At 37.2% G+C, this 72,089-nt stretch overlaps 3 protein-coding genes and 1 long non-coding RNA gene across 5 annotated transcripts; 2 read left to right on the forward strand and 2 right to left on the reverse strand.

Moving 5' to 3' along the window:
- Nucleotides 1-3,366: 3,366 nt before the first annotated feature.
- Nucleotides 3,367-5,974, reverse strand: hoxd12a (homeobox D12a). The gene is made up of 2 exons (XM_088352874.1): nt 5,428-5,974; nt 3,367-3,608 (listed from the first exon to the last, which is right to left on the reverse strand). Exons 1-2 carry the CDS (start codon nt 5,972-5,974, stop codon nt 3,367-3,369), a joined length of 789 nt encoding a protein of 262 aa, XP_088209000.1.
- Nucleotides 5,975-30,134: 24,160 nt separating this feature from the next.
- On the reverse strand, nt 30,135-42,601 carry LOC148352699 (uncharacterized). Its single transcript, XR_015852680.1, has 5 exons — nt 42,474-42,601; nt 40,026-40,104; nt 38,348-38,445; nt 31,394-31,558; nt 30,135-31,131 (listed from the first exon to the last, which is right to left on the reverse strand). It is a non-coding gene; the product is annotated as an uncharacterized LOC148352699 (long non-coding RNA).
- Nucleotides 30,361-35,770, forward strand: evx2 (even-skipped homeobox 2). The gene is made up of 3 exons (XM_088352825.1): nt 30,361-31,161; nt 31,416-31,651; nt 32,783-35,770. Exons 1-3 carry the CDS (start codon nt 30,768-30,770, stop codon nt 33,398-33,400), a joined length of 1,248 nt encoding a protein of 415 aa, XP_088208951.1. The 5' UTR covers nt 30,361-30,767; the 3' UTR covers nt 33,401-35,770.
- Nucleotides 41,919-56,273, forward strand: lnpa (limb and neural patterns a). Of its 2 annotated transcripts, none has more exons than XM_088352826.1 (13): nt 41,919-42,048; nt 42,527-42,613; nt 45,666-45,707; nt 48,668-48,855; nt 48,934-48,992; nt 49,070-49,110; nt 49,643-49,726; nt 50,767-50,818; nt 50,894-51,112; nt 52,051-52,156; nt 52,317-52,387; nt 52,674-52,829; nt 55,505-56,273. In XM_088352826.1, exons 2-13 carry the CDS (start codon nt 42,587-42,589, stop codon nt 55,648-55,650), a joined length of 1,191 nt encoding a protein of 396 aa, XP_088208952.1. In that variant the 5' UTR covers nt 41,919-42,048; nt 42,527-42,586; the 3' UTR covers nt 55,651-56,273. The 2 variants fall into 2 exon arrangements, with proteins under 2 accessions (XP_088208952.1, XP_088208953.1); XM_088352827.1 differs by having other exon boundaries at nt 55,511-56,273.
- Nucleotides 56,274-72,089: the final 15,816 nt, after the last annotated feature.

Here is a 72,089-nt window from a genome sequence, read left to right on the forward strand (position 1 = left end):
TGACCGCCTGAAAACAAGGTTGCCAGATTTGGGTTATTTTGACTATTATTGTGCACTGTTATTATTTATTCAGCGCTTGCATCTGTTTCTATTAAACGATTAATTTACTATTAACCAATCTTGTGCGTGTTTGTTGTGTCCAAATATATATATTCATTTGATGTAAACGATGGAAAAAAATATCCAAGCGCTCACACGTGTATATTTTGAAAATGTGCTCGAGGATAAATCACTCTAATATTGAACTATTTCGTTTATCTGATTTGTAACGTAAACGCATACAGCCTATTCCTGGAAATTGTTTCCACCGATGTGTTTATTGTGTTATTTATTCACAGATCACCGAATGCAATCATTGTCTGCTCTACTCTAAATTGAAGATATTTAAAGCTAGGTAATGGAGTTGTAAGAAATAACTAGCTGTCGTGTGTACATTAAAAAGCCGATTTCAGCCTATTTTATGTTGCAACTTGGCAACAATTCTGAATTAGTTGGCCCATTGACAAATAAATCGTGCGCACGGAATCGATAGCATAAATAAGTCAGTAATTTCTAAGTATCTGGTTACAAAAACAACAAAAGGATGTTCCCAGCTAACACAGCGTAGAGGAAAAAAGAGAGGGATGCTAAAGTCATTAGTATCTCATTTTTTTTTGTATTTTCTGTGAATGAAAAAAAAATAAAGAATAAAAATCCCAAAAATTGACAAGACAAAAAAAATCTAAATCCGTGGGAATGGAGTCCAACTAACTTGACCTTAACTTTGTTTTGGATCCCCCACTGTCTTTAGGGTCCGGAGCTAAATGATGCTGTCTGGCCGCGTTTTGCCGCAATAAAGCAATAAAGTCACAAAATGGGGGGCGGAAACGTCGCACAGAGGAAGCGAACCTTTGCTGCAGCAGTAAAAATTCCCTTAGTTAAAAAAAAGAGAAAAAGAAACCAGTTCTAACATACTCTTTAGCATTCTCGGGGCAACCATGAGAAGGTTATATTTGTATATTTCCTTGCAAGAAGCAAAACAGTCAAAATAACACTCTTACTGCTATGTTCCTTTTTGCACAAAAATGTAAAAATGATCTAGTTTTTGTGCAATCTGTATTAGCAACCGGGTTGTCCTCCAAAAATCAAATCTAAGATTATAATTCCCTTGTTTTATAGTGTTTCGGCCATTCTATATCGCTTCAAAATCCTTTTTGAGCCAGTCAGAAACTGTTTGGAGCGTAATAATTTCTTTTATAGGCTAATTTTAAAAAGCACTGACTGGCCCTTAAAGAAATAAAATGGACTTATCCTATATGGAGCTGCAGTCACCTTCAATTGACTTTGCCACAGTGCAGCTGCAACTACGGCGTGTATTCGTTCGTGCGTTTGTGTACGCGTGTGTCTGTAAGCGTGTGTGTGTGTGTGCATGTGAGGGGAAACACAAAAGCTCTCATTTTGCTGCGTTTTTTCGGGTTTTTTACTTTGAAGGTGACACAAGGTGCTCAAAAGACTTGCACACGGGTTGCATAAAGTCATATATATGCAGTATACATGTTATATAGGTATATATTTATATATATATATATACGAAAAAACACACACTCTTGAGTAATAGCTACAAGTATTTATTATAAACAGCATGACGTCACCCTGCTCCACAAACAACACGTGTTTCGTCAAACATGTACGTTACAATGTCAGATCAAACGATGTAAACACCAACGTTATTCCTTACAAATAGGTATTGCATAAATATAATATTTCCTTTACATTCTAAAAACGTCATGGACAAATACTGAGTATGCATTCCTGCCAGAAATCATGGTTTATTTACATACATAAAAACGAGATACTTGTATATTATAAGCATCATAGCACAATGGACTTACAACTGTAATAGCATTAGTAGTAAAGCCGTAAATCATTACAAAAACGAGAATACATTCAGGAAGGTTTAAGTTTTGTTTATTGCAGTATTTAGCTAGGATACATTTTACTAACTCCCACTTGATAAAATATTTTAGCATAGAAGCATAATCACAGGATTAATTGTTTGAAGGAAATAATAAAATCGGTAAGTAAGTTCATAGTTTTGAGAAAAAATACATGAAATTATGACCCATACTAGTAAGATAGCAATGTTGTTAACAATGATGCTCGCAGATAAAGTGTTTTGTTGTATTTGATGTCATATTTAATGAGAAGAAACTTGATGTTTTTTAAAACAAATGGTGAAAATATAACCTGTGAGCAATCATGCTAGTAAGATATCGATGTTGCTAACAATGATGCTTGCACAAGTTCGGTTTTTTTTTGTTTTGATTTTTTGTATAATGAGAAGAAAATTGTTATTTTCAGAACATTGAGTGAAAATGTGACAGATGAGCAACCGTGCTAGTAAGATAGCGATGTTGCTAACAAGTATGCTTGCAGGCATTGTGTTTTTGTTGTATATGTCAAATATAATGAGAAGAAAATTTATATTTTTGAAAACAAAATGTAAACATATACCCTATTAGCCATCATGCTAGTAAGACAGCAATGTTACTAACAATGATACTCGCAGGCATTGTGTTTTTGTTGTATATGTCAAATATAATGTAAATGGGCTGCATTTATTAATAAGAAGAAAAAATTGATATTTTTGAGAACAAAATGTAAAAAATATACCCTATTAGCAATCATGCTAGTAAGATAGCAATGTTACTAACAATGATGCTTGCAGAAATTCGTTCTTTTGTTGTTTTGGTGTCATATACAATACAAAATCAATTGATATTTTTGAGAAAAAAAATATGAAATTATAACAAATGAGCGACCATGCTAGAAAGATAGTGATAAGCTACAATACGTGTGTCTATAGTCAAGACCCCGTTGTTGTGTTATGTTATTGTGTTGTTTTACATTCAAAAATGACCTAGCTAACTTAGCTACTAGCTAAGCTTGCTTCAGTCTTTACACAAAATCTCATTTTAGCAGCTATAATTGTTTACATTGGATACACAACTGAAAAAACACGCATTTATTTACAATCCAAAATGTAAAAAAAAATCTTATAACAGACAATCATGCATATATATGTGTAATAATCGTATAATAAATGGGCGCTATCGTGAACTTGAGCTCCTCTGCACAACAACACAGGAAAGGGGGGGAGAAACGCACAAAATCGGAGCAGGGGCCGCCTCCAAAAAACCTCCACATCCCAGCCAAGTGTGAAATGTTTGCCGTGACGGGGATTTGGAAGCATTTCACACGCGTTTATAAATAAAAGCCCCCTCGCTCCAGCCAGCCCGGACAATCGCCGTGACGTGACGTCAAAGTCCCCGCTGCGGTGGTCCTCCAGACAGCAGATTTTTCATCCTTTCTTTTCTTTTCAGGGCGTCAGTAGGGGGCGAATACTTGTTCTCGCATCATGAGTCTCTTCTTCTTCATCCTGCGGTTCTGGAACCAAATTTTCACCTGCTGGTCGCTCAGCTCCAGCCTGTCCGACAGCTCTTTGCGCTTCTGCCTGTTGATGAATTCGTTGAGCAGGAATTCGCTCTCCAGCTCGGCCAGTTGAGGCTTGGAGTAAGGTTTCCTCTTTTTTCGGCTCCTCGACTGCTGCGACGAGCACCAAGGACCACCTGCGAGCACATTAACACCCGATAGTTGCACGCTCTGTGTAAGCTAGATGCAAATAAGCATCCATATATCTTATGAAAACATTGCCAAACATGACTTGAATATGCAACGTTAACACCCACTACACTCTGTGCAGCAATGCATCTAAAGCTAAACTAAAATATTGCAAGGTATCACTCAAACATCAACAATTATAACCAATAATGACGTTAAAGTATTTCAAACATTGCATATTTATTGCTTTGTATATCAAAAATGAATCTGGACTTGTCTGTGGGCTGGCTGTCTGATGCAATGGCTGAAACATACACGATGACGTCATCGCTTCTTTCTCTAGCCAGCGATGCTAACTAAGGCGAACACAATGAATGGCGCTTGTGGGGATGAAAAAAGATGATCAAGGCATGTAAAAAAATAAAATAAATACGATTAAAAATGTAAAGAAAAACATAAAAACCATGTAAGGAAGTTTGCACAATTAGTCGTTGCCACAATAAAATAGAATAATGCTTTTGTATTATTTTGTATTATAAACCTAACATGGAAAAAATGTCAAGTGAATACAAAAATAATCTTATCTTTGGACATTATTTAGTCTTATTTTAAAAAAAGAAAAATAGTTTTGAGAAAGGGGTGCGATACCAATACATAAGAGAAAATCAATTCAAACGCCATTAGTGGTAGTTAATAAAATGTATAAAAATTAAATAACGTTTTTCCTATATTCTCCCTTCTTGCATTCCAAAAAATATATACATATTTGAGAAAAGTCTGTATATATTAAACTATAAGAGAGAAAATGTATATTTAAACACCATTACAGGGGAAATAATTAAAATATTTGATTATTAAATATAATATAAATAATTTAAAAATGTGTGTAAAACTTATTAAACTAAGAAACTATATATCAAAAAATAAGAGAGAAAATGTATATTTAAACACCATGACAGGGGGAATAATTCAAATTTTCGATTCTTAAATAGAGTATAAATAATAAAATAAAAAGTGTGTAAAACCTATTACACCAAGAAATATTTATTTGTTGTGTTTTATCTACATTTAATATGCAGTGAAGAAATTGCACTTGTGCATGATTACATGGGTGTTAAAACTATTGTAAATAATCAAGTAAATTAGATTAAATTTGTCTTTTGGTGTAGGTAGGAATATGTGTTTCTAGAGTATGAGTAACTAGACTACAGATAGTAATTTCATGGTGTTTTGTGAGGGCATCCTCCTAAGGTAATGAAAAACACATGTAGACCTCCATTCCTGTTATTTTGCCTGAAACACATTTGCTACACACAAACAAGTTACTCAATTTCACACAATATTCTTTCTCTATTTTGTGAGGAGAACCACCTAATGATAAACACATGTTGACCTCTATTCCTGCCATTCGCTTATAACACATTAACTACACCAATTGCTCAATTTTACACATTTATTAAATGTGCCTTTTAGGTTTTTAACACATCAAAGCATTGCAATTGAAATTAAGAATAGAAAATCATTTATTGTCATTATGAGATGTGAAATAGGTGACCAATTTTGAATGATGGCATCTGATGGTGCAAGAACAGTTTCGGGATAAAATACTAAAGTTTAATACATACATGGTAATAGTGTAAGAATAATTATTATTATATAAAACAAAAAAAGAATAATCATTTTGAGGGGATTGCGTAACAGTGACAAAGAAAACCCTGACGCATTTTTCCTGCCTATCTGGGACCTTGAAAGTGCTAGAAACAGGAAATCTGTCATAAAAAGTTGAAGTTACACAAAAAAAGTTTCAATTGTGAAAACAAAACTGACCTTCAGGAAAACACGTGAGCGCGGACGGAGGCCGAGTTGGGTCATGCAGCTTGCTGTTGACATGCAACCTCCGCGCGCATTCCTGCTCCAGGTGGGCTGAACTCGAACTGTGGCCCTCTAAGTACCCCCGCAACTCTTCCGCATAAGCCTCGTGAGGCGTCCCCGCCTTGTGGTCCACTCCAGGCGGGCACCGTGCCCCCTCCTGCAAGGGTGACTTGGCTGGCTCTCCGTTGCTGTTGTTGTTATTGTTGGTTCCGGGCGCGGTCGCGTTGGGACGAAACGTCTGGCAATAAGCTCCAAAGGCGCGGTTGTGATGCGCGGGCGGCCCGGACGCGCACGAACTTGACCACGGGAGCGTGCACAGCTCTGCTCTTCTGTTGTAAGGGAGGTGGTGGTGGTGATGCAGCGGGGGCATGTGGTGCGCGCCCCCGCCGCCGCCGGTGCGCAAGTTAGGCAAGTAAAGCGTCTCGGGGGTCGGTCCCAAATTGAGTAAGGGTCCGACGTAGGCCGGCGGAGAGCTGAGAGGGTTCCGTTCGCACATGGCCATGGAGCTGGCGGATGCGCACGCTGATCCCGAAGCGCCCTAGCAACTTCTCAAGAATAAACTGGCTAGCTAATTGAGGATTTGTCAGCGGACGGTCACGTGATATGCAAAATGCGCACGGCGGAATGCCCCACCCAACCTAAACGGAGCGAGACCGATCACTGAGTCGTGCGCCTTTTGCGCGCACACGCGCGCGCGGCGGAATTCATGCGTTGTTACCTTTGGTGTGATTTATGACCATAGAAAGAAGCGTAAAGCTTCTGTGTCAGGAGAAAGAGGTTTTACTTTAGGTCAGTGGTCCTCAAACTACGGCCCGCCACATTTGGTCCGGCCCCCTGACCAATACCATTTTAAAGTAAAGGTTTAACCAAAAAAGTCTGGGTGTGCATGTAGTTTTGGTTATAACAGACTAATTCAGTGGTCATATAGTTGAGCTCTTGTCCTAAAACTGTGAGGTCACAGGTTCAATCCCTGGCCGAGTCTTACCAATGTCTTTGGTACCCATGATTGTCTCCCTGCTTGACTTTGCATTAAGGTTGGAATTTGGGGTTTAGTCACCTATTGACTCAGAAAATTAATGTTTTTTTGTTGTTGTTTTTGAAGTAACAGGAATCAAACCCGGCCGCCAAACTCTAACCACTGGACTACCACTGATATAGATGACATATGAAAAGGCGTTAGAGTTAATCTCACTTTTATTACAATATCTTTAGTCACAGTACCAAAGACAAATGTTGATTTTGTTCCGCATTTCACATCCAAGAGTTGAGAGAACTGTTTGTGAATTCGCCAATTATAAATCATCCAAATCCGGATTTTCCTTCACATGAGTAAAGATTGAAAATGGTCTTTAATGTCAATAACACAAAAAGACAATGAAACTTTCTTTGCCATCTGGAGGTTCATGCATCCGACTCAGGAGTGGGGAGCGGTCCTTACCCAGGTTTCCTCACTCAACCACGAAAGTACCCACAAAATAAGATTTAGAAAATGATTTATTGACAGAGAAGTAGGTAAAAAAGACAAAGTTTCTGAATGTTCAAACATCAAGGGAGTCAATGTTACATATCGGGCTCTGCGACATGTTTAGTACAAGGTTAGCGAACACAAACTAACTAAAACGACCGAAAACATGAACATAAGGTGACACAGAACGAGTACTCACAAGTAGATTGGTCAACAGCGAAAAATGCCTTGGCAATGAGACCATGAATTACACCAAGCTTGGCATGTTAGTCAGCGAGTGAGAATGATAATAATCTGCAAAGACTCCCTAGAACACTTTGATAACTCAATGCTTTGAACTCTTTGAGCTTTTTAAACTCTTAGTGGTATCACTGTAAACACAGACATGATGCTTACAATGGTTAAAACAGAACAGAGAAGGATTTTTTACGCTAACTTGTAAAAGACGACGGAATAAACATTTGTCTCTGGTACCATGACAAAACGTATTGTGATAATGAGATACAATCTACTGCCTTTTTGCAAGTTGTTTACACTAATAGTGGTCCAGTCCTCTGACAAGTAAGCAGACTTTGGACCTGTTAAGAGAGTCATCAGATATTTAATGTTCCATGACATTTCTTATGTAAAGAACTAGTGTGTTGTTTAGTTATTATCTGAGTGTTATTATTCATTTTCAGATTTTTTTCAGTGAAGAACCCAAAACAGAATTATTTGGTTATTGTTTATTTCAATGATGAAAAAACAAAAAGGTATAAATTAATTTAATTATTTTTATTGTCATTGATATCAACATTGTGATTAGACATAGCACTCCAGGGTAAATATGTTATAAAAACTGTAAAAAGAAAAAAAAGATAAACGACAGAAAAATAACATTAGCCACGTATCGCTTGGACACTGGTATAAGTTATAATAATAGGCATATGTTTGACAGCCAAAAAGAAGAGAGCATGGTATATGATAGAGCAATGAAAAGAAGTGCAATAACATTTGGCAGCAACAAAAGTAACCCAAAATAAGTCACAAGGTAAATATTTTCAGTGTTGTGCAATAATATTTAGCAGCAACATCAAAAATAGGAAGTAGCAAGATATATTTAACAGTTTTGTGCTCTTGTTTAGGGTGGTGATGGCCCTAGGGAAGGACCCTTCTATATTTAGGTTATAAGATCAAACCTTTAACTCGGGTATTTCGTCTTAATCACAATTTGTCGGTGGTTTGAGATTTTCAAAAGAACAATCTATATTTTAAAAAATGATTCTGTTTTGGGGTTTATTATTATAATGTGGACCATTAAAAAATAATTATACAAAAACCCAATTAAGAGTTTCGTGTGGTACGTTTTACTTTATATTTGCACTCTAAAACAGTTGGGGTCAAAAATAAACCAAAAAATGGGGCAAAGATAGCCAGATCCATTACTTGGATCAACCCAATCATTTTTGTTGTTATTTCGTACAGTACGATTTTTCCAGTTATTACAAGACCGTTTTTTTTTGTTTTACACTCATTTCCGTCATTCGGGGGAGTAACTGTAAGAATGTTTCTGTTTTTTTGGGGGGTGATATGCGTCGGACAGACCCTCCCAATCTATACTGAGCGAGACTGATCACTGTGCAGTGCAACGGCATTCACTCGGTTTTACCTTTAGTGTGATTTATGACCCTAGAAAGAAACGCAAAGCTTCTGTGTCAGGAGAAATAGGTTTTACTTTAGGTGCTCAGGAGAATGTCTGGTTGGGAAAGTGATGTGAACACGCTTGAAAACACATTTGGGCTCACCTGAGTTTGACTTCAATTCCAAGCGTTCCAGCAGTGTATATATTCTTTTTTGACATTTGATATCGTACTATGTGGGGGCTTTAAAAAAAGAACTACCCATCTTTTCAGAAACAGATCAAGTTCTAAGAGCTGTTTGTACTTGATATGCGCTAGATTTTTGACGTAGGTTTTTTTTTTGCATAGGACTTTGTAATTTTATCTTTTGCACCTAGCCCAAAAGAATCAAACAAATGGGCTCAAAATGGTCCGATCCATTATTTAGATCAGTTAAATCAAAATGTCTGTTACTTTTGTGTAAGACAATCTCATCTTTTTGTATTTTATAGACAGAATGATGCAATTCACGTGGTCGTTTTTCGACAACAGGGCCCGTTTTGTTTTTCACACAAATCAGATTTCAAAAAATCACAGCTTTACTCAGGTCTTTTGAAAAAAAAGCCTCCTAATTAAATACAACTTTTTACGTCTTTAAAGTATTCATCACATTTTTACCCTGGAGTGCCATGTCTAATCTCGTTGCATACAATGTTGATGTCAATGACATTAAAGATAATTCCATTCAAACGCATCTAGTCTTGGTGTTATCTTGTGCAACACGACATAGATTATAGATTCATTTTTTTAGTTGCTATCGTCAACATGGACCAATCCAGTACTGTGAATTTATTTTCGTTTTTCCTTCAAAACGACCCAATATTTTAAGTCCATGCAGCCCAATTTTGGGGTCCTTTTTACAACAAAACCCCACTTTTTCTTTCTCATTTAACATTAACTGATGTCATTTCAGGGAGTAAAGACTTTTACATTGTATTCCTCTTTAAAGTCCTGATTACTTTTTTACCGTGGAGTGTCACGTCTAATCTCGTTGCATACAATGTTGTACAACGTTGATATCAATGACAATAAAGAAAATTCAATCACTGATCGTTTTGCTCTGGTTTCTTGTACATAACATGCACTCCTTTATTTATTTTTATTTTTATTTGAACACGTATCTTGAGGTAAAATTATCAAATTTTGGCGGTTGTGTTTAACATCACTATGACCTGGATTTTTGAGTATTTTTTTGTTCATTTATTCAAACAGAATTCAATTAAGTCTTTGTTTTGTAATTTGTATTTTCGTCTCGTGCGATTTTAAAGCATTTGGGTCAAAACTAAACTAAAATGGCGTCAAAAAGGCCCGATTCAAATGCTTGGATCAATTCATTCCAAGTTTTTTGTTTTATCGTACAAAACGACCCACTCTTTCAGTTTTCTAGACCAAGTGTTTGGATTTTTTTTCCTATATATATGATGTCATTTAAAGGAGTAATTTAATTCTTACTCCGTTCATTTGGGTCAAAAATAAGCCAAAAACCATTACTTAAAAAAAAATATTCACTTCAGGGAGGCATTTTTACAAAAATCAATGTTGATTTTGGGCTAAATTAATTTCTGCTCTGTTATTATATCCAAAACAACCATATTTGGGGGTAGGGGGGTTTAATATATGAAGGACGTATTTTGCCATTTAAAAATATGTTTTTTATGTTGTTTGTACAATTAAACACAGTTTTTTACAAAACAACCCAATTTAAGGCGAGTCGTGTTAAAATATCTGCCCCATATTTTTCGTATTGGGAATAAAACGAACCAACTTGTGTTTCTCCCCCAAAATAATCAACAAGGTTGAGCCAGATTAAACCAAGTGATGGATGGATCCATGCTCGACCAAAATTTGGTTATGTTTGACCAATCTTCTTTTATAAAGTACGTTAAGTGTGTAACTGAAATCTCTAATGTCTTTATCTTATATGTATTTTTTGTTGGTACATTATGTAAATTTATATAATATATATTCATTTCAGAGTTATTTCTAAGTTTTAATCTTAACAATTGAATTTTGGTTTAACAATTTTGGATATTTGGATTATCCAATTGGGATAAGAACTAGAATTTGATTTATTTCCATTGATAACAACGTAATTAACTTTGCCAACAACAACCTTAGACGTGGCACTGCGGGATAAACAAGTACGGTAAAAAAGACTTATAGAGAAAAATAAGATAATGTACACCATATGTGTTACACAAACCAGATTTAGCAACAAGAAAATCGTCTTTTGTAGTGCCTCGGAAACCAAAAATCTTAAAACAAGAAGAAATACAGTGTGTGAGGTGTACAGAACATTATGTGTCAACAAAAGACGTCACAGTTTTCAGGAAATGTATTTATCAATTAGTCTGATACTGTATATCGATACCATTTGTAATGATGAGTCACTATACAGTATTAAATGTAATAGGACCAAACACTTGAGCTTTTAATCGTGAATGTTATATGGAAATCCATTTTCAGAATTGTTTTTCGCAAGTCACATGTCCATCTCACACACATATAATAAAAGAAAACGTGAATACTCTTCAGGAGAAAATAAACCAACATTTTAAGTTGGGACGACCTAATGGAGTTCAGAATTTAAAGTCCTACATACATAATAACCACATTGACATTTTTTTCCCTAAAACACGATTTATACAGAGTAAGTTCAATAAAAGAGGATTTTTTACATCTTGTCTTCAAGTTTAACTTGGAATAAAGCCAAAAACAAAAAAACAAATGTAAGTGTACCGCGTCGGAAGAAAGTAGACCTTGAAATGCTTCAATACAATCCTTTTATTTAGAAATTTAGAATGTTGACCTCGTTATACTTGGCGCCATCTTAGGACAGTCGTTACATCGCCAATTCTCTTCATTTAAAAAAAATGTGTGCAACAATGCAGTGATTCTGCAGCAATAATCCGCTTCCGGCTTTGGGATGTCACGCAGTTTTTTTTAATCAAACACTTGCATGACTCACACAGGTCAAAAAAGGACATATTGAGGAAAAATATTACCTATTATTGTTATTTGTATTCGTATTAGTATTAGTATTAGTATTAGTATTAGTATTAGTATTAGTATTAGTATTAGTATTAGTATTAGTATTAGTATTAGTATTAGTATTAGTATTAGTATTAGTATTAGTATTAGTAGTAGTAGTAGTAGTAGTAGTAGTAGTAGTAGTAGTATACAATTTATATTTATTTTGCACACTGTTGCTGCTAGTGTCACTGCCCTGCATTATTTCCATTGCACTAGTCTGTTCAGTCAGTAAATGTTTATTAATATTCCATTCCTTTATCATCATTTCTGTGCAATATTGCTGCTATTATTGTTTTAGAATTTTTCATTCCACTATTATTTAAAAGAAAACACAGATGCACTTACAATTCAAGCCAGTCTACAAGGAATCTGAATATTCTTTTTTATCGTATTTTTTTAATTTTAGGTCTCTTATTACATGTTTATCCTGGAGTGCCACATCAAATCTGTAGGGTCATTGTAATCAATGACAGTTAAGACAATCCTATTCTATTTCAGTGTATGCAAAATGTATACAATCTCAGTACATTCCTGTGTAAAGTAAAATATAAATAGAATGAGTAGCACATGCACAGGGACACAAAGTACGTTGCATTTACTTTCAAGAGACAGTTAGAAAAAAACCCCCACAAAAGCTTGGTATTCAGAGTATTTCTATACTGTGAAAATAATTACCTTATGACTTATTTTGGGTTCTTAGTTAAATGTCATTGGACTTCTTTTCATTGCACTATTATTTTTCATTCGTGAACAATAGTCTATTATTATAATTTAGGCCAATCTCCAAGCAATACATTGTAAATATATTTTTCTGCGTTTATTCTGATAGTTTTTTTGTATTTTTACTCATTTAATTCAACATTTTGAATGTAGATATTTTTGAAATAATATGATTGGATAAACTGAAGCTATTTGCGTGATTATTTCAACATCCCATACTCATTAGTGTTTTAGACCGTGGAAGGCAGGGGGAAGAAGATCAATTAACACAGTTGCACAAACTGCTTTTCTTTTCAGAAAAGGCAAATGTTTTTTTTTTTATAAAAAGATCAATTGCACGGGACAAGAGTTGCTGTTATTTTCTGTAAGAATATTTATCCAGCATTAGAAATCTCCACAGAATGTTTATCAGCGCATAGTCTTTGCATTTCGTTCTCTGTCGTTTTAAGGAAATCTTGAAAACGTGCACATTTTGTGTTAAAGGCGCCGTTGAGTGTTTTTACGGCTCTTTGTGTGAGCAGCTCGGCTGCAAAGTCGCTTCCTGCCATGCAAGGCAACGCTCCCCTGGCTGCACTATTGTCCTTGGTAATAAACTTGCAGCCTTGTATTGCATGCATGCTGCTTCTCTCGTTCAAGTTCTCTGCTGCTCTGCATGTCTGTCTGCAACACACTGACACACACGGACACACACACACAGACACAAACACCCCACGCAAACACACTAAAAACAAAAAGTAGGCCACTCTTTAAACAGCGCCTTTATGCAAGAAAAGTTCACACATTTGAAAATAAAATCATTATATTCGTATAAAAGGTGTAACGTTTCTTGTTAGGATTTCATTGGATTGCCTTTAAAAGGTTTACAGAGACTTTTTACAGACTTGAGAGGTTTTGTATGTGTGATGGGGGGTGCAAAAGGTTTAAGAAAAACTAACTTGAGACTTGTTTAAAGGGTTAACCTTACAAAGAGACACGTTTAAATGCAATTCACGCTGTTTACAGACTGCCGTAGTGACATTTACGTGGTTTTCTTTTTATTTGGAAACGACGAAACAGAGGGATCGAAATTTGTTTGCATTTGAAGTTGAATGCGTTGAGGTTAACACATTTTAAGTTGGCGGGATAGCTAATTTCACCCTCTCCTGAGAGAATTTTCTGATATGTTTTTAAAATTTAATTTGATATATAATTAATTTCCTTACCAACCCGTAAAACTTTTCCCTAAATTACTCTGAATGGATCTCCAAGAATAAAAAAGAAAATAATAGAAAATAATACACCAGAATTGTCATTATTTCAGTCACATTTTGTCTGTTTAACCTCGTCAACAGATTGATTTTGGCATACCAATTTTAGGGATTTGGATTATTTTATAAAAAAAGACATTAGAATTGGATATATTAGAATTATTTTACCCGTCTTTGGCTATTGCGTAGTGTGCATTGTTTACGAATACTTCAGACGTGGCTCACCAGGATAGACATGTCATAAAAACCTAAAATCATAACATTTAAACAATAATAGGATGGATGTGAATGTGTAATATGTACAAGGGTACTATTTATGATTAGATAATTGAAATTACAATACTTTTTTGTCATTGTTAACTACGTGGTGAACATAGTTTACAAAGGGGTTTCACGTGGCACTCCACGATAAACATGTAATAGAAAATTAAAAGACAAAAATAAGATTAAAAAAGATCATTTGGAATAATGTCTAATATTTACAAAGCAGCTGTTATAATTAGGGAATTATAATTGTCTTTATTGGCATAAATAACTTATAAATGAACATAGTGTACAACACGACCATACGTGGGACTCCAAGATAAACATGTATTGTAAACTTAAAAGGTTAAAAACAAGATTATAAAAGAATATTAGGATGATATGGGTATCTAATATTTAGAGGGTAGTGCTTACAATTATAAACATACAATTAGAATTATCTTTATTGTCATTAATGACTAAATAGTTTACAAAGGAATTTCAAATGGTATTCCAGGATAAACATGTAATATAAACTTGAAAGATAAAATCAAGCTCAATCCAATAATTTAAGCATGGATATGTAATATATACAGGGTAGTGCATAGAATGAGATAAATAAAATCAAAATTGTCTTTATTGTCATTGATAAATAACTAAGTAATGTGAACATTGTTTACAAAGGGATTTAAAGTAGGATAAAAATGTAAAAAAAATGTAAGAGATATTAGAATTTTCTTGTCTTGGCATAGATGACGTAAAGTGAACATTGTTTACAACACGATTAGACGTGGCACTCAGGATAGAAATGTATTATAAACTTGAAATATAAAAACAAGATTGATAAAAGCATTTTAGGATGGATATGGGTCAGTAACATTTGGTTGGTTGGTTAGATCCCTTAACCACTAGAGTTGTAGGGTCACCATTTCCTGTGACGTGACTTGGGCAAGTACAGCCTGGTGGCGCCCATCCCTCTCCAGGCCAACATTTGGTTGCTCCCGGCCTCAAACTGGGAACTTCGCCTATCGGGCGAATGCGCTAACCAAGAGGTAGTCGTTAGAATAAGATAAGAAGAATTAGAATTGTCTTTGTTGTCATTACTACCTATACATATAGAGAACACTGTTTACAAGTGACACTCCAGGATAATCATGTAATAAAGAATTAATAGATTAAAAAAAGCTTAAAAAGGAAATATTAGGAAGTATAGATACTATTTGAAGGTTATTGTTTATAATTAGAAAATAATAATTAGAATTGTCTCAATTGTCATGGATAATAACGTAGAGTGAACATTGTTTACAAAGACATTAGGCGTGGCACGCCAGAATGTGACAACAATTCAAATATAAAAACAAGATTTAAAGTAAAATACTAGGGTGGATTAGTAACATTTACAGGGGTATTCGTTAGAATTCGATAATACCAAATAAAAAAAAGGTGTAAATTGTTCCAGATAACAACGTAGTGAACATTGTTTACAACGAGATTTGACGTGGCACTCCTGGACAAATAAGATATAAATAAGATAAAAGGAATGCTAGGATAAATACGCAAATATATTTCTAGGCTCGTGCTTGGAGACTGGCCTAAATTTTATGAACCTAAAAAAAATATTGCAATGACATGAGCAGCAACGTTGTGCAAAAATAAGAAAACAGAAATGAAATATGAATATAAATGTTCCTATTTATATTGGATTGATTGATATATAGTTTCAAGCAATCATTGCAACTCATCAAGCATTCAAGCAGTTGAAAAATAAGGCGTTCTATTAATACGTTGACCAAAACACAAAACAAAAAGTTCCAGTTTTTTCATTTGGTTTGAGAAACGTGAGTAGCCTTTTCCCTCGTGGTACTCCCAATTAATTTCTGAAAACTTTTTCCCCAAGTTTTTAATTCGAAAAACATCGTTATGCAAGTTTTAATTCAACTATTTAAAAACCAAATGTAAACGTACCTGAAAGAAACGTTCACAATGCACAATTTGACTCCATTCGGTGTCCTTCTGAGGAATCATGCTTTAGAAGTTCGTTGTACCTCCCAAAAAGTTCGCTAATAACGTTTATGATTTTTGCATATTAAACTATATGTTGGTATTTTAAACTGAACTTATGATGACGTATAAAAATAGTAACTTCTTCCTCTATCGGCCACAGATAAATAGCATATTTTATAAAAAATACGTTTGTGCAGTGAAAAAAATACACAAAGTTGACTGCGATATAAAAAGGGATGTATTCATCGAAATAAATTGTTTCGTGTTACATAATCAACCAGAATAATACAAAACTAAATCATATAAAAATGTTCATATCCAATAAAGGCTCTTAAGTGGAGGTTAAAAAATAATATTATGTAAACAACAGTAATAATATTTGAGATCACATCCAAGCTCCTTTTGGAGACACTTAATCCGAATCATACCAGAATATAGGTCGATTTACTTATATTAACTATTTACTCAGACTATTTACTAACTATTGATAGATCTAAAGATGTATAGAAAGGTAGGTAGGTAGAAAGTGAGAGAGAGAGAGAGAGAGACTTAGGTTAATAGGTTGGTAGGTATTTAGTATACAAATAATATTGACTTATTTAGCCTTTCTCTGTATTTTCGCAGCCTTTCTGTTTTTGCTATTGTTTTTAACTTTGTGCTGTTTGATTATTTCATGCCGATTTAGTTTGTGGTGATACAATGTTTAATAAAAAAATGAGCAAACGTTAAACAAAGCTTTTCTTCTAAACTATATTGTGACAGTTTTTATTAGAGTAAAAGCATCTGTAGTTCTGTTGAAGTCTGCAAAATCCTGCTCGGCTACGTATAGGAAGCAACAAATAGGTATAGGTCTTCTCAAGTCTCTTTAATGGTTAATCTAATTATAATTCAAAAGTTCTACTTAGATAAATGCAAATTTGTAACTCTAAACCCCATTTTTGCAGTTATTTCAGTGACAAAATATTTTAAATTAATATATCACTGAATTGAAAAGTCTTAAGTCTTTATTGTCATTGATTAAGCTGGAAAACACACTTCAGACACATACAAACTAAGATATCTAAAAGCATTTCAATAATTAATAAAGCCAAATTCCTTTTAAACTATAATGCATTGTATTTATTATATTGTTCTCTAGTTCTGCCATACTTAACATATTGTGCTGAAGCCTGGGGCAATAATTACAAAAGTTCACTATAGCCCTTTTTCATCCTCCAAAACGTGCAATAAGAACCATACACAGGGTAGGATATCAGGATCATACTAATATTTTATTCCTGCAGTCCAAATTATTAAAATTGGATGATTTATTTAAAAAAAACACTTCATAACTGCTATTCATGGTCAACAAAAACATGGTGCCAGAAAATATCCAAAAAATATTCATTCGTAAAGAGGGTAATTATAACTTAAGGGGCTGTAGTAAATTCAAAATCCCAAAGGTGAGAACAACCAGGAATAGTATGTGTGTGTCTGTATGTGGGGTCAAACTTTGGAACAATTAACTAGACGAGATCAGACAAACTATTCAAGTGTTCAAATGTAAATACAAAAAAACTTTACTGGCGGAATACAGATTGATAACAGGGAACATTGTATGGAATACTTACCGTATTTACATAAATTGAATTTCTTTTTACTGTTTTTCCAATCTTAAACCAATAATAATACTGACTGCAATTGAATTTAAATGAATAGTCTTCATTGATAAAACGTAGTGAGCATCGTTTGCAACGAGATTAAACAAGGCACATATATACAATAAAAGCATGCAAGGAAAAATACTAAGAATTAAGAATAAGAATAAAAAAAGACTTATAAGAGAAAAAAACGTTACGAAATGATACAGGTTGTGAGTGGATGTTTATCGATCATAAATGTATTACAATGCATTTTGTCTCTTGCAGCCCCTGTATATTATAATTATGTATCCCATTTATCGTTGTGTTTTTGTTTTGTTTTTAGAAAAAAAAACAATTTTAGTGAATCTCATTTTTTTGCACCGCTTTGCCAAGTTATAAATTATTCAAACCTGACACAAATAACTATGCATTAATGCACATACTGATGACTACCAAATTTAAAAAAAAGCAGGAGCAGCAGCCTTTCTCTCCTACTAACTGTCTCCCAAAGTGGCCTGTCAGCACTTTATTAACAGCCAATAGGCGTGCAGCCTGCAATCCTCAAGCGGCTGCTCATTTGTATTCCGCACAGTGCGGGCGAAAAGCGCTGTACTGTGCATATTAATAACAGTTTAGTATCCCCTGAACTCTATTCCATTACGGGTGCTACTAATTCACACTTTTAATAGTCAATCGCCAAGAAAGCTTGAATGATGAACGTGACAAAGTGAAATGGTCATGGTAAAGTGAAATTATGTCCGTCTGGACTTATATCTATATCTATTTTTACTTATTGAATGGATACTCTCCACATACAAATATACAATATTCTAATATAGAGTTGAGAAAAAAATCAGAAGGAAATCATGAACTGTTTGGCAAAGACACCTTGACGGGAAATAAATATACAATTTTAGCCAGTAAAATATGTTATAATTTGCACTGAGATCAATAGTATGTTGAAAAAAAGAGACTGGAGAAAAAAAACAAACATTTTTATTTCCAAATTTCTATGTATCATGATTTGTAAATAACAATCTATGTATGTTTCATTCTATGTATCACCAATGCCTTTAATAGATGCATCCATCTTTATGTATTTATATATAAATATTTAAATCCAACAATTTGTATGGTATAAATCGGATTACCTATGTAACAATCCATGTACAAATATGTAAATCTGAGTGCATTATTTTGAGCATCAATCATATATATCTCATTAGCTACACCGCTTTTCCTCAGTAGGGTCGCGGGGGTGCTGGAGCCCATCCCAGCAATCATCGGGCGGTGGACACCCTGAACTGGTTGCCAGCCAATCGCGGGGCACACCGGGACAGACAACTCGCTCATTCACACCTCGGGACAATTTGGACCGGCCAATTCACCTGAAATGCATGTTTTTGGAATGTGGGAGGAAACCGGAGTGCCCGGAGGAAACCCACGCAAGCACGGGGAGAACATACAAACTCCGCACAGGAAGTCTGGATCTGGATTTGAACCCACGCAGGAGGTTCCCAAGACATGAACTGTCCTGCACATGCGCCACATATATATATATATATATATATATATATATATATATATATATATATATATATATATATATATATATATATATATATATATATATATATATATATATATATATATATATATATATATATATATATATATATATATATATATATATATATATATATATATATATATATATATATATATATATATACATATATATATATATATATATATATATACATATATATATATATATATATATATATATATATATATATATTAATATATATATCCATCCATCCATCCATACTGATGGATGCATGGATGGATAAATTTGAATGATTCATATATTCATATGTATATATATATGTATATATATATGAAATGAAATGAAATGAAATGAAATGAAATGAAATGAAATGATCTGCATTTATATAGCGCTTTTCAAGTCAATGACTTCCCAAAGCGCTTTACAATGTGCTCCACATTTCCCAATAGCGGCCTTGATATATATATATATATATATATATATATATATATATATATATATATATATATATAAAACTCTGTGTATCTATGTTTAATCCATGTATGTATCAACCTATCTATCTATCTATCTATCTATCTATCTATCTATCTATCTATCTATCTATCTATCTATCTATCTATCTATCTATCTATCTATCTATCTATCTATCTATCTATCTATCTATCTATCTATCTATCTATCTATCTATCTATCTTCTCTCTCTCTCTCTCTCTCTCTCTCTCTCTCTCTCTCTCTCTCTCTCTCTCTCTCTCTCTCTATCTATCTATCTATCTATCTATCTATCTATCTATCTATCTATCTATCTGTCCGTCCGTCCGTCCGTCCGTCCTGTCTGTCTGTCTGCCTGTCTGTCTGTCTGTCTGTAGTCTGCCTGCCAATCTGTCTGTCTGTCTGTCTGTCTTTTATATCTGGCAACACTCACACGTTTTGAGTCAGTAGAAGCAGCAACAACAACAAAACGAGGGCAACATTCCATTAGGGAGCACTAATGGTAATTTGGGACCATTTGTTAAGGCCATTATGATGCTGGTCCTTTGGCCTTGTGATTAGTGGTGGATGTAATTACCTAAGTTGGACACTAGATGGCAATCTTACGCAAGCAAAGCGGGCAACGGGCGCGGCAACAGTAAACAATAATGATCAGTGTTGTTACCTCAACCGATGTTTTTAATTGTTTTTACCTCATACTGAGTACAATTCTCATTTTTGCCTTTTTTTTTCAGCTGAGTTTTTCTCATACGGACCAGTATTTCTTTCACACCAAAAAATATGTTGAAATGCCAATTGTTCAGCCCACAGCCCGTTTTCCACTTTGTGTCATTTGAGAAGTGATGCATGCATTCCTGTGGGTGAATGCACCGCCTCTTCCACTCCCTCTGCGGAATGCACAGTCCCACCCAAGGCTTGCCCCCCTTGTCCTGACTGGTACAAGTCGAAATACTCATTCTACTCTTGTACTCAAGTAAAACACAGAAAGAAATTGCACTTGAATTCAACAACACTGCACAAAATTTTTACTTTCATCGTGGACCCCCCAAAAAATACGAATTTGTCTGGAGCTGCAAAAAAATTAAAAGATTAATATAACCTTTAGAGATGATTGCAACACATGCTATATGAAGCATTGTATCTAAATAAGCCACATTAGCATACATAGCTATCGAAATGACTAAATTGGATGGAGAATGATGCACCATGTGACTACTCTGTTGTGGGATACTGCCTCAAGTTTAACTACTTAACAATATGAAGTGCAGTATATTTCAGAGTTTTGAGAAAATTAAAGAAATGCAATAAAGAAATCCGTTTTTATGTCAGCTTGAGGATTTGAAAAAACAAAATGTAATGCACATAGTGTGCTCCCAATTTAGGCAACTCAAGTCAAGTCAAGTCATTTTTATTTGTATAGCCCTTAATCACAAAGAGTCTCAAAGGGCTGCACAGGTTATTAAACAGACTATTTTTCAGACTATTATTACATCATCCCCTGATCTGGAACCAACATGAGGGCTAGAAAAATTCAAAAACCTCAACATGAGGAAAATGAAGAAACCTTGAGAAGGGACCGCACATGTAGCATCCCCCTTTCAGGATTACAAGACAGAAAAGGATGTTGCAATCACAAATAATACAGAGATATTGTTCACGAAAAGTATAGGTTATTCATATGCTATAGAGTAGAAGTATGTTTTAAGCTTGGATTTAAACATTTCCACTGAGGTTGCAGATCGGATCTCAGGGGGGAGAGCATTCCACAGCACCGGTGCCCGGAGGGAGAACGCTCTCGAACCAGCGAACACTTCTTGGCTCTTGGGATCACCAGAAGACCAGCGCTCTCAGAACGAATGCTTCGGACCGGAACATAGGGAGAAATCAGATCTGAAAGATATGAGGGAGCAAGTCCATGTATGATTTTGTAAAATATTAAGAGAACCTTGAAATCACATCTTAGGCTAACAGGGAGCCAATGCAGGTTAGCCAAAATCGGCGTGATGGGATCGGACTTTTTTGTCCTAGTTAAAAGCCTCGCTGCAGCATTTTGTACCAGCCGAAGACTCTTGATTCTGAGCTTCGGGAGACCGGAGAGTAGTGCATTACAGTAATCGAGACGGGAGGTAACAAACGCGTGAATTATGATCTCCGCATCCGACTGAGACAGTATCGGACGAATTTTAGCAATGTTGCAAAGATGGATGAAAGCGGTTCTAGTAATTTTCTTCACATGTGTTTGAAAGGACAGATCGGGGTCAAATATGACACCTAAATATTTAACTGAGTCACTCTGTATGATGTGACATTTGTCAATGTTCACAGCATTGACAACTCAAAGAAAGGTCAAGTGAATAAAATGAAATCAATGCAGTTTCAGTTTGATTTCTGTGCAAATGTCAAACAAGTCAATGCATGGGTAAAAACCAGACACATCCTCTTTTCTGTTTGTCTCTTTTAAAACCAGACTAATGCACCAACTTTCGGGCGTGACAAATAATATCCCAAAGTGTCTTTCCAATTATATACTGTCAAAAATCAGAAATCACCTAATAAAAACAGCTACCTTGTTTAGTAAAACGTGCCAATGACAGGATTAATGTAACTTCTGTGTTGAAACTAGAAGTGTAATGTTACATTGTGACGCTGTCCCTTTAAAAGTCCCCATCTTATTCAATTTGTATACATTTTTGGAAAAGCGCCAGAGCTCCACTCCGCACACGTACATCACTTGTACTGTCACGGTTGCCATGGCGCCCGATTGGCCCCGCCGTGGGCGCCAGCTGAATCTCGTTGAAAAATTGGCTCCCTGTCAGTATTTAAACTCTGTCATGTCAGTCACCTTTTGTCGGTCCGCCTGCGAATCTCCGTTTTTACACAGCAAGCCCTTTTTTGCCTGTCCTGTGTTCTTTTTAATAATTAATTTGATTATAATTTTAGTGAATCTCACTTTTCCACCGCTTTGTTATAAATTATTCATACCTGACACAAAAACCTATGCATTGATACACATACGATCTGTTTGATTTAGACGGATGTCCCACTTCTGCGGCTGAGAAACCTACTCCCGGCGACCAATGATCTCTGGATCGAGTGTGCACTCCTTTCCCCAATAAAACTGTGAGTAACGTTACGCGAGTGGGTCCTGTCTCCTGTTCTGGTTCTGACATGTATTCTTCCTTGTGCTTTTTAGAACTAGTTTTCGGTTGAACTACACCAGTGGTCGGCAACCTTTTCTGTACCATGGACAGGATTCATGTCTAACTATATTTTTGCGGCCTGGCCTAATAATAACATTATAACAACAATAGAATAATCAAACAATAAAAACAACTATAATAATGACATTATTAATAATAATAAGCTCAAATCCACTGTGCTAAACAAGTCCATAGGGGATTTAGATGGCATAGGAAAATGCTTCTGATTTTACTCCAGGAATGGAGCATTATGGGAATGTGTTCAGTCAAAGCAACATTATACAAACCTGGTACAATGATAAAAATTGGGTGATGATGACATTAAACCTAATACCTCTGGTAGGCACTGTAGGCCCCTCAAAACAAGGACAAAACAGGCTCAGAAGACAGTCTCTACCCCAGGGCCATCACAAGTGCACAAAACTGTGAAGACATATATTGTGACTTATTTTTGTGATTTCTTTTTTTGTCGTTGTTAAAACATATACCTTGTGACTTATTTTGTTTTTTTTTGTTGCTGCTAAATGTTATTGTACTATTGCCGATCAGTCGGTAGGTCGGGTCCCTTAACAACTAGGGTTGTAGGGGCACCAATTGCTGAGGTGTGTCTTGGGCAAGTACACCCTGATGGCGCCCATCCCTTTCCAGGCTGACAGATGCATCCACACAATGCACTATTCTTTTTCATTCATAGAAATTGCACTTTTAATATAACTTAAGCCAGTCTCCAAGCACCCACGTTGAAATATCTACCTCTTATCCTGTTAGTCCATGCTCTTTATTTCTCTTAAAGTCTTTATTACATGTTTACCCTAGAGTGCCGTGTCGCATCTCATTGCATACGATGTTTCACAACGTTGGCATAAGTGACAAAGGACCTTTCAATTCAATTTTAAGAGTATTAAAACTTTCCTGAATTCCAACTTGATGGTGCAGCAGCGCGAGAGCTAGCAAGGTTGCTACTGTCCACTAGATGGCGGTAAGTCCCCGGATGTTCAAAGTGTGTTCGATCCGCCGCCTCTGCAAATTCTTCACATAAGTTGATTTGACCAAAAAAAAAAACCCACCGTATAATCATAATATAAAATATAATAATGTTCCAATTGTATGAGTTTTTTTTCTTGGGATTTTTAAAATCACTCATCAATTGGAGGTGGTTGTAAAGAAAAGCAATCACAAATGATTGGCATTTTCCTAGTATGTGAAAACAGCCGCAAGAGGGCAGTAGATATTCATATTGATGGCCGTGTCGAATACAGTGAACTCTCACTATAACGCGGTTTGCTTTTTACAGACTCTACTTCGTAATTTGCATGGCGCATTGTGTTCTGCATTCTGATTGGATTAATACTTCGTCCCATTGATTATGAAATTATATCCATCCATCCATTATCTGCACTGCTTATCCTCAGTAGGGTTGCGGGGGTGCTGGAGCCCATCCCAGCTATGTCACTTTGAATTCCATTTGTATATGTGCACTATATGGGTCAGCTTTGGATTTTATCGACAGTTTGTGTGCTGATAAGAAAGGTGTTCTATTTTATTTTATTTTATTTTATTCTATACTTATCTGACTGTTCATTCGATATTTGTTGAAAAAAAATTCTACACGAAATTGTATTTGTAAAGAAATTCCTAAACCTTTAAATAGGATTTGTTCTTTGTTTTCAATGTATGAGACAGTGTTTAATTGGATAATAATGTTTAAAAAATTATATTTATGTTTTCTACTTAACATATGTTGCCTATCAAGGGTTTGTTTTGGAATCAGACCCCCGTGATAAACAAGGGGTTTTTTGCTTTCTGCATAGACTCTTTGCGCGTGACGTCATGTTACCTTCACTGGCAGAATGAGAGCCATGCCGGACGGCAAGAAGCACTTGAGTGCAAGGCAGTTTAATAGGCAGTTATGTTGAAATAAGTACCAAAAATCACAACAAGAATATAACCACCATCTTTTTACCATGAATTGTTATTGTGTGGTGGCCAAAGATATAAGCCCAATTCAGATTTGTATCCCTTTTGATGAAGACAGAAGACGGGAATGTTTATCTGCGGTCAAACAGATAAACTTTTGTTGTGTCAAGGCACTCAAGATTCCAGGATTTGCAGGAGACATTTTACAAGGTACGTTTGATGTATTTCAAAGCAATTGTGTGCTAAGTAGCTACGAGTCACGTCAAAGTCACTCAATAAAATACGTTATCTAGAGCCAACTGGCTATGTCAGTGTCTTACCTTTGCCATTTCCTACCATGTAAATGAGCTGCTTTATTATGATTTACGAGGGATCAGTAATCTTCCGAATATCACAACATGTATTGAAAACTGTTCTATCTATACCATGAAGCTTATTACGCCAAAATAAACTGTCAAATTAACAATGGATACAACAAAATGAATGTTCAGAAAACAAAACCTCATCTCGCATCAGTAAATATTTCAGATTCACGCAAAAGTGATTTATATACAAAGTGCAAATGCACCTTACTGTTCTATTACATTCCCCTAAAATTCAGATAAGAAGTTGTTTTAGCAATGTTTGCACGAGAGTGACATGTCACGCCAGGGGTCAATTTTAACGAAGCGCAGCAACGGGTAATAGCAACAAAGAACTGGTGAGCATCAAGAATTTTAAAGGTTTTTAGATCAGCATTGGTGTATGGGGATACTCCATTTACAATATAGTAGTACGGATCGTGAGGACAGAAGTCAGGCAGACTGGAGGATTTGGATAAATGTGTGAATATATAACAAGCAGAAGACTGTATAGGTCGGTATCTAGCATTGCTAATGCTATCTTTATTTCCAACAAGGTGAGCCACCTCATATGACAGCTACACGATATTCTTTTAACTAGTCATTGCCAATGGTGTTGAAGAGGTTAGCTTGTTTTGTTGTTGTCTACTGTATACTGGCTTCACCCACTGTTTACTATCGTCATGAGGGTGCAAAGGGTCAATTGTAAGCTAAAAATTGTTAGGTTAATTTGACTGACTACAGAATGGCATAAGTACTATCTGAATTTCCACACAGTCATTACTATAACCATTAATTTGTTAGACAGCATGATAGGCATACCCGGTTTAGTTTGCATATGGAAAAATATATTGTAAACTAACCTACTGTCATGGTCGCTGTGGCGACCGGTCTGCCCCGCCCCCTGGGCACCAGCTGAAGCAGATCAGCTAATTGCGTGGCTGCTATTTAAGGTTGGGTTGTGGGTATGGCGGTTGTTGGCTATACACATTGTCCGTTCTGTTATGCCTTGTCCTGTTTAGTTGAGTTGGAAGAAACCTGTGTTTGCACGTTTTTGTTAAAGCCTGTTTGTTCTGTCTTGTCCCTGAGTTTTGGACAACTTTTATTTTGGTAAATAAAAGTTTTGATCGTCACGCAATTGAGTCCTCCCTTCCTGCCTCCGTTCTGTTCACCCCTTCTAACCCGTGACACCTACAATATTATACTAGTTTCATGATGTACCTATTGTGATAATCTCTCCACTTAGCTTTAAAAGTAATTTTACAGTACGGATTGTTTTAATACATTATAATCTTAAAATGTAACAATTATAAGTTTGAAATGTATTTTCTTGGTTTTCCTTTTTTCATTTTTTCAGGGGTAAGGTTCTTTCTTCTTGTTTTGATTTTGAATAAGTCTTACCAGCAAAGTAAAAGAACATGGAATGGGGTACCCTACTGCTTTTAGGAACGGGTTTATGTATACTTTTGTATTGTATAGCTCTTTTTGTGCAAATAGTTGGTTTCATTTTGTTAACTAATGGCTGATCTTGTTTTCTGCGCCGCGACAAAACAACAAGCCACAAATAATTAATGCTTGGAATCTATAGTATTATAGCAGTTTATGATTATCTGGATACAGGGATACCAGAGATACAAATGTATGCTGTCCTAACTTAGCAGTTTCGTGTGGCACACTGCTTTTTTCTTTTATTTTTAAAAATATTGATTTAATATTAACATTTTTTTTTAGAATTGTATGAACATATACTGTACTTAGGTAGGTCTTGAACTTCATCCTTCTTCTCTTGAACTTGAAATTCAACATTTAACTAATTTAGTGCCGTAAAGAAAAATTAGTTTTGCAGAAGCATTGCACCTGAGTGCCAAAACATGATAATATGTTTTTCTTATATTATTAAAAACAAAACTATTCTTAAGTGTTTGGCTCTACTCATCAGGAAGTAAGTAATGATGTCGGTATGATAATTCAGCATTAGATGGCAGGTGTGGCTATAATCAGATCTTTGTCTACACATCGAGGTAGCCTCCATCTCCTTTTTCCGGCAAATGAGAGTGTGTAGGCGGCCCCAGCAAGTAGGCGTACTGAGTGTGGTGGGACTTGCAAAGCATAGACAAAACAGACCAGAGAGCTTTTTCCCATCAAAAAAAAGATGAGGAAGTCCCATTGTCATTGTCCGGTTAGAGAGGGATGACGTTCTGTGCACCTCGAGGAAACATAATCTACATTGTGACCAAAAGCATATGATTAGTTAGCTGGAAAAATCAGGCGCTGAAAAATTATTGCATAGTTCATGCATCTGCCATGCGTAAATTCAGTTGTCTTGCAATAAAATGTTAATTTGCAACCAAAGTGTGCTTGTGTTTATGGAAAGCATTGTTTAGATATCGGAGGTATCACAAATGGAAAAAAAAAAAAAAAAAAAAAAAAAAAGAGCACCAAAGTCAAAGAAATGCATCCTTTCACAAAAAAAAAGCTGTTTGATTTTTTTTCTTGGAACAAGGTGTTTCAAGAAACATAACAGTGTTCAACTGTTGTTTACTGAACATTGGTAAAAGCTAGAAACATACTTTTTATTACTACTACATACTTTAAAAAAATATTAAGGTTGGAACATTCTATTTCTGTCTTGTCCTCTTTCTCTTTTAGAGAAACGTCTAGCATTAAATGAGTGAACATCATTCTATATTCTTGTGTTTTAAACAAAATATTTAATTGGTCTATATGTTCATAAAAACGAATCAACTGAACACAGCCCGATGACATTCTGGATGATGGACTCATTATACCACAATGCCCTCTTATTCTTTGCATCAGTCTATTACGGCTCCGCTAAGATTCATGTGGATTCCCCCTTCGAAATGAGAATCATTCTTAGTGTAAAATGAGATCAACATCAATTTTCTACAAACACAAATGTGACCTAAATCGCGTAGGTTACAGAAGTGCACCAACAAAACAAAAAACAGCAGTTTCCAGAAGCCTCATTTTGTTTTACCATTGAGAACCTTAAAGTGTTTACAATTAAAATAAAATAAAAATATTAGAGCCAAGCAGCTTCTAAGCTGTAATAACTGTCTTTACCACTAGAGAGCAGAATTTCTCACTAACACCTTGGCTACAATATATTAGAAAAAGGGAGGCTTGTATCTGCAGAAAAACAGTCCTAAAAAACAAAGGTTAAAGAAATGCCTCTTGCAAAATAATCAAATTTTAACACAAAATGTTTGTCAACGGCAATGACATGTTGGGTGAAAGTTCTCACTGGAACATGGATCTCAAAAGAATGCTAAACATTTATTTTATCTCATCATATATATTTAGACTGGAGGGACTTTGAGTATTATTTAGCGCCTCTTAGTGGTTAAGAAATATCTCATCTCATCTCATTAGCCGTACCGCTTATCCTCATTAGGGTCGCGGGGGGGCTGGAGCCCATCCCAGCCATCTCCGGGCAGTGGGCAGGGAACACCCTGAACTGGTTGCCAGCCAATCGCAGGGCACACAGGGACAGACAACTCATTCGCTCATTCATACCTAGGGACAATATGTCATTCATTAAAAACACTATGAGTTAAAAAATAAGCAAAAATACACGTGCATTTTATTTGTAGGTAAATAAACTTGTATCTATTTTACATAACAGAGGCTCACCCAAAGGGAGCAGACATTATAGTCTGCCATCTTGCTGCTAGGGATTCCCCCTAAAACCAACAAAACTTTGTGAAAAGCTGGGCAAAAACTGAGAAGGAAATTGGTGCGTTTTAGTCACTTAAGCTAGGTTCACACTACAGGTAAATCTAATTTTTTTTGCAAAAAACACGACTTGAATCCCATCTGTTAAAGTCCATCTTAACGGCACATATCCGATTTTTTTCACAAAAGACTCAGGCAACATCCATGTGGTCCTAAATCCGATACATATTTGATATTTTGGATTGCGCCTGTGTGAATGGTCGAGAAAACTTCATTTGACCTAAACATTATTGATAAAAAACATATGCCACTATTCTGAGTTCAACATGGCGGTAGAAAGCAAAGAAATCAACAAACATGGCCAACGAAAACACAGAAAGCATTCAGAGGTAAAGCAAGGTTTTGGATTTAATTCATATTTGGAGGGACAACCCTGTTAAGCCTCCGGTAGCACAATATTTTTAAAATTGCTGGGTACGTTCGGCCATTAGCATCCATGAGTACCTCCACAAACACTAAGTGTGACATTACGTGTCCTGTTCTGCACATATAGAACACTTGTGGCGTTCTTACAGGAGATCACATACAAGTCGCTTTGTATCAGTAGTTTTGGGTTGTACTAGACAATACCGCAACATCTAGTTGTCAATATACACACTGTGCCTTCAATATTGGGGGTGTTGATTAAAACAATAGGAGTTACATCCAACAATTAAGCTCACATTTAAAACATAGTTCAAAATAAATAAGAGCATACAATGGGCTACTGTACTGAATATTATGATATTCGTTTTCTCAGGGGTTCAAATACTTATTTGCAGCGACATCACTCAATTAATTTTAAAAAAACATCATGCAATGTGATTTCAGGATTTTTCTCTTTAGTCTATCTCGCTCACATTAGACATGCACCTACGATGAACATTTCAGAACCCTCCATGATTTCTAAGAGGGAGAAATAGCAAAATAGCAGTGTTAAAACACTTATTATCTTCATTGTAAGTATTTAAGTCCAACAGTTATGTATAGAACTATTTAATTTTAAATAAATGAAAACCACAATTAATGTTTTTTTTTAAATTCAATAGGATTTTAATTTCAAAGATGGTTGGAATGTTTTGACTTCCTTATCATGGTTCTGTCAAGGCCCATACTTTATGGTTGCACTGTGTGCTTACACCTGCAGGGGGCGTTAAAGGACGGTAATATGGAGGTCGTCATTTTGACGCCTTTACAATCTTTCAGAGAAACAAAAGTCAAATAATACATTCGTTAGGAATGCTTTAAGGTAACCGCACAAAATATAAAAGATGAAATTTCAAAATAATATAAAGAAAGCGTATATTAATAGAAACGTAAGTATACAAGATGGGGATTCGAATGTGTTTTATTTTTTCATACAATATAAAGGAATAAGAACAACAAAATTAAGTTCGCCAAAGAAGGCTTTTTAAAAAAAACAAATTAGCATTCAAATTCAACTACGATCATCTGGCACAGTCCAAAAATAAAGCTAAATAACATTAGAGGGGGTGAGCAATAACGGCTCGCAAGAGGGAGGGCCGACGGAGCTGCAAGGGGAGGGAAAACAATAGAGAATCAAAGCATCATAATATTCCTAAATGAAGAGGGAAATGTTGCAGCGCTCATTTTATTAATCAGACTGTCAGGGCGAGCCTGCCGGGAGGCCAAAAAGCCAAAGAGCTCCTCACTCCTCACTCACTCCTCTTGTGTTCCCCTCTTGGATATTATTCGTCTGACCGAAGGCCGCCTCCATCATCAACTGACAGCCCCTCTCCTATTTATTTGCTTATAAACCTGTTACAATAAATGATCATTGGAGCCGCGTCAGGCTGCACAGTTTTTTCTCTTCCTTTTTAAATGAGTGACAAGGGACGATGCCTGCTACATTTTGAGATCCTTCTCCTCAGTTTCTCCCTTTTATTGCGCGCTGCTTATAAAAAGCTTTAGAGACATCGCAGAGACACTTGCATGCACGTTGAGCTCCCGCATCCAGACCGACGCCAGGACCGCTTTTCATCCTCCTCCTCCTCTTCCTCCCTCTTTTCTTCCTCTCTTCGCACGCCTTGATGATGGAGAGGATAAGAAAGGAGATGATACTGATGGAGAGGGGGCTTCATAGTCCTGTGGCCACCAAGAGGCTCGCAGATTCGGCTGGAAATTCGGTGCTGGAGGCCCTGGAGAACTCCCAGCACGGTGGGCGGCTCAGTCCGAGAATTACGTCCGCTTCCCTGCACGGGAGTCTCGCTGATATGCCCAGTAAAGGCAAGTTCGAGATCGACAGCCTGTTTGGGACACACCAGGGCAGCGAACACAGTCCCCCGCCGGACATTTCGTCGTCTGAGAGCCGGAAGAAAATGAGCCTTTACTCGGAGATGTCCCAGGAATCAGACATCAACAGTGATGTGGAGGTGGGATGCCCCACGCATCGGTCTCCGAGCCAGCATAAGGAAAATAACAAAGGTATTATTGTTATTATTATCACTAACATTATTTTCATTATTATTATTATAATTTGTGTGAAAAAAATAAAACAAAATTATATTTTTGTAAATACAATTAGCACAAAAATACAACTGCAATGTGTAATTTTACAAATAAAATAAACACTTCAGATTTTTGCAGCATTATTGCAAACACACAACACCATAATTATTCCAAAACAAACCCATAACGAAAATGTAAATTTCCTCACCTTTTCTTCAAAATATATCCAGGTTATTCAGACTCCAGCTCCTCCAACACGAGTTCAAGCTCCCTTTCCGGCATGAACGGAAACTCCTCGGGGGCATCCAACAATTCCAACGCAGATCAGGTCAGGAGGTACCGCACAGCTTTTACCAGGGAGCAGATTGGACGTCTGGAGAAGGAATTTTATCGGGAAAATTACGTCTCCAGGCCGAGGAGGTGCGAATTGGCCGCTGCGCTAAATCTGCCAGAAACTACTATCAAGGTAAGAATGAAGAAATAAAATAGTAGTGTACGGATACCTATTTAAGTTTAGATCAGGTGTGTGTCAAAATGTCTGCATGGAATTATTTGTGGTATTAAGAAAATAATTACTGCAAACTAAAGTTGAAAATAAATCTTTAAATCAGATAATAATCGGATACAGAAAGAAAGAAGTGAACATGCATGTTTGATGCCATTTTCTTTTCTATTTCTGGATTCTGCTTGAATTGTTTTTTTATGTTATTTGTCTTCCTCTACTACTAACTACTAACTACTAACTTTGATTGTTTAGGAAACTATTTCATATAACATGAATAGGATTTCAGACCGATTTTATGCTATGTAGTCTGATAAGGAAAATGGGGCGGTGGGACGACTGTTTGACTTATTTTTCTCTGCCGTTTGAAAAAAGGTCATCTTTTTGTTTTCGTTTCAAGCAAAAGATTAAATATCTATTACATCTGAATTTTATTTCATATTGTTGGAAACATCTTGAATTTACTTAATTGGATTTTGTAAAGTGGTTATTCTCAATTAATTCATCTGAATTCTGGATCCACATCACTTACATTCTGCATATATTATTATATTAGTGTGGTCATTATCAAATACTTTTAAACATTGCCTTAAAATAATAATAGTGTAAAGTTTGAATTTACAGGTTTTTTTTCTGTTTGCTAAAACATTTAAATTTAAATACAATTGCGACATCCAATGCTAAAATGACCTATTTTCATATTTCTATTTACATTTTCTGTATCTTTAAATGCATGCAGTAATATCCTATTAACAAAAAAAAATTGTATCCGGTGCAAACATTTCACAAGTGTCAATTTTATTGCGTTTGTAACGGATTTAAATTTAGAAAATATTGTTTTCCCACGTCGAGGGAATTACAAATAAAATAAAAATGTTTTGTTGCACGTCTGTTATTGCTACACCTTGCAGTCTATTTTGTGTAGATGCCTAGCATGAATTTTAAAATAACCAGGAGGCTACTGGTTTGATCGTTCCATAATGGTTTTTGATTGTTTATTTGTTATACAAAAATTAAAATTACATTAAAAATATTTACACGAAAACATTTCAATTACAATAAATCGAATACATTTTTAATTATTGTCATTTTTAGGTGTGGTTCCAGAACAGGCGCATGAAGGACAAGCGTCAGCGTTTAGCAATGTCGTGGCCTCACCCGGCAGACCCCAGCTTCTACACCTACATGATGACCCATGCAGCGGCAACAGGGAGCCTTCCTTACCCGTTCCACTCCCACATGCCCCTGCACTACTACCCGCACGTGGGAGTAACGGCAGCAGCGGCAGCCGCCGCCGCTTCGGGGGCCGCGTCCTCTCCATTTGCCACCTCCATCCGTCCTCTCGATACCTTCCGCGCCCTCTCGCATCCCTACTCCCGGCCGGAGCTCTTGTGCAGCTTCCGCCACCCGGGACTCTACCAGTCGCCGGCGGGGCTCAACAGCTCTGCGGCAGCTGCCTCTGCCGCAGCAGCGGCGGCGGCAGCGGCAGCCGCCGTGGGCGCTCCATCGGCCGGCGCGCCCTGCTCGTGTCTCAGCTGTCACAGCAGCCAGGCGGCCGGTGCGCTTGGCTCCAGGGCGGCCAGTTCCGACTTCGCGTGCACCGCCACGGGACAGAGATCCGAGAGTGGATTTTTGCCGTATTCGGCGGCTGTGCTGAGCAAAACCTCCGTGCCCTCGCCGGACCAGCGAGAGGAGACAACGCTCAACAGATAACTGTAAACAGCAGGCCTCAGTGGCACTTTTTGGGTAGAAGGGAGGGGTGGGGGGTATTTATTGAAAGTGGAGTTTGTAGAAACGCTAAAAGACCAATGTCTACCATGAATTACAAAATACTTTTGTAAAAACACAAAGATTAAAAAAAAAAACAGATTTTTTAAAAACTCCCCATGCAAAAATGAACAACAAGCAGAAATACACAAATTTAAGCTGAGCCTTACATTTTTTAACACAATCTGTCAAAAATATTATGATTTGGTACCCCACAAGCATTTTGTATTAGGCCAAGATCTAATATTTTCATATTCAAACCTTAAAACACAAGAAATTGAACATTAAAATAGTTCTCAAAACAACCACGATCCATTTTATATTCGGTCATACACAATTCTCATTTTTAAAGTGAAACGTATTTGTTTTCAAGGGCGTAGTTTTGGCATGGATGTTGGGGACGCGTCCCCACCGGTATCGAGCAATCGTTGTCTTGTCCTCTCAAATATTATGCTGAATATATCACCTTAAAATGTGCAACATACCAACCAGAATCGAGCAATCATTGTTTTTTTTTCATCACTAATATTATGTGATTACTTTATAAAATGTGCTATGTTCCCACCGTTACCAAGAACGAACCTACACCGTTGATTATTTTGAAAGTACTGTATTGATTGAGGCTAGAAATAGTTTCCATTCGACTACGAGTCACTTTCGGGTTCAAATTTGCAAAAACAAAATGTCTTGTCTCTGTTTTTCTTTAATTCCCCATTAATTGTCAACTTTCCAACCTCCACCTCATAAAGCCCAATTTTTTTTCAGATTGTGCTTATCAAACGTGTTAAATGATTTTGTAGGTTTTAATATTTCAAACTAAGTATTTTTTCCCTCACGATGTAAATTTATATTTCAATATTTCGTTGATAACTCAAATTTTTGCATTGACACAATTTTTAAGCGTCTAAAAAAAATCCGTTTTATATGTCCAGTGGAGCACAACAACGAATCACAGCTTTCATCCCCAAATTTGGTTAATTAGATTCGCAAGGTACATTGGAAAAAATTTTTTTTTTTTCATTATTGAATATAAACACACACTGTTTTTAAATAAGCATAAGTGTTCATTTAAATGCCAAAAGAGCGCAGTTAAATAGTGACAACATGGAACATAATGTGGAGGTTGCATGCAACTAATTTAAACCGCCTTTTGATGTTGGCCTTTTTATTTTAAAGCCGATTTCAATTTCATTTTTGAAGACTCAAATTCCTTTCTGTAACTGTCCAACCCCCCACATTTTGCTCTTATTTTCTACTCCCTGATGCATGCAAGCGCCTGTTCTGCAGCCCATCTTCCTCGCATGTTTTGAGGCAGCCCCTCTGCTCTGCGGGGACCCCCCTAATCAGCTTGCAGGCGCTCATCATATTGCATCGCCTCTTCCTTGTCAATTTCTCTCTTAATAATGCGAGCATGATGACAAAAATTGCCAATCATGCACCCTAGATGGAGCTGCTTTTGAATGGGCGTCTGCGAGGCGACTTGCTCGTTTTGAGACCCGCTGTCAAGTCCTAACAACCCGCGCAGGGAAGTCATTAGACATACAAAAGAGGCAAGGCGAAGACAAAGGAAAAGTCTGTATATATTTCCTAATGAGTCACACGGCTAAGGCTTGCAAAAATGGCCCAAAAAATGCGAGGAAGGTTGTTTTTTCCCTTGTTATTTCGATTCGTCTTTTTATGTTGCATCAAATACACTTTTAAATGTTGAAGGAGATCCTCAGCTCACATAGACAAAAAAGTCTAATGTGTTTTTTTATTCGTTCCTATGATGGACATTGCTGATATGTTCATTTTATACATGTGGAATTGTAAATTATGGACTATTTTGGGGCTTCATAAATGTGGATGTAGTTTTTTCGGGTTTATTTTGTGTGATTTTCTGAATGTTGTTGTTGAAAACACTGGATTGAGCCTGCAGCAATCACCTCCTCAAAATTATTTTTATTTTTTTTACAATGTTTTTTTTTTTAATTATTATTTAAATGCGCACTGATATGGATAATATTGACATTTTGACCCTCTAGGGTCTCTACTATCGCTGTATTTAAAATATCACTGATTGTATGGATGGAAATATTTTAACTTGTGGGGGGAAAATGTGCAATATGAAATGTAAATCCTGTTATTTATTGATGGTGTTTGTTCTTGAAGAGGGGAAATAAATCAAAAATCTTCACACATTCCATGTGCGCAATATATTTTGATTCAAGCAATTCGCAAGCATATGACACAGTTCTTTTGCGCTGGTAATTATAATAGCAATTGTTGGAAAGAAAGCAGGGTTTTTTTTCGCTGGAGGGTGACTTCGGCCATATAATTTACCATTATTTGTACATTACCTCTAAATGATACTGGCTGATCCCGTCGTTAATTGCACCAGGTTTAAAAAAATACGCATGACGCGCTCCACAAGGACCCCCGGGAGGGCTTTGAGATAAGTTGCTTTTTTGAACGTGACCATTAAAGAAGCAGGATTAGAGAGTCTGAAGAACATGGGCGTGATGTATTGCCGTATTTCCTGGCGCTTTTAAAACGAGCCTCGCATTGAGATAGATGGTGTGCGTGAAAGAAGGGAAAAGGGGGAATGCAGAGGGGGGTCTGGGCACAATAACGCTATTAGTTTTGTGTCCACCGAGAAGAAGAGTGTCTGTCACCTTCACTGAATGTTTTTTTACGCAGGGATAAATCTCTGGCTTGTTTAATATTCTGTTTATATTCGCCTTTATTCGGTTCCTAATAGAAAACCCAAATTAAACGTCCACGCAAGCGAGATGGAAAAAGGGCGAGGATCGATGACGCAGGGCCCCTACTGTCCAATCAGAGCGCCACTTAATTGCTTGCATTTGCAGGCTAATTGAACGGCTTGTCGTAAATTGAAGGCTTTTATAGAAAGCGCGTGAAAAGTGCGCTTACTGACATTCATCGCGTCTTTGACATTGATTATCTGATCAGCGCCGTGTCGCGCTCACCTCCAATTCTTCATTACGCACTGTTTATGAGCTGTTACTGCGCAACTCGCTTGTTCCACTGTGATTGATTGCCTTATTAACGCGTGTTCTTGTAAGTGTGACCGGACTGATTACGATGCATATGTTTAGAATAATGTTTCATTTAGCTGACTGCGAGTAATGCGGGGTGACAGCTGCTGCGGGAGGACAAAAAAGAGAAAAGGGGTGGGGGGAACTACAGGGAGCAAGTGGGGCCAAAACGCGTTGAAGGTGGAACGTGAACAAGATTTTTGTGGCAGCTCGCTAGTATTGTGGCCAGAACCTCAAGTCATGTTTTTGTTGCTTTTTATAAATAAAGTTAGACCTGTTGGTGACCTTTCAGGTGAAAAGGAATTTCTCAGATCTATCTGAACCTTTGCATACACCCATGGGCCTGTGAAGTTCAATCCACTTAAGACTTAGGACAGAAGGAACTATTTTAACTCTATATAGCCTCCAAGGCAACGTCTAGATCTTACTGCATGGTAAAATACAAAGATTTTGGAATAAGTAGAGGTTGACAAGAAATGTTCATATTGTGGTGTAACCCAGATCACAGCATCAATTGGAAAGGTGCCCTGAGGAACTGGAACTTTCTCCCATTCCCCTAAGCTATTTTTTTATCAAATGTCTCACTTAGGCCTACCAGAATTATTTCATGGCTATGGAAGCTCAGCCACAAATTTGAGGAGCTAGAGAAGCAGAAGAGGCCTGACAACATAATTTCTTTCTTTCATTTAAAAAATATTGGGGTTTCCCCATACACTGCTAGGGGTCTTAATCAACAAAACTAATTTGATATGTGACTGCAAAATCAAAAAAACAAACACTAAAATAGCGTTAACAAAAAAAGAAGAAGGGTGTTATTTGGAAAGAGGGAGGATTCGATTGGAGTCGATTGAGTGGAATGATAATTCCGTTGAAAATATTTTGGCAGTTCGTTAGGGCATGGTGCAATTACAATTTTGTTTGTATTTTTAGTATATTTTGAAGTAATTGGTCAATAGTGAAAATGATTATACACATAGCTTAAATAAACAAGGGAAATATTTCTCTATATTTCAAAGTAGAACAATTCCATTCAATCGATTTTGATGCACGTGTATCTATTCAAATTTTTAGGTTCAATCCTTCCTTGAGTCACCGCCACCAGTAAGGATAAGCTTAAAAAGTTTTGGCTTAAAATATTTTCATGGGTGTAGTCTATGTGCTGAATCTTATACCTTGCCAGGGAGTAGATGTCCAGGGCAGCCAAAAATATGTATCTACAAGAGCATGTTAGCATGGGAAAAACTATCCAAAACCAATCTGAAATGGCATACATTGATATAATTTATTTATGGACAGGGTTAAAAAATATTCAAAATTTGTATGATTTTAATGATCTGGGAATGTATTCAGAGACAATATAGCATTAGAGACTACCAACACTGTCCACAATGCAAGTATTTTCAGTTAAGGTCCATGACACTAGCATTATTTGAAAGTAATGCTAGTGGGTTAAGCAAAGCTAGCCTCCAAAGTGTTTTTATTTGCTAATGTGTCTGTGTCTATAAAAAAAACCACGTAAATCCAAAATGCCGTAAGAAAATAAAATAGGCCCACGATAATCTTTAAGCCCTGAGACTGACTGGCAATCCGTTCAGGGTGTCCCCTGCCCATTGCCTGAAGATAGCTGGGATGGGCCCCAGTACCCTCCCGATCCTAGTGAGGATAAGCGGCACAGAAAATGGATGGATGGATGATGGATGGATAGATGAATGGATGGATAGATTGATAAGCTTAAAGTCCTTCACAATCTAATATCGTCATAGTATTTTTCTTTTTCACAGCCTGTCTAGTCTTTATTTTAGAAATAAGTATTTGGACCTGTGAAAAGTACTTACATTGCAGAATTGTTTTGCACCTGTATTAGTAGATCTACTTCCGTAGAAAATGTAACCTCATTTTGACAGCTTTATCCACCACGATCAAATGTCCTATTCTCCTGTAAAGGGCATGAAACTGTAGAAGAAAAAAATTAACTCAGTTAGTGTAAAAGTTGTACTAAAGACAATAAGCAGCACTTTTGCTGCTACGAAAACATACTTTGGCAGATGATTCTCCAAATGGTGTAAATGGGACTTGAAAACAAATGAATTCGGAAATACAGATGGTGAATGAGGACCAATTTTGTTATATTGTTCCTTATTATTACATCCTAAGCCAATGAAAGTCTATAGCATTTCCCTCCCATTTGGAGCATTTGCATCAAACGCGGCAGCTGTTACACGAAGCCTTAAACCATCAGGTAGCTTCCAACACCTATAAGATCCCGTTTAATGCTTTACAATGTTTCCCCAAACGTTTTAGGAAGACGAGGGCTTAATGAGATTTATGCTGCCATTACGCTTCCAAAGTACTTTCTGCTCTGTTTGTCTCAAATCATTGCCTCTGTTCAAATGTTACCTTCATATATTACATGGCATTAATTCAACTATAGCTCATTAAGACAGAACGAAACGGTTAAATTAGCTTATCAAGTCGTAATTATGATGAATGGGCTTTTAATTCTGAAACAAGCTGGGCAAATTGCAATTTTGTGCCGTTTTGATGGTTCTCAAATAACATTTAATATAAACAGGTCATCCCCTCAATCAATTACTGCATGTGTTGTAGGCTTACACCGGGTTTTTTTCATACATATGCATTAAAACATGTTCTCAATTATCTTTGGAAATTGCTTTTATTAGGTTAACGATTAATTCTTCCTGGGTTTCTTTGCTCTGCATATGGTCATGGCGATGCTATAAATTATTATTCGAACGATGAGGTCCCTGCTTAGGTTTTTAGTTAGCTTTCTCAACATATTTTTCATGGGTATTAGCAAATCTTTATGAACTGCTTGCCATTTTAAACACTGCTGTAACGGTTTCTTTCAAGTTGAAACACGCGACATAATATCCCATCAATTGCAACAGATGTGGTGCATTCTCTGAGTACAAAGTGCAGGTAAATAAAGAAATATGGATGAATCGAACACAAGACTAGTCAGTGTCTCGCACTACATTAAACAATCTATTATTAAATTTAATCTAAATTTAAATACTTCAATTCAACAATCTTTAGCTTTTTGAAAGTTCAAAATAAGTGTGTTACTGATGTAGTCTTATTTGAGCCTGGGATAATAATTTCTCCCAGTAATTGCAGAACATACAACAATTCATGCAGTTTCTGAAAAACGCAGAAATATGCAGAATAGACCAATACCAATTTGTTTTGACACATCTACATGGTTCAATTTTATAAACCGATCAGAAGAAATAAAAATGCTGTTGACAGCTTATGTTGCTCATGCTAGATTTTTCTGTCATAGAACGATTTTCGCCTAAGTGACTGTATCCAACTTTAAGACATATTTTCGACCCCTCCAAAAATGCTTGGTGGGTAATAACTAGGAATGAACCACATTTTCGGTAACAAAATGTTTTCTGTCATTAATGACCAAAAGTTAAATTTCAATTTCGGCCGAAAGAATAAATAAAATAGAAAACAGGCTTCAAAAATGCTGTAGTGATGATGTCACATGTAAAGTGATGCGAGACCTGTGAAGCTGGCTTTCACTCGGGGCAATTGGGGGGCGAGTTTGGGAACGATGCAGCTGCTTTTTTTTATTATGCACACCTGAAGGAAGGATATAGAAACAGGATCACTGCCAAGTTTTTACAAACAACACATTTTCTCGAAGGTTTGTGTGTCCCTTCTGCAAGTGTTTGTAGCTGATTGACAGAATATGGCTACTGTTTACATGCTAATCTAACGGGTGTAATAATAACTTTTGTTTCATTGAAATTCCTGCTGAAATATGTGTATAGTTTTTGGTAAGTGTCCTTCAATGATGAATCCAACAGTGCCACCTGCTGGTATGGGGTGGGGTTTGGTTTTGGATTCTGACATGTGACCGGGAGGCGGGGTTTGTTGGCAGTCTACAGAGAGAGCTGCTAACGGTAAGACACATCTTTTGATGCTCCACAAAAGAAGTTAATTTTAAACATTATAACCACAGCTGACAAATCTCTCAACATGCACAGTAATGTGATTGATGTTGTCAAGCTGTTTGGATTTATTTTCGTTTTGTTTCTCATCAACTCTCATCTCATCAGCTGCACCGCTTATCCTCAGTAGGGTCGCGGGGATGCTGGAGCCCATCCCAGCAATCATCGGGCAGTGGGCAGGGGACACCCTGGACTGGTTGCCAGCCAATCGCTGTTTCTGTTTTACTAAAATGTTAATTCCCCTTGTAGAGATCAAAGAGATCAAAACCAGCAGAAAAGCTAATGTTGTGACTCATTTCATCTGCAGATAAATTGTATCCGTTTTTATACTCATTATTGTTCTTATTTCTATTTTCTCATATATATTCAAAAGGATGATGTTGGTTAAAATTCAGACTAAAGAAAAATATGTTGAATTTATTGTAAACGTTAAAATCCACTATACGATCTCTTGTTAAAAGTATCTTGTTAAAATGGATGTAAAAATGTATTGTGATATTCTAAAATGTATTTTATGTAAATTGAAAGAAAGCTCTTTGATATGCTTTGTTGGGCAGTCTACAGAGAGAACTGCTAACGAGATCAAAGAGATCAAAGCCAGCAGAAAAGCAAATGTTGTAAAACATTTCATCTGCAGTAACTAATAAAAACCTCATCATCCAGTCCAGCGTGAATGTGGATCTTTGGTGGGACAAGTACACCGCGGTTACACTAACATACATGAGCTAACTTACTATAGTTGAAACAATTTAATTCATAAATATGACATTATGTTTGTTCATTTCCCGAAGTCGATAGGTTGGCGCTAAACTATTTGCGGTGAGTTTAATTTTGTATGATTACCATTATAATTTGGCAATTATGAGAGTGTGACTCATTTATTATCACCGACTACTGCACTATCATTAGAGTTGTCATCAGTTCCCTCCTATTCAGTTTTCTTTTTATTATACACTCTCCTGTCTATTAAAACGTTCCAAAATTATGTGATAAAAAGGGAGGAGCGAGATTGTGCAGTGTAGCAACTACAAGAAATTTATTTTTTGACTATAATGAGCAACTTCACTGGATGTACAATGAACTTGCTTGTGTTATTTGCATTTTTTGATCTCTCGAAACTTTACCTATTTTGTATTACACACTCTATTGTTGGACTGTATTTTTTAAGGCACTTAAAACCCTTTTTCTTGATTTATAAGAATTGAATACACAGACAGCTTAAAATTCACATCTGGTAATAGGAGTGTTGATTGTTGATCATTTCATTTAGTACTTTTTTACCAAGTCAGTGGAAAATACGGTACACTGTTCAAATTTGTTTTTAATTACATTTTCGGGTTTACTTATTTTGCATCCCTAGTCTAAATACTTTGTAACTTTTTACTAAATTTCCAAGAACTTACAGTAAAAAGCGTTTAGAGAATAAGAAACAGAGGACCTCAAACAAAATGCCCATCATGTGCTTATTCTTGGGGGTTGTAATGGGACACACCTCCTAAACCTGACACCATCTAAACTAGAGCAGCACACAGTACAAGCCTTAGACAGTGCAAACAAGTCCGATCTGCACATGGTAAGTCATTTTTAAGCACACACTCTGAATGCTGCATATTCAGAATTCACTTTATTCCAAAGTGTTCGATCAAATACACTTCAAAGTCGATTGCATCAAGTTAGCATCGACTCGCTTGCTAGCCAAAGTTAGCTCCTACGGCTAACACACGTCTTAAAAGTGATATAATGTTACGTTTAAGTATTTTTTTTGACAATTATTTGAAGTTTTCCCCTTTTGTGGAACTAATAGTAGTTTACATTGTGCCTATAATTAATTAAAAAAACTATTTCTTTTATGGATATAAGCTGTATGTAGCAAGTAGCTAGCCGGTGGGTGAATTCAACAGCGTCTTTTTTGGTTTCATCGTAATAATGCACATGGCGTTTTTAGTGCTAGACTATTTTCAGACTTCAATGAGTATTTTAGTCTAGTGACGGGCTTACCTTAAATGTCTTTTACTTTGGCAACTTGAAACAATGTCACTTTTTGTCCACAGGTGGAGGACGTCAAAAAGTAAAAAAGATTGATTGAGGCGGCTATAATATTTATTGCCACAATGGGGGCTGTCGTCTCTCGGTGGAAGGTGTGTATTTGTTTTTTAGCTAAATGAACTACCTTCGTTCATAAGACAATTTACGTAGCTACTATGTAGTATATACATTTCTTAAACCAACCAACATTAAAAGAAAACACGATCCCCTCCAGCGTTGAACGTCTTGTGGATGTTGGGATTTGTCTTAAATCTAATCTGGTCACATTGAGACCTTTATGTAGTCCAAAATTGGAGGTCTAAAGTTGGTTTGTGTTTATCCTGTCCAATGTTGACAAGATTAGTCCAAAAATAGTGGTAAGAATAATAGAATAGAATAGAATATGCCTTTATTGTCATTGTTACAACAAGGGATATGCTGTGACAACGAAATTGGACGACTCCAGTTCCACATTTACAGTGAGGATAAGGAAACAAAGAAACAAAGGAACAAAGAACTAACTGACTTTGTTGTCCTCCGGGGGGGGGGGGGGGGGTCAAACAGAGTTGCCGGACACAACCGAATGTTTGATCTTACATTACACATAGTCCAGTGTTTTTCCGAATTGCTCAGTCCACAATTGAATGGATTTGGGAGTACAGTCCATAAACATGCCCGATTAAAGTCGACGATAAAGCTCCGTTGGGGTGTGCAAGCTGCTGTTTAATGTTTACTCTGTTCTATGCGTTTTAACTTTTGCCGGCTGAAATTGTTTTTTAACTTCCCATTTTCAACTAAATCAGGGATTAGAAACCAAGATTTTGAAAGAGCCATATTGGATCAAAAACATAATGAAGTTTGGATCGGCCAAAATTAAAAGCTTTATATAAGCATTCTAAGGGAGACAACACACCCTGCACATTATATCCATCCATACATTATCTACGATTGGTTGGATTCCTTATCCTCAGTAGGGTCGCTGGGGTGCTGGAGCCCATCCCAGTTATCTTCGGGCAATGGGCTGGGGACACCCTGAACTGGTTGTCGGTTAGTTGCAGATCACACAGGGACAAACAACTCACTTGCTCATTCACACCTAGGGACAATTAACCTAACATGCTTGTTTTTGGGCTGCGGGAGGAAACCAGAGTGCCCGTAAGAAACCCACGCGGAGAGCATGCAAACTCCACACAGAAGGTTCGATCTCATGACCGCAGAACTGTGCCGCACAAGCGCTAACCTCTGTGCCGTCATGCTGCCCATATATACATATATATATATATATATATATATATATATATATATATATATATATATATAACTTTATACTTTATATTACTTTATACTTTATATATCTTTATTCATTGGAAAACATTAAGATAAGAATGTTTATGTCATGTTTTCCCTCCTACAGAAACCATATCATTTTATTTATTATCAAATATTTTCAAAAAGTACCAAGAACCCTCTTGGGCAGCGGTCAGGAATCATTTGGACTCAGTCATAAAAAATAAATAAAAATAAAATAAAATATATATATATATATAAATTTTAGAGAGACTCACAGCATGTATTTTTAGACAAAATCACCAAACCCACTCTCCAGCACATTTTTTTACTGGGACATTTTATGATTTGATCAGATCTATGATATGATTATAAGGCCAGAGCCTGGGTCCCATAACAATTCAAATATGAATAAAATTAAATATAAATGTCTATTGTAAAAAAAATGTCACAAAATACTGCAAACCAGGATACCTACGGTGCAGAGGTCACTGGGCAATGGGAAAAAGAATACCTGCGCTGTTTGAATAGCTCCACCCTATCCTACTGCTTACCCAATCAAATTTCCTGGGTGATTTGCTGTAGTTTTGGTGTGTTAACAGTTTCTTATGTGTTTTTTTTCTCACAAAGTGTCTCAACAGTGAACATATTTTGTTTAATGAGCTTTCATTGAAAGGATTCCATAGAGACACACTGCCAAACAGGCTATGTCGGTGTAACATCTTGACGGTAAACTTGGTTGAGACTGAGCCCTATACCTGTATATGATGGACCGAACCACATAATAACGTTGTTGTCCCGGCTTTGCATGTGCCACAGATGGCTTTGCATGTAATAATAGAGTAAATACTTTTGCAAGTGACTTTATATCTCTGAGCCAGATTTACTCTTAAAAAGAGCCATAAATGGCTTGCAAACTTTAGGTTCCCGACCCCTTTAACTAGGCAGTGCCAAAGAGCCACATGCGACTCCAGACTCGCTTGTTGCTGTTAGCCGAGTTAGACAAACACACCTTTTAACTTCTTTTCAACCAGTTTTTGCTGGGTGGGATCAGTTGCATGTACTGCTCAATAGCCCTATTGCACAAATTACAATTCAATATAATAATAATAATAATAATAATAATTTCCTTTGTATTGTCATTCTTTGTAACAATGTACACAGAACGAAATGTCGATACACCTGACCCGTTGTAGCGAGCCGATGCAGCCGCAGCCAACAGAGGGCGCCGCCATTTTACCAATGTTATAAGTCTTAGGTATGACTCGGCCGAGGCGCGAACCAGCGACCTCCCAGTCCGTCTCAGAAAACTAGAATATTGTGATAAAGTACTGTAATGGAATTATTAAAAGAACAATATCCTGCATTCTGGATTCATTATAAATGAACTGTAGTATTGCCAATCTTTAATTTTAATGTTGCTGATTATGGCGAAAATGCAATCATTCTGTCTCAAAATATTAGAATTTCCTGAAAAATTATACTAGTTGGCTGTCAGTCATAATCAGCAATATTAAGATGGTAAAAGGTTTGCAATATTTCAGTTGATTTGTATTAATCCATAATGGGTGTTTTTGTATCTTAATTGCCTTGGTTGGTTGGTTGGTTCAGTCCCTTTACCACACGGGTTGTAGGGACATTAATTCCTGTGTTGTCTCTTGGGCACGTACGTCCAGGTCAACATACGTTTTACATAAGTTTCCACCAGGTCTCGAACGATAGACCTTTTGCCTATCAGGCGAATGTGTTAACCACAACAACATATTAAAATAGTATATAACATTTCTGACACAGCACTCAACCAACTTTGGCTTTGACACAGGAAGAAAGAATCAATAGTCAATTGTTTGATGTGCTTTTATTCTTTTTCTCTGGCAGGCCAAACCTTCCACTGTGGATATATTGGAGGGACTTGATAAGGTATGATTTTAAAAATTAAAAACTTTGTGTGTGTGTGTGTTTTTTCTGCACCGACTACCTTTTTATTTTCGACACTCCAATAGATGAAATAGTAGATGATTTTGCATTTTGTTTTACTGGCTCTATGGAACCTAAACTGCCTTATAGCGCATATCAGGTATGAGTTTTGATGATAATTGCTCAGCTTAGTTTTATCAAAACAAAATCTCAAATCAGTAATAGACATATAGTTAAACTGCATCTTTGTGTACCTGAAAGAACACTTGAGCGTTTGGGAACTGACTTGGCTTTAGCGCAGCTCTACAGTTAAGCTTGCGGGCTATTTTCAGCCCTCATTTGTTGGAACACTTGACACTGATCAGGTCAAGTTCCATAAAAGCATCTCCTTAGAAAAACATCCCTTTGGCTGTTGCTAAGGATTGTTTTTTTTTTTCTTTTTATTTGTCCAAATACTACATAATGTTGAACTGTCCTTACGCAAGACACTGATCCATCATAGCCCCTGATAAGCAGGTAGGTGCTATGCATGGCTATGTGAATGGATAAGTGTAAAGCACATTGTAAAGCACTTAAGGTCTTCAGTGACTTAAAAAGCGCTATATAAATGCAGACATTTACCACAGAATCAGGAGGTTGTACTACAGCATGTTAGAGTGGTTACTAGTTTACATTAAGCTCTTTTGCTATTTGTGGATTGTGTAACTAATACCCAAAGGGTGTGAGTACTGTACATTTCTATTTTGAGAAGATCTCAACCAAAAATATGTTTACTAAAAGTTAGCAAGACGTTGAAAATGAGAGCATGGACTTATTACCACATTCATTTAAAATTAAATACAAAAAAATGGTAGTATTAATAGGTCCAATAGTTGTTGTAAAAAAAACTTATTTCATTCAAATAAAATAGTAAAAACAGTAATAAAACAATAAGCAAACACCTTTACTCTCTGTTAACGGATCCCTTAACCCCCTCACTTGTCGAGGCACCACTGTTACCTGTGATGTATTCTGGGCAAGTACAGCCTGGTGGTGCCCATCTTTCTTTGTTTTGGGCTAGGGTTTGCTTTTCCTCCACTAGCAGTAGAACTTCCTGATCTGACTCAGATTAAGCACCTTCATTATCTGGTCTGTTGTTGTGTAAATGCCCTCCAAACTTAATTTTTTTTTTTTAAGACATAGGTTTAGAAACTGGCATTTGTATTACACAACTTGATGAAGCTGAGATGTTTGGCCGCTTTCTAACTATTACGGAAGCCTGTATGACCATTTTGCGAAGGTAGCCCGTCTCAGTGGTGCTTTTTGCACCTTACGGCCACTAACCTTTCACAGCTGAGCCTTGTACATGATGGTCACCCAGTCCTGTAATTCTGGCATCTTTGGACTTTTTTCAGTTTCCTTTTCTAACCACCGATTTTAGCCACTTGGCTGCAAGTTATGGGCTGCTGCGAGCTACTCTTGTTATTGTTTGCTGCTTTGGCTTTGTCCTTCAGTGCCACTCCCCTTCCACAGCTTGTCATTCTGAGTTCCGTGATTCAAGGTCCCAACTCTTGACAAATTTAGTTTTATCTAGCAATCGTTCACTGTTAGTTTTTTTTTTTGTTTTGTTTTTTTAGTCACTTCTTTTGCTTGCCACTAAGGTTAGCCCTATGCAGTAGCTAAGACCTAATCCAGCTCTTTTCAGCTGTTCTGGGTGTATCCAGCTTGCTCATTTTTAATTTAATGTTTTTATTTTTTTCTCGCATTGAATAGCAACAGATTTTATGTCTTGTAGTTGACTTTTTTTCTTTCACACAAGAAAATATGGAAGTAGGCTTTCAAAATTTGCCTTGTATTCTTCGGGCTTCCATAGAGTGTCTTTTGAATATGTATTGTAAAATTCAGACAATAAGGCGCACAGAGTACATTTTTAAAAGGAAAAAAAATGTACATACATAAGCTGTGCCTGACTATAAGTGCATGTTCCCACATTAAAACATGAGATATTTACTAAGAGAGATTGTACACAGAAAGAGTTTAGTATACGGTACCTTAATCCCTGAACGTGCCGCCGGCTGGCCGCCAGACTTTTAATAGACTAATATGTGTACTTACGATGTCACCGGTCACTGAAATACGCCTCATATCTTTGGGAAGCTTAAACTCTTGGGATTCAAGATATGATGACAATTTTAAAATACAAGCATCAGAAAAACATCACGATGAGTCTGAGTCAAGTCGCCAGAAAACTTGTCCGTCTTTAACTTCTTTGAATGTCTGCAAAAAGAGCTTTCTTACATTAAGGACAATCCTTAGAATCCAACTGTGTAAAATATTACTCCAAAACACACAATAATGCCGACAGATAAATAGAAATCTGCCTGAAACAATTCTGCTTCGTTGGACGTTGCTTCTTCTAAGCCATTCTTTTCGCCACATTATTTCTTTTTACAAATAAACGAACTCCTCAATTATTTCCAAAATGGTAGTTTGCCCTGCCTTTTCAATTGACACCTTTTCCATGATGAGGGTCTATTCATGCTATTTTTATCCATGCACAAAGCGCAATGTTACACAAACTTTCGTCTTCCTCGACACATATATCCCACCTGTCTTACTCTTACCCTTAATGTTCTGGCGCCAATGGGGGCTGTTAGGAAAAAACTGCATAAATTAGCCGCATCGTTGCATAAGCCGTGGGTTAAAAGCTTCAGAAAAAAGTTGCGGCTTATAGTACGAATTTTAAAGTAGAGGCTTCAACTTCATTCTAGTGAATTATTAGGGACTGTCACTTTAACTCACTGAGTGGCAAAGACATCTTTTAATGTCATTTACACATTTTCCCAAAAGGAAGAAGAATGTATTAGATTTTTTGGGATTGGTAATGTTGAAATTAAATTATTAACACTAAAAGCATGAGCTTTAGCTCATTTGATTTGTATTTGGCATTAAATAAGTTTACGCTCGTGTTCCATTCTTTTCAGGACATCCAGCTTTATGAAGAACATGGTGAAAAATACCAAAGGCAGCTGAAGATATGGCTCGGCCGACTGCTTTTGTACTCTGCTCTTCTGTACCTGATCACCTGTGTAGTAGTGTACTGCTGGTACCTGCCGGAACGGCTCGTGGGGCGCTTTATTCTTGCACTTCCTTTTGTCGTATTTCCTTTGTTGTAAGTACAGCGCTCACAATCGGCTCTGCATGAATGGTTGCCATTTAACATCTCCCAATTTGTTCTTTGTCGTTATAGAGTGTGGTTGCTTCGAAAACTCCTGATAATAGTGTTTTCTCGAAGAACTGAAAAGAATAGTATGAGACTTTATTTTACTTTCTTCAATACAATTTTAATTGGAAATTGACTTTTATGGGTTTCTATTTTCTTCCAGATGAAAAACTAGAGACGCTAAAGGTTGAAAAGAAGAAAATCGTAAGTTGGAAATCGTGAGAACCTTTTAAAAAAAAATACAAGCTATTTCTGCTATAATTTTCACCAATTTATGGGCCTTGCAGAAACATGAGCTTCTTTAATATCAGTGGTCTTAAATCACTTAAGCAGCCTATCAGCACTTTGTTTGCTCATCATGCGCTGACGGCATTAAAACGGTGCAAAGACTTAACCCAGGAAACTCTCCTGCTAATGTCCCAGTAATTAATAGCACGTAGAGCAGCAACGAAATAAATCTGAGAAATGACTTGTCATCCTCTGTCGGGTCTAATAACTTTCAATAATTAGGGCTGATGGATTTTCACCATCTCCATTATCGAAGTTGTGAATGTAATTATTCTTCATATTACATGTAAACATGTAGGAATGTTTGGTATTTACTATAAATGAAGATATGCGCTTTCTGTCACTTCCAATGTCACGGTAGGTGTACTTTATTACAGCTAGATAATCAGATATTAGATGATCATTAAACGAGTATACAGTATTTCTCACGGTGCAACTCTCATTACAGCTTGAAGAAGTTATGGAAACTGAGACGTATAAAAATGCAAAAATGATCCTGGAAAGATTTGATCCTGATTCCAAGCGGAAATTGGTGAGTTTTTTTTATTCTTTTTCTTTTTTGGACTAGTTCAATTAAAAGAAGGGATGCACTGAAATGAATATTCTGGGCATAATTGTAAAACGGAACAGTGACTGATAAACTGAAAATAAACAAAGAAAAAAGGACATTTTGCAGCAACTTGCAAAGATTCAATATAAAATGATAAATGCAGGTATATTAGTAGAAGCTAACTTTGAGTTTTATTTATTAAATACTCATAAAACAACAAAATATACAATAAAGTGATTTTTTTTAATCCAGTTGGATAACAAAGTGATAAAGAAGTCCAACTTATGAGAGATATAAAATGCAAATAACACAAGCAAGTTCATTGTCTTGTTATATTGAAAAGTAGCTGGTAACTTTGGCACTTAAAAATGTTACTCCTCATTATTTTAATAAATATTTTGGGGGTATTTTAGCTTTTAATAGCCAGGAGAGTGAATAGAGACAGTGGGAGTAAGAAATAATTTTGCGGGAGTCTGCACAGTCTAATGCAAGAAACAAGTCACACTTACTTATTCGCCGAAGTAAAATGATAATAGTGATTTAAACTCTCACTATACATAGATTAGCGCCAGCCAATCGACTTAGGGTACAAATAGACTGAATGTAACAAACCGTTAAACTGCTCAACCTCCGTGTTAGCTCTGTGTGTTAGCATGTAAATATGAATATAAGTCCAAAACTGAAGCAGAGAGACACACAAACATTTTACAGTCTTATTGGTAAAAAAAATTGGCAGAGCTCCCATTTTGGCAGCATTATCCATATATTTTAATGTGCAAAAAAAAAAAAAGCCAACGTGTTGTGCACGAATTGGCCCCCAAGTGAAAGCCAGCTTTGCACGGCTCCCTTCACCTTAGATGTGACGTCATCACAACATTTTCTTTTTGAAGCCTCATTTCGTTTTTGTCTTTTATTTTCGCCTGAAGCCAAGATTGCGTTTTCAGTCATTTTCAGTGCACCCCTATTCAAAGGTGTTTATCTTACCTCAATCAGTATTGAATCCCTTTTTTTCTTTTACTAAGGAATTGGAATTGACTCCACTTGGACCCCAAGTGACACCAAAACCAGGCCAAGGTAGTAATATAAAAATAACCTTTGTTTTTTCCAACGTTAGCACACCTCACTTGCTGTTCCTCTTATTTTTGTCAGAACTTCGCCAGCGCAATGTCATCCCGAAAACCCCAGTGATGATGAATCCCACCAGCGGCGTAGCGGGCCGCCCTCCTCCTTCCGGCGGGCCCGCTTTCCCCGGACGAACTTCGCTCTCAGCCCCTGGAGGACCCCCAGAGAGGGGCTTATCGGCCGTGGCTGCTCAGGAGAGCTTGATGAGGAAGCCCATGACCCCTGGAACACCTGCTCCAGGATTTGGTGAGTTACCTGCACACAGGGGGGACCCACATAATCATGTGGCAGATTAAAGCATGATTTACTCTTACTGGTGATATCTCCCTGGTTACAAAGGCATTGTACTGTACTGTGTCTTTAAGCTATAGAATGTGCAGTGTTGGTGTTACTGTATCAATTGTTTATTTTAAGTTATAGCTTTTTCACTTAAGTGAATGAATTGTGATTAACTAATAATATTTAAGTAGGTGTTCAGTGTGTAGAAAGACTGGCTCTGCGGTAAAAAAAAAACACCCAGAAACTTTACATGAAACATTTGTCCTGTGTAGGAGACATCTGCGTGTCCATATAGCAGCACTAACTATTCAATATAAATTATTTATGGACTATGAACACTCGATAGAAGAGGCAAACGGGTGCAAACAGTAAAGGAAATGTGCTCCTAGAGGAAGCCGCAAGCTGTAATTGCCATGTGGAATGCCAACTGTGAGCAATGCACGAAGCAGGATTACATAAACTATGATTAATTAGCCGGAGCGCCGTTTGTTCTCTGGGCAATGGTGGAATCTCAGTAAATGTCTTCTTGGCAAAATTGCCTTTGGCATTGGCAGCACCTCACAAATGGTTTACACGACTTGTTATCACCTGCTTCTGCGGAAAATTGAAAGTGAAAAGCAATTTGATACACAGAGTGGCCGCAGAGTTTCCATATGTCGACGAATTAATAACCAGCAGGGTACTGAGACGGTGCCAAGTCTCACAGAAATGACCAGTCATCTTCCTATGATTGCTCTTGATGTTAGATTATATTAATTACTACTCTCCGACACCACGGGGGACCGGACGTGCTTTGCAAGGGAAGATACAAGTCCTTAACAGCAAGGATTTGGACAAATGTCCCCCAAAATCTTTTTGTTATCCAAATGCCCCCGCTCATGATGTTTTTTTGTTTCTCTGAAAAGGGATGCATCCTCCGGGCCCACCCCTGGCCAGACCAGTACTTCCTAGGCACAGAGGGGCAATGGACAAAGTTATTGAGTACCTTGTTGGGGATGGTCCACAAAACAGGTAAATCCAACAAATATAATGTATTATAAACATTTGCTTGTTGCTTAGTTAGGTGACATGAGATACATTTTAAAAATTCTGACCATTCATCTAAAAGTGATTTTGCTGTGTGCATAATTGCAACTTGTTTACTTACAGTAGTGAATATTTCCTCCCTCAGATACGCTCTCATATGCCAACAGTGCGTGTCACACAACGGAATGGCCTTAAAAGAAGAATTTGAATATGTCGGTAAGACTTAGAGAAGCACTCAGCTCTTCGTCAGTCCCCCTCGAACGCTACGCCTCCATTTGCCCTCTAGCACTTGGCAGCACAGTATATCATGCAGCTTTTAAACGGCTCCACCACCGCCGACCCCTGCAAGCAAATTTGCACCAAGATTGAATATGCAAACGAATGATGCGCATCAATCTTGTGTATTTATGCATCTCAGGGCCTTTACAAAAACAACTAGATTGGTTTATATTCACGTATGTCTGTTCATGAGATGACATTCAGCTTTTTATTTGTGTTGCAGCCTTCCGATGCGCATATTGTTATTTCCTCAACCCCGCAAGAAAGACCAGACCTCAAGCACCCAGGCTCCCTGAGGTTACTGATGAGCCCAAGATGTCTTCTGACGCACTCCCTTCATCGCCTGGCCCTGACCCAGACTCCACGCAACCCATTAAAGGTGAGGAAAGAGTACATATGCAAAGTATACTGCAGTATTCTCTTGATTTTTGCGTTTGATCTGCTCTATTACCACCCGTTTTAAGTGAATTTCTGCTAAGTAAGAACCGTATATGATATGAATATATATATGTAATATATATATACGGTTAGTATATGTTTACTCGTGCACCTTTAATGCCCACATGTGATTTCCCTCATTCACTGTATATTAGACTTGAATTGAAATGTCTTTGTCATTGATAACAATGTAGTGAACAATGTTTTCCACGAGATTAGACATGGCACCCAAGGATCAACAAGTAATAAATACCTAAAAGAGAAAAATAACATAAAAGAATGTCAAGATAATTGGTCAAATATCTATAAGGTAGTTCTCGGAGACTGGCCTAAGCTGTAGTAATTGTGCAATCAAAAAATATGCATCGTAGCAATAGTGCAATAACATTTAGCAAGTCATGTTTATTTGTATAGCCCTTAATCACATAGTCTCAAAGGTCTGCACAGACCACAGATTATTGCAAACCACAGACTATCATGACATCATCCCCTGATCTAAAACCTACATGAGGGCAAGGAAAAACTCAAAAACCTCAGCATGAGGAAAATGAAGAAACCTTGAAGGGACTACACACGAGGTCATCACCCTTCCAGAATTACCAGGCTGCAATGGATGTGGCAATAACAAATAATACACAGATATTGTCAACATGAAATATAGGTTATTCATTTGCTATAGAATAGAAGTGTTTTTTAAGCTTAGATTTAAACATTTCCACTGAGGTTGCTGATCGAATCTCAGGGGGAAGAGCATTCCAAAGCACCGGGGCCCATCGAAAATTCCCAAGTAACAGAGAGGAATGATGCATGCTAATTTCGGCTTGCTGTATATCATGTTTCATTCAATCTAAAGGGTTAAATACATCCATGATGCCTATTTGTGTGATGTGGCTCTTGCTTGCCCCCCTGATCAATTTACTCGCAAATGGCATGTATAAGGGGCTATTCGACTTTCACTAGTCTTGAAAACTATTCATTCAGAACACTCCCATCAGTGTCCAGGAAGCAGATGGCAGTTCTCTGATAGGCTTGAGTGTCAAGGCGCCTATAAAGTTTAAAGAATTTATAAATACAAATTCAACAATACAGAGTATGCCAAAGTGTAAAAGGAGAGGGAGTACTGCACATGCAATACGTACTTATACAGTATTTTTTTTTGTTTTTCACCAAGGTTGCGTTCCAAAATGAACCCGCCAAAGGCAAAATCCATTAAGTAGGAACCTTTGTTTATTGAATACTCGATTTTATATTAAAACCAAAGAACAAACCCTGTTTAAAGGCTGAAAGATTTGTCTCACAAATAAAAGTACAGTACTCTAAAATATTTTTTTTTACAAAAAAATTCTGTACTGTCATATAATTGTTTTAAAAAGTAATCCTGCAGATATATTTCACAATTAATTCCAAACAGCATTAAAAATGATGTTAGGACACTATCCACTTTTTTTACTTCGGATAATTTTTTGTCACATCATGTTGACGTTATTTGAAAACAAAAATGTGGGGTAGAAATGTCAGCATCAGTTCCAGAATTGCAATGAACGGCTCATCAAAGGGTCCCATCTTTAAGCTACTCGCTCAAGTTCATAAAACACAAAATTGCAAGGTAATTTGCATGTATATAATGTAAATACTGCAAACTGTTTTATGTAAGTGTACATAATATGTTAGTGAAGCACGGGTAGGATCAGGGTTTCCGCGAATCCTTAAAGTCTTAAAAGGCATTGAATTGATTCTGAAAATGAGGCCTTGATTAGGCGTTAATTTTGTATCCAATTTTTGAAATTCTTAAAAATGTTAACACACAAGATTTTTGTTTGTTTGGACTAAAAATATCTAGTAAAGTCATTTTTCATGCACCATGATAAAATACTTCGTGAATGTAGCCGTAATGTCTGTGGTGTTTTAGTTTCAAATGTGTATTTTTGTCGAAATGGTCCTTAATTTATTTCAAAAGGCATTAAACAAGTCTTAAAAAGTTTTGAATTTAACTTGCCTTAAGCTATTGGAACCCTGTAGAAAAGAGACAGAGTAACCATTTAGCCAATCAGAATGCAAAACACAATGCATGGTGAAAATCTGTGGGGTAGCAAAACCGCGAAGAGATTACAGTCAAGTGAATGACATAGTCGCTTCCATCAATGTATATATTGTAAGTCTATGCTTCTGGCAAGCCACGTATGAGCACATCTAAACACTCGTGACGCAGCAATTGAAGCACGTTTTGGGAGTGAGGAGCAATCAATCATGACATTTTGTTGAGTTTTGTTTGTGTTATGAATGAAATAATTTCTTTTTTATATGCGGAAACAGCGTCTATTTGCGTGATGATGTCGCTCGTGCTTACGCCCCTTATTGGATTGTTTGCAAACTGCATCTATGAAGGGTATTTAAATTTTACTAGTGTTCTAAATGATTCATTTGGACTCCTCCAATTGGCGTCCAGGAAACGGAAGTCAGTTCTCCAATTGGTGTGATTGTAAAATTTGAGGTATATACCGGATAAAATCTGCATTATACAAAAGGAGTAAAACTCAAATCGCTAAATGGTGAAAGAATACCTTATACAACATGCTCGTTCCCATACTGAAATATACATTCCTTTGTATGATTCAGTACCAGAGGATGCCCAACACGCAACGCCGCCAACGCCCCCAGGGTCCAGTCATGAGTCCGACCCCCAAAGCACTCCTGAGTCTCAAAACGAGCCGACCGAGAGATCTGACAGTGAGCAGGATTTGTCTGCCATGGAGGTGGAGTAAGGAAAGCCCATTTCGCATCATCTGGAACTTTGATAGAATCGATTTATCCGAGATGGCTGAACTTTGCCGTTGTGCAGTACCCACCACGGCGCTTTTCAATGTGCTCAGCTCTTTTGCTTTGGCAAGCGTTTTTATAGTAGCGATGAATTGTTTGGCACTTGAAACTGGGACGAGACTCCTCACTACACCGTTTTGATGGCGTATTCTGATGTGCTCTAGTCTGTCATGCCGCACTGTTATTGTACTCGTTTACCTCTCAATTTGACTTCAGGTCTTAATAGGAGTATTATGAAACATGTTTTTTTATCTTTAAGGTCTATTTACTGTTGTGCCTTTACCCGTGGGTACTGTGTAGCCAAGAGGTGCAACCATCATGTTTACAAGCAGGTACAAGTACATACAATAAAAAAGATTTTGCAATAGTATTTATTTCTACATCCAAAGGAAGATTAACTTTGGTACCGTGCACATGCTGGTTGTGCCTTTTACATTTTAAATGGCTTTCTTGAGGAGTTACATTTCGACAATCCCTTAAACTATTTTTCCCTCAAGTAAATGGATCTGTGTTTGCTGTGTCTGTCTAAGTATAAGTAATATTAAAATAAACTTTTGAGAACGTTGAATTGTTTTTCATTGTTTTATGTCATTGTTTCAAGCAATGTTTTCTGGTGTCCCGTTTCATCTGGAGGGGCGAAAGTATGACCAACTTAGGTGCAGAGGTGCCTAACTTGTTAGGGTGTTTGGGCAATTGGGTTGGCCATGGTCCAAAAAATTTTGTGTGTATTTTTTTGCAATTTTTTTCCCTTTTATTTTCTTTGTCATTGTATGTGTTGTCTTGCTGTCGGTCACCCCTCTTGAGGGATATGACCAAGGTAGAGAGATAGATAGATATTTCATTGTTTCAAGCATCTGTTGCTTTTAAAAAGCCTTAGTCTACCGGTCAACCCTGACTGACTAAAATGTTCAGGTAAAGAAATGAAATTTAGCCACTCCCGCCATTTTTTTATCCTGCTTTATTTTTTAATTATTTTGAAATTAAAGGACTAACCTTAAAAGGTCTAAATCAGTAATTCACACCTGCCGACCCTTAAGACCAAAATGTGTATACGTAAAGCTAAAAAAATTCTGTTTTCTGTCTTTTTCTTACTTTCACCATTTCCACCTCAAATTAAAAAAAAAAAAAACGCCACCACGTGTGTGAAATCACTCTCACCTAGCCTTCTTTCCTCCAGTGGAATGCACTCCAAGGCTGGAACACAGAAGATAAAAGTAACATAAAAGCAGTTGGGCGCACTGGAAAAAATATAGGATCTTTGAAAATCATTTGGATATTGTTTACACATAATCAATAGATGTTTTAATTTTTAATGTTTTAAGGACACCTCAAACTACACACCACACTTTTAAATAAGTATAAAAATAACTAGAACATAACACTGTCCAATCTAGTCATGTCAAATATAATGGAAAGGCGTTTGTTACACTTTTTGCAATGATATTACTACACTGTTTACATAAGTGCAGATGGAAATTATATCTAATTAAAAAAATCACCTCTTAGTCTGTTGAGTAGAGACCCCTACTGGTGAAAAAAAGACCCTATTTATTTAAATAAAACATTCATATAATAAGCAAAAACACACATACTTTATCTCGATTTGATTTTTAAAGAAACAACTCTAGATGTCCTTTAAACAAGCTGACATGTTTGGTTGCCATCTTACAACTACAGAAGCCCAAATGACGATTTTTCAAAGTTTGCTTGTCCCAGTGGTGATTTTAAGACTTAAACAGCGACTTATCTTCCACAGCTGAGCCTTGCATGTGATGGTCGCCAAGTCCTGTAATTCAAGCATCTTCCACTGTTTGCTTCTTTAGCCACTCATACATATTATTCCACAAGTTATTGTGGACCATTTCTCATATGGTTCACATGTCACTAAAGGGAACATATATCAGACCTGTCAAACATACGGCCCATTGGATCATTTAATTCGGCCTGTTTTACATTTCTGAGTATGTCCAAAAAAGTGAGTCTTGAGACTCATCTCACCAAAATTATGATTTGTTAAATAAATGCAAACTAAATGCTCTCTCTGGCCGCGAGGGGACAAGGTTGAGATTGTATAGCGTTGCGAGGCGGTTCAGGTGTAAAACTGCATTCACTCAACTGTTAAAATAAACCAGAAAACGCATTCAATGCTAAACATGAAAATTGTTTTACCCCATTGTGAATGAATACATACATGTGGGAGGAAACCGGAGTGCTCGGAAGAAACTCGAACAAGCACCGGGCGAACTTGCAAACGGAACACAGGATGACTGGTAGCTGTATTTGAACCTATGACCTCAGAACTGTGCCGCAGACGCGTTAACCACTCATCCACCGTGGCGCCCCTACAGGGTTGGGTAGGGTTACTTTAACTGGATTACTTTCAATTACTTTTGGATTACTCCAATACCAAATATGCTAATAAAAGACAAAAGAAACTAAATGTGAATAAAATGATGACTCACAACACGTGGTAAGCTTTCTCTCCTGGCTTTGATCTCTTTGATCTCCGGCAAAACTAACATAAAATGCGACAGAAACAAAATGAAAATAAATCCAAACAGCTTGCCAACATCATTTTTGCCGTTCCATGTATTCTGTTACTCCCCAAGCCTGCACAAAATTTAGTAATTTTATTCATATTTTTTTTTTGTCTTTTATTAGCATATTTGGTATTGGAGTAATCCAAAAGTAATTGAAAGTAATCACGTTAAAGTAACCCTACCCAACCCTGCGCCCCGATATTGAATTCATTATTCTAAAAATAAGGCTTTAATTGGCCTTATAATATCTTAATTCCTATTTACAAAAGTCTTGCAAATGTGAACACATTGATAAGATTTATATTTGTTTGAAAGATTTAGCAACATCTACCAATTGCCCTTTTTAATAGTTCACCCATTTACTTAAAATGCAACATCGTGAGGCATAGTTTCAGTTGGGCCTTTCAGAGCAGACGCATGTCTACCCACAAAACACATAGCAGCTTGGGACAAAGACGTTTACGAAAATTTAATGAGAAGTAACTGTCCGACCAACATTTTTCGCCATGGCTTAAAGCCATGCCAGGTAATATTTGTGTTTTTTTGGTTTGGAATAGTTTGTTTCAATTGTGTTTCTTTGTGGTTGACTTGGTCTTAAAGTTTATTACAAAAGGCATGAAAAAATCTTGAATTAAACTTGCCTTAAGCTGTAGGAACAGTGTCTGAAATAACATATGCCTGGATGCCAAAGGCGTGCATCTTTTACGTCGGGCGTACTACTTACAAAACGTCTACGCCTGGGTGGCCGACAACTTTTTCAAGAAAAAAAAAAAGAAAAGAAAAAAACTTTTTTGTTTTTTTTGTTTTCAAATCAAATGTTTTCTTTATTCTGATTTTGAAGTCTTCGTTCAGCTAGGACATTTTGGAATTTCGGTTTGTTTGGCAATTTGCATACTCGGCAGCCAATCAGAAGCCTGCATCGAATAACTTCGTGCTTCCGGACGTTCCAGAGCGTTATAAGTTGTGCATTTGCAAAGTAGACGCACGGAGAACACAAGAAAAATGGATAAGTGGTTAGGAATCAAGCCAAAACCTCTGCTCCAGAGGAAAGATTCAAAACAAGCTAACAAAATTTATGACGCTACGAAACGGACCAGCTCGGTAGCCTAGATGGTAGGGCGCCCGCTCGAGACTGGGAGGTTGCCGGTTTAAGCCTCGGCCGAGTCATACCTAAGACTTACAACATTGGTACCCATTTCCTCCCTGCTTGGCGCTCGGCATTAAGGCTTGGAATTGGGGGGTTTGGTCACATAATGACTCCCAACACAGCAGTTTGGTCTAAAAACCCGGAGCCGATCGAAGGCGACGAGTCACGTCAATAGCTTCGCGTGACAAAATGATTTCCGGTAGATATCATGTTGATGGTTGATACTGGCTGAATAATAATAAAATTTAAAAAAAAAAAAAAAAACGTACATCAAAAGCATCGTGGAAAGGAGTTCACGTGGCTTGTAGCAGACGACGCAACGCAAACATTGCATGAACGAAGATGAGTTAATACAGGTACATACTGATGGCAGATGGAAAACAGCGATGTCATATACATGCAATGAATGTTCTAAGTAGATTTATAATAAACTTAATTTTAAAGTGTCGTTCTGTTATATATTCCGATCATCAATCCTTAGTACTTTGCAACAATGTTTTTTTTTTTTTTTTTTTGCGATTAGTCGTCTTATTGTGCTTCAAGTTGTGAAAAATGGGGCAGGCAACTTCATGGCTGGGCAGGCAACTTTTTATAGTTGTCTTCCCTAGTGTCCAGTAACTTTTTGTCATGAGTTTCAGACACCGGTAGGAACCCTGAAATTATTGTCACTCATTTCTACAGGCAGCATCATCAATGTCCAATTCTATTTGTGGTTTATTTCAATAATTTGCACTCAATTTTCTTGAAAAAAGCACTAGAAGAAGGTACCGCAGGTATAAAACCTCAATTTACATCAACTCTTGTGTATTCCGTGTCAGGCTTTACAAATTACTGGCCTGTTTCGTCCTCGCGCCGCCAATGTTTAAACGGTCTATTTTCATTAGCTGGCCAATTTTACCTTGTGATCATTTTATTTTCGCTCATTGATCATTTCAGACAGCGTAACATAATGGTGTTGACACGGAGCCCGACCAGTCTTGATTGCTTGACCCTCTTCATTTGCAAACAGAAAGTCACGACGGCTACAAAGTTGCTCCTCCGCCACCGCCGGCTGACCCTCGTCCCCCTCAACGCTCACTGTAAAACTAGGAGGGAGGTCGACTCACCACGTCTTCTATGGGTTTTGATAATGTATGTTTACAGAGATGTGACCTCGAGGGCCTTGTAATGCATCAATGTGACATCCACAGTAACGCCTGATTCCACCGCATGCTGTTTGGGGTTGACCTCTGACAAGAGTCGAACGGGGGTAAAAAAAGGTGGGGGGACATCAATAGGACAATGCTTGGATATTTCTTTACGCCACAGGGAACAAGTGCATGCTTAAAACCAGAGAGATTGACTGACTTATTATTTAGTTTCTCATTTGTTGAAAGTGTTATGGATTGGACAAAACACCCAATGCGGAGAAAAAAAAGACAAAATAAAATGCTTTCTCCAATTTTTGGATTTGTGGTGTTAAATAAGAACACAATGTATGGAATTTTTCAACTGAAACTTTTCAACATTTTTCAAACAATCAATTTTGTGTGTCATTAATTCATGAAGAAATATCTCAAAATTTAAGCAAACAGATGTTTGAGTTTCTCAATATACTGGCTTTGGTCAAGTCAAGCGAAGTCATGTTTATTTGCCCTTAGTCACAAAGAGTCTCAAAGGGCTGCACAGACCACAGATTATTGCAAACCACAGACTATTATGACACCATCCCCTGATCTAAAACCTACATGAGGGCAAATAATACACAGATATTGTAAACACAAAATAGAGGTATTTCCTATGCTATAGAATAGAAGTGTGTTTTAAGTTTAGATTTAAACATTTCCACTGAGGTTGCAGATGGAATCTAATGGGGAAGAGCATTCCACAACACCGGGGCCCGAATGGAGAACGCTCTCGAACCTGCGGATCTCTTCTTGGCTCTTGGGATCACTATTAGACCAGCATTTTCAGAGCGAAGCATTTGTTTTCAATGTTATAGACCCAATGTTTATAATTTTGGGATGGTGTTTTCAGTGTGATGTGCAGCGTTACTCTTGTGACAAACTAATGCTTTGCATTCAACCTTGGCAGTGGTTTTATGCTTTCTCCATGTAGATATTATTGTTCACAAAATTAGATTAAATGACACACAGGTGCACTCTGTTTGTCATTATTAGTCATTTTAGTCAACATTGGATCATTCAGAAGTCATGAGGGAACTTTTATAGGCAGTTGTGCTGAGAGAATAGGGGGCCCCTACGTTTCAGTTTTTTCGTTGAAAATATTTTTACTTTTTAATGTTGAAATAATCGTTTTTTAGCTACAAGTTTAAAGCCTGAAATTGGCAATATGAAATGAAAATGAAAGGTTTTTGCAGGGGCCAATACTTTCGCTAGGCACTGTATATCGGTTCTTAGACGGTTAACACCCTGAGCAGTGCACATTACAGCGGTGAAATAATCTGTGACTTTGAGATGGTAGAAAAAGAAGATGCACTTAAAACTTCTGTCCCCACGAACAGATTGTCACTCTTGAAATAAACGACTGAAATCCAACGCCCCAATGCCGGCCGAGGTAATTTTGTCCAAGCACAGCCGAGCCCTCCCAAAGTTCAGAGTTCCATTTCATTCCCATCTCTCACCCGAGCATCGGTTCCCGCTTGACTCAAATTTATACTGATCTTTTATTTATACCCCGAAAAAAATGGCAGATAAGAAACATAAGCGTTCTTGATATTGCCTTCTGTCACATCTCGCGGCCAAAGATTGAAATCCCGCAAAACAATTTTCTGAAGAAACGAAAGAGCTCGCCCTCCTGAACCCCGGAGGAAAAATAAGCCCGCCGTGCGAAGCGGAATATGAAACAGAGGCTCCGAATAAGTAAAATAGACAAGTGCACCGGGCTTGTCACTTTTCCATTTGCTGCCCCCGAGTGAGAGCACTTCAAAAAATTCCCCCCTCATCGCAGCAGAGACCTTTATCTTTATGCTCTATCTACTGTATTGAATACGAAAAAAGACCGCAACACGCCGAGGAGGCTTTTAAAGATTCGCCTTGATTCTCTGTGAAAAACCATTTGCCCCCTTTCCTGATTTCTCTTTTTTGCATAGTTATCACTCACAAAGATTTCAGATCATCAAACCAATTTCAATATGACACAGAAACAACCCAAGGGAATACAAAATGCAGATTCGAAATTTGGATTCCATTCATTGAGGCACAAAATCGATCTAGGCCTATTTTGCCCAATATAAAAGTCACCTCAAATTTTACAAAAAACATCTTGATTTTCCTCAAAACCTCTGATGAGTCAAAAAATGGTATTTTCTGATTAGTGTGCAGCCAGTTGAATCTGGTGTAAAATGGCTCAGCATCTGAAAAAAAGATCATGATGCCAACAGTTAAGCTGGGTAGTGGCAGCGTGATGGTCTTGGGCTGCTTTGCTGCCTCAGGACCAGGACAACTTGCTGTCGTTGATGGAATAATGAATTCTGGTATTTACCAGAAGATCTTGAAGGAGAACATCCGGCCATCAGTGCGTGCTCTCAAACTCAAGCACTCTTGGATCATACAGCAGGACAACAATCCGAAACATACCAGCAAGTCCAGCTTTGAATGGTTCAAATGAACAAAATAAAGGTTCTGGACTGGCCTAGTCAAAGTCTGGATTTAAATCTATTTGAGATGCTGTGTGTGACCTTAAAACCGTTTTTGTCATGATTACCGATGTGAATCACCTGTGCCTGCTCCTTTGGCGCCAAATGCCTCGGACTTGATTGGCTCCCTGCCCCTATTTAAATCCACTCCTATCTGTCCCCTTGTGTCAGTCCATTTGCAAACCTCAGTGTATAATAGGCAAGCCTTTTTCGTCCCTGACTCCCACCTGTCCCGTTTTTGCTCCCGTCTGTCTCTGGTTACGACCCGTTTTTGATCTCGACCACGTCTGCTCTCTCATCCCGGCTTACGACCCGTTTCTGACCCCGACCACGTTTTTGCTCTCCTGTCCTCCTGACACGGCTGCGGTCAATCATGGACAATTCATCACATCCACTACACAGCATCATCTCCAAACGGAAGAGCAGCTTCAGCGAAAGACTGCTGTCACAGTCTTGTTCCACGGACAGACTGAGGAGATCATTTCTTCCTCATGCCATCAGGCTCTTTAACTCCACTCGGGGGAGTAAAAGCCCACATTAAACCACACCCCCTCATTGCATATTACCCTGTTTTTATTGCAGTGTGTATTTTATGTAGCACTATTTAAATACTCTAAATCAATACGTTACATTGGGTATTTATGTATCATATTCCTTTTACTTTTTATTGTTTCATTTTCAACTCAAGGATACTGCTGGAAGTGTGAATTTCCCTCTATCTATCTATCTATCTATCTATCTATCTATCTATCTATCTATCAACCTCTTTTTCCATCCTTGACATTGCCGTCGCTCGCTACGGAAGATCCACTTTCGTGTTCGGATTACTCACAATCCGAATACGAGAGCGACTTGCTTCCCGCGCCCAGTGAATGCCGGATCGTGGGCGCAGCCCATCCTCTTTCCTTTAACAAAACTTGTGAGAAACGTAATGCAATTGGGTCCTGTTTCCGTTCTGGTCCTGACACTTGTTGCATGCAGGTACATATTATGTATATTTTCATGCTTTTTTGTATTTTCAATCCAAGGGGGAGCATTGAAAAGTAAACACTTGGTAGCTGAAATTTCCCACAGGTTGTGAGAACATGTGGAGGTCAACAATGGCATTGTGCTGTGATTTATATGTTATTGCATTTGGGAGCCAACCACATATTGTACAGAAAGTGAGCTATGTACATTATTTGGATGTATAGACATCCATTATAATTCATGATCTCGAAAAGTTTCTGCAAAGCAATCCAAAAGAATGATCACGCTTTTTACCTTGCTGTTGCATAATCAAGTTTCTGAACTTGAATTGCGTGTGTGCCTCTTGGCACAGCCAAACCACCTGTGGTCATGATCACCCTGCGCTGTTTCAAAGTTAACAACTGATTGATTGATTGATTGATTGGTGGAAAAAAGCATCTGAACGATTCCTGTGAGAAAGGTAAACAATTCAAATTAAAACTTCGACTCTCAACTGTTTTCGGTCAGTTGTTGGAATCCGAGTGGATTGTGACCTCTTTGACAAAATATCAATAGGGGACCGACTCAACCCAGCGACCATTACCTGCCAACACTGACTTGGGCACGATGAAAAGGACATACTCAGCCGAAGAAGCTTGGACTATTCAGATGAGGATTTTGGATCTGATTGCATGGCAGAAGGGGGACAAATGGACGAGGTTTCTGACAAGGTGAACCAGGTGACGATGTGGAGGAAGAAGACATGGAGGAGGATCTGGGTGACGAGAATGTGCAGGATGATATGGAAGAAGACGTGAGTGGACAAATCATTTGGCGATCCACTTCTTGCCTCCGACACTGCCGGACCCAGTGCCAACTTTGTATGCCAATGCCCGAATCAGTAGCCCAGTCGCTGCATTCAATTTATTTTTTACCGACCACATAGTTGCTATGACTTATTTACAAGGGGAGAGAACGATAATGCGCTGGACCACAATCACCGCACAGCGACTCGGGCATACTTAGGGCTTCTCATTTCAGCTGGAATGTAGAGGTCAAAAAACGAGTCTATAAAGAGTTTGTGGGACAAGGAACTGGGTCATCCGACGTTTGCTACAACAATGTCTGTCCTCAGGGATAGGGGGTAAATAAATAGTTAACTTAAAATCTACATATGTATCGATACATCTGATGCCACGGAGCATTCTGAGTGGTTGGGAGTAAAAAAATATTCGAAGATGAGTTATCACACTTCAAGGCATTGTCCAAATGATGTACACTGATATGCATTGTGCGAGGTTTTGGAGGAAACTGCATTTTCAAAACATTTGGCATATATCGAATAAAAATTGTCACCACTTTTCAAAGCTTTATTTAGGCCATATGAAATATTCACCTAGAAATGTTATGTATATGTGTACAGACGCTGCACAACTTACGAACGAGGTTCCAGACGACCGTTCGTAAGTTGAGTTTGTTCGTAGGTTGCTTCAGTGGTATATTTTATATCTTTAAGGTTAATATAAGTATGTATAAGGCTTGTATAAGTAACCTGTAGTGTTTTGTACTAAAAAATAAACACTTCAGAAAATAATATGCTCTATTAAGATAAATAAAGTTCAGTTTAACTTACTTTTGGAAGAGGTCCTCCTTCATGGTAAAAAGTGGTTGAAAAAAAGGGTTCGAACAATTTTCTCAACCGCCTTATTATTCCACTACTGTTTCAAAAGAAACGGCTTGCCTCTTCTTTACAATTTACACCAACCATATTGAATGGATGCATGTAATATTAAACAATAAAACACTTTGTTATGTTTACACAAACAAGGAAGTAGAAGCCGGATTTCTTCTTCGGGGTGGTTGCTGGGTAACCTCTCACAGCGCCAGGCGGCGGAAAGAAGCACTACAGTACTGTCCTGTACTCGGAAAAAGGAGCACACTCTACAGCAATGTCCGGATATTTTTCAACATCCTGAAAAAAATGTTCGTACGTACCGTTGTTCGTAACTCGAATGTTCGTAGATAGGGGAGCATCTGTATAGTTCAGTTAGTTTTCTTTGTAGTGACTTTTAGAATATGTACTGTCCTATGCAGCAGGGGGGAATGAATAAATAGAAAACTATATGTGTATGGTCTGATGCCACAGAACATTTTGAGGGCATGGAAGTAAAAACATATTTATAAATGGCTGAGTTATCACACTCAAAGTTCAAGTCCAAATAATGTACACTGACATGCATTGTGTCAAAAAAAGCATGTCACGAGGGTTAGACAGGCACTTCAGGCCAGAAAACCGTTCAATATGGTAGATTTGAAACGATTTTGCAAAAAAAAAGTGGGCCAAAATTCTTTCACAGCCCTGTGAAAGACTCATTACCAAATATTGTAAATGTTTGATTTCTGTTATTGTTGCCAAAGGTGGCCCTACTTGCTATTAGGTTCAAGGGGCAATATTCTTTTCAAATAGGGCCGGGTAGATTTTGAGGTTTTCTTGCTTTAACAAATGGAATGAAAATTTTAAAACTGTATTTTGGATTTCTGTTGTCTGTGTGATATTTAAATTGGTTTGATGATTTCAAACCAATGTGAGTGATAACTATGCAAAAAACAACAATAAATAAATCAGGAAGCGGGCTAATACTTTTTCACGGCACTGCAGCAAACAAAAAAGTCACGATGGAGGCAGCACACTAAACGGCAAGATGAGTGTCACCGACGCCGTTAACTACTCGCCGTATTAGACGTAACTGCGGGCCCTCGACAACGGCATCATTACACCCTAATAAGAGCAGCATCTCCTTGAGAGCGCCATTAAAATCGCATTAGAGTACATGCGAGCTGGCCTTGATGAGCACTGAAGGGGGCGAATGTTATTGTGCTGACTCCACGCAAAAGGTCATGGGCCTCTTCCGAGAAATTAGCTCAGGAAAGTCGAGCTGTTTGAATGCAGATTGGATCGGTTTCATTTCGGAAGGAAAACAAAATAACGACCTGTCAAATGACAAATGCGTAATAAAAACTGTTTATACAGCGGAATGACATTCATGGATCAGAAAGCATCGGTGCTTGCGTCCTGTCTTGAGTGCGATGCCGTCTCAGTTTGATAATTATTACTGTAAACAATATGTCACCGGCATTGTAATTATGTACTGAACTGTGAGGATGCGCTCGTATTAAAAAAGTAACTCGTCGAAATGATTTGTAGAGGCAAGTTTGCATTTACTGTTTGCATGAATGCAGCATTGTTTTTATGATTTAAGTTAGAAATGTCCCTAAGGAAATGTGAAATATTTGCCCACTAGATCAGTGTTTTTCAACTTTTTTTGAGCCGGGCATGTTTTTACATCGTAAAAATTTTGCGGCACACCACTAACCAAAAATGTCATAAAATGACGCTGAACAGTATGTTAAATTACAATACAAATTATAATACCCCCAGTTTTTACGGCACAGACACTTGAGAACGACAAAATATTTGCAGAAAATGATTCATAAATGTTTTCTTAAATTTTAAAAAGTCACATTGGATAATTTCTCACGCACACCTGGAGATCTCTCATGGCACACTAGTGTGTCGCAACACAGTGGTTGAAAATCACTGCACTATATGCTGCTTTATTATGTAGTGCAACCAAAACCGAGTGCTAAAAAGTATAAGGAAGAATAAAAACTGCGGAGACTCAAGGTGACGAAAAAGCACCATTTTCTTTTCACATTTTGTCCAGCCTTTTGTGAGTTTTTCTTGTCTTTCAGGTACGAATGGGAGCAAAATGGCAAAAAACTATGTCAGCTCCCTCTAGCTAACATCTCGTAGGTACTCAATATTAAACAATGTCCCTTCAATGTCATTGTCATTGATATATACATCCATTATCTGCACCGCTTATCCTCAGTAGGGTCGCCCGGGTGCTGGAGCCCATCCCAGCTATCTTAGGGCAGTGGGCAGATCGGTAGTCTAGATGGTAGGGCGCCCGCTCCGAGACTGGGAGGTCGCTGGTTCAAGCCTCGGCTGAGTCATACGTAAGACTTACAACATTGGTTCCCATGAAATCGATACATTTTCTAAAATTAAAAAAAAAAACAACAAAACACGAATTGTAATTATATTGCAAAGCCGAGGATATAATGTGATGGATGGGGTATTTAACTTTCTTGCCGAGTAAAAATGGTTCTGGCATCTCTGGCTGTCAAAGGCATGAATGCATTTAAATTGTAAAACCACTTAATCAGTATATTTTAAAAGATTTACAAAAAGTAGAATTTTTCTCAAAAGTGTGTGTGTGTTCCTTTGCGTCCACCTTTTTGCAAGAGTTTAATTTAGTGTTATTATTATTTTGGTTGGTTGGTTAGTTAATTGGTTGGTTGGTTGGTTGGTTGATTGGCTGGATCCCTTAACCACTAGGGTCATAGGAGCATCATTTCCTGTGATGTGTCTTGGGAAAGAGCAGCCTTGGCAAATAAGCAAGTCTGACTCGTTTGTTAAATGATATGGTGCCAATTACTGCACCATCATCATCTTCAGGATCCTCCTCCTGTTTTCTTGTCACTATTCACTGTCCAATAAAAGCTAACATGCCCCCAAAACATATACTTAAAAAAAAAAAAGATAGACTGCACTCTTTATTTTTATTTCATAACCAGCCACTTTATTCAAAGTATTAACATAGAAATACCTGATTTATTTATTATTTTCATTTTATATCTTTCCACAGTTTTACTTCACCTGTTTTGTCCGAAAGGGATTTTTTGAAAGCACAAGGGTGCCTTTATTGTTTTGTTTTATGTGAATTTAATAAACATATTTAAAATAATTTGCTAGTACTATGCCAATCCGTTATTTATTAATTTACATTTCATTATGGTACAAAATGTTAATTTTGGTGCATCCTCTAATTTTAATTCAACATATCGATAATTAGCTTTCGGTTTTGCTAGAAATTAGTTAAAAATGTTTAGAAGCTAAAAAAGGTTGCAGATCAATTAGATAACGGATTATTCGCCAAAGAATCCATTAGTTGTAAATACTGTTATTATTATAGATAGGCAAATATTTGCCTGTCATTATACATACTTTATTGTCGTTACCTGTCTCCATTGATTAGCTGGTAAAATAAAAGCACATCCCTGTGAGGCAGGTGGTTTCCATTCCAAAAGAGGTTGAGGTTACCCATTATGGCTGCAAGTCTACGAGGGGTTACAGAAACACAAGCGTGATAAGGAAGAGGAGAGGCGAGCCCACGCTGCATAAGTAGCTCATGTGGAAATCATACATAGCATCTTGCAGGCAGCAGGTTCATTTTATAGCTCTATCTATTACCACTCTGTCATTGTTAATTGTCTTCTTTTTACCTCGGCAGGATTCTCCAAATTGGTCCTATCGAATGTGACAGGAGGAAGAGCATTAAGCATCTGACAAGATGATATCTAAGTTCAATTTCCTACTCCTCACCTGATTTATACCTGCAGAACATCATTTTCCTTTCTGTCATAAAGACCTCGATAAATCAGCGCTGCTCATGGAAGCGCGCCTTCTCGGAATTGTATCTCCGGCGTTTGCTATTAGAAAGCCCATTACAAGCATATTTTGCTCTCTCAAACAAAAATGATCAAATCTAATATGGGCAAGATTAGAGAGATAAAGAGAGGAAAGTAGAGGAGGAGCTTTTCTAAACATTCTGTTCTGAACTCAATATATACATCTTAAAAGCTATAAGGTGTATTTTCCCCCTGCCTGTGACACCATTATCTATCTGTTTGGACAAAATTGCTGTATCATGGTATAAATCTGGCATACAAGTGACATATCCTCTAAAATAAAAAGCAACATTAACTGCTCTATCTTGTAGAGGCCACAGGACGAGCGGGCCATAAGCTCAGTCAAGTGTGATGGCAGTTATACTGTGTTTTTACTAGACTGCAGACAATTATACTATGCTCCTCTCGCCATAAGAAGACAAAGTGCCCGGGCTTCAGCTGAAATGATTTCAAATAGATTTTCCAAAATGTCTCTTGGCAGATTGCTTCCATACATTATTTCACTTAAATGGAAAAAGGGAGGGGAAAAGAAGAGGGATCTTGTAACTCAAATCAATCACAACGCTTTAGAGCAAGGAGAGATGGAAGCTTTCAGTGTGTGTATGGATAACGTTTAAGATGTGCACACAAGGACGCTGATAGGATAGGTTGCATCTTTGCGGAATGAAGTTGCTAACATCAACATGAAGGAAAAATGTGTATTAAGCTCACCTCATGACTTCTTTTTTATCCTGGAGCCAACTCTTTTCGGTTGGGCTACTGACGCGGGCATTGGTATACAAAGTTTGTCCAGGCCCTTTGAAAATGGATGAAATGCAATTATCGGAAGTCACTATTGTAATAAAATGCTTATAATTAATGTATGGGTGAAACTAGCGCGTTTTTGGGGTTGGTCAAGCACCCCCAAGATTAACCCAAGCACCCACAAAAAATATAGCATTTTTAAAACTCTTTTTCTCAATAAAGGACCGGATAGGCTTAAATGTGATGAAAAACGCTATATATGTTTTTTTTCTTAGTCAAACAAGACAAAAACACTGCAGTGTTGGAAATACTCCAGTGTTTGTGAGCTAAGAGAACCTTCTGTGGTATCTAGCATAGGCTCGAATTAACTTAATGTTACCAAATAACAGAACCAAATAAGAAAACAACCTACTTAAAAACAATTAACAAATTGTAATTATAACCGATAACTATGTATTAAATCACAGTTAAAAGGTTATATATATTTTCCTATTAAGCAAGTATTGCCTTCATCTTAATTTAATTTAACAGTGTATTGTTTAAAAATTAAAAAATAAAACAATGAAGTTTCAGCATCTAGCTGCAATTATTCAAGTTTTAGCAAACAGCTTAAGTCACTCAACAACAAACACTGTTTGAACAAGTTACAATACATTATTCTGAATACGTTCGCTCTGAAAATTCTGGTCTACTAGTGATCCCAAAAACAAGAAAGAGATCGGCAGGTTCGAGAGCGTTCTCCATTCTGGCCCCGGTGCTGTGCCCACTGAGATTCGATCTGCAATCTCAGTGGAACTGTTTAAATCTAGAGTTAAAACACACTTCTATTCTATAGTTTTATGAATAACTTATATTTCACGTTGACAATAATAAGTGTATTATTTGTTATTCCAACATCTGTTGCAGCCTGGTCATCCTGGAAGGAGGATTACCTCATAGGCGGTCCCTTCTCAAGTTTTCTTCATTTACCTCATGTTGAGGTATTGAGTTTTTCCTTGCCCTCATATATGTTTTAGATCAGGGGATGGTGTAATAATAGTCTGTAGTTTGCAATAATGTGTGTTCTGTGCAGCCCGTTGAGATTCCCTGTGATTAAGGGCATCACAAAATAAACATGACTTGACTTGACTGTAAATGGCCAAAAGGTTGTAAAAGTATTGAAAATAATTTTGTAGAAAACCTTTTTTTTTTGGTGAGTTCTAGCTAATGTTAAAGTAATTTTAATTTTGCCAAATAACACAAATACCGAACAACCCCCTAAATCCAAGGGATAAACACTGGTCAAAACCTGTTTTTCAAATAGTAGTTGAGAAGTGAAATGTAGTTCTGTTCAGTGAGTATTGTTCTCATTCGGATGAAGTTATGCAGTGTATTTCATATTTTAAAAACATCTAATTAAAGTTGCACTGACACAAAAATCCTCTGTCTAATGTATTAACAACAACATAAGTAACAAGTAAATGGCTCCATTAAAGTATTCCCTGATTGGGATTAGAATTTACTTCTCTGTTTTGTTGTGACATTTCGTATATACTATTTCAATTTTTATTTTTGCAACATTATGTTTGAAAAATATTGTAATCTCGTTTTGTTCAATAAAGTTAATGACGTTTTAAAAAAAAAAAGCCCCGACGACGTCCAGAACAAAAACAATAACAACGACCCAAATAGGTAAGTAATGACGTCTGGCTTCTACTTTGCACTAGTTAAATGTTTGTCTTAGTTTATCTTTTGTATGAATTTTGTTACTAACTACTATTACTAATTGAGGACAAAATGTCAATAGAAGTACGATACAAGTGTATGCTAGTAATGAGTCAGTAGCTGTTGCTA

The sequence above is a fragment of the Urocampus carinirostris genome, chromosome 14, assembly GCF_059441175.1.
Source record: "Urocampus carinirostris isolate Australia breed hairy pipefish chromosome 14, RoL_Ucar_1.0, whole genome shotgun sequence".
NCBI classification, from domain to species: domain Eukaryota; kingdom Metazoa; phylum Chordata; class Actinopteri; order Syngnathiformes; family Syngnathidae; genus Urocampus; species Urocampus carinirostris.

What these genes read in the sequence shown, in the direction of transcription:
- hoxd12a (XM_088352874.1), bottom strand. Translation starts at nt 5,974, where the DNA reads ATGGCCATGTGCGAACGGAACCCTCTCAGCTCTCCGCCGGCCTACGTC. An exon ending in GCTCACGTGTTTTCCTGAAG is followed by an intron (nt 3,609 to 5,427) that starts GTCAGTTTTGTT and finishes ATGTGCTCGCAG; the next exon opens with GTGGTCCTTGGTGCTCGTCG.
- evx2 (XM_088352825.1), top strand. Translation starts at nt 30,768, where the DNA reads ATGATGGAGAGGATAAGAAAGGAGATGATACTGATGGAGAGGGGGCTT. An exon ending in GCATAAGGAAAATAACAAAG is followed by an intron (nt 31,162 to 31,415) that starts GTATTATTGTTA and finishes AAATATATCCAG; the next exon opens with GTTATTCAGACTCCAGCTCC. An exon ending in TGCCAGAAACTACTATCAAG is followed by an intron (nt 31,652 to 32,782) that starts GTAAGAATGAAG and finishes TGTCATTTTTAG; the next exon opens with GTGTGGTTCCAGAACAGGCG.
- lnpa (XM_088352826.1), top strand. Translation starts at nt 42,587, where the DNA reads ATGGGGGCTGTCGTCTCTCGGTGGAAG. An exon ending in TTTGTCGTATTTCCTTTGTT is followed by an intron (nt 48,856 to 48,933) that starts GTAAGTACAGCG and finishes TTGTCGTTATAG; the next exon opens with AGTGTGGTTGCTTCGAAAAC. An exon ending in AACACCTGCTCCAGGATTTG is followed by an intron (nt 51,113 to 52,050) that starts GTGAGTTACCTG and finishes TTCTCTGAAAAG; the next exon opens with GGATGCATCCTCCGGGCCCA.